This window comes from Bombina bombina, chromosome 2 (assembly GCF_027579735.1).
Source record: "Bombina bombina isolate aBomBom1 chromosome 2, aBomBom1.pri, whole genome shotgun sequence".
In the NCBI taxonomy this organism is placed as follows: Eukaryota; Metazoa; Chordata; class Amphibia; order Anura; family Bombinatoridae; genus Bombina; species Bombina bombina.
This window is the reverse complement of record NC_069500.1, coordinates 1,300,276,600-1,300,348,688: the sequence shown is the minus strand read 5'-3', so window position 1 is coordinate 1,300,348,688 and position 72,089 is coordinate 1,300,276,600. Positions and strand designations below refer to the sequence as shown.

The following is a 72,089-nucleotide window of genomic DNA, read 5'->3' as shown; positions in this document are numbered from 1 at the left end:
GGCTTCTTGTAGGTGGAGAAGAATATTTAAGGTTGTTCACGGCAGTATAATGCTCCACCATAGCCACCATATCATCATAGGTAGTGGGGTTACCCTGCCACACCCACTGGAGTAGTCCATTTGGTAAAGCTCGCACAAACCGGTCCAACACCAAGGTCTCTATAATTTGTGCTGGTGTAGAGATTTCTGGGTCAGCCATTTCTTTGCCAAATGTATTAAGTCAAACAACTGGGCTCTTGGGGCCTTTTGCTCCTGATATGCCCAATTGTGATATCTCTGGGCATACACTGCAGGGGATATACCAGCCCTGGCCAGGATTTCTGCTTTAAGACTGTCATAGTTATTTGCTTCCTCCTATTCCAGATCAAAGTGAGCCCTTTGGGCCTCTCCTAAGAGAAATGGTGTAAGGATTCCAGCCCACTTTGCATGTGGCCACTGCTCCCTAGTGGCAGTCTTTCAAAAGCAAGGAGGTAAGCTTCCACATCATCTTGTGGGGTCATATTTTGCAGATACTGACTTGCTTGGATAGTCCTGGTATCACTGCTGGTCTCTCCTTTGCTGACATTTGAGAGATGGTTCACTATACCTTTAAGCATAATGCGGTCAGTGTTTTGCGCCTCTATTACTGTTCCAAGTTGCACAGAATGGTTACTTTCCTGCTGAGCTTTGTTGGTTTGCTGCTGCACTGTAGTGTCCTGTAACAGGGCTTTTATTATCTCCTCCTGTCACGAATACCTCAGGATTGAGCTGCTAATGGGTTAATTCTGTTTAACCTTTGAGCTAACAAACATCTGTTTTTTCAAAAAAAGAACTGTGTCCTGGGTTTGTTTGTGTTTTCTGTGAAGTGCCAGGAGCCTCATAAATACTTTGTAGTACACAAAATAGACCTTTATGGCTCAAACTGTCAGCAGAGGGCATGATGCAAAACAGTGCCTAAGTCACAGAAACTAATAAGGTCAATAAAAGGACATTCTTATAATGTATATCTGTGTTTAAAACTGTTATGACATTAAATGAAGGGAAATGTGACAACCATGTCCTATTTGATATCAAATTGATTCTCCCAATGAAACTAAGAGACTGCCTGCCTGCTTATATGAAAATAGATTTACCTAGCAGAAATTATAATGGGTTCTATAATTTCAGGCAAAGACTTAGTTTATTGAAGGTCATAAAAACTAGGGGGGTTTTAGCCCCTGTCCAGGGGGGCCTGCCCAGGGGGGTGTGGTCAGGCAACTTGATTTCTGGAAAATATGTATTAGAATCTTGTGTTTTAACAATAAAATTGTTCATTCTACATGGGAGGCTGCTACAGCGTGAGTGACCATCTTCTCTTGCCCATCTCCCTGGGACAGACTTATGTCTAGTACAGACTAAAGAGTGTTGTTAACCCTTGCACCCACTGAACTAAATTACAAGCTTGCCTGGCGTTGCTAGATTGTGACATATTAGTGACAGTAGAAGGGGTCTGATAACCCTTATTGTGCCAAATAAGTGACTGGCGCAGGGTTGGATAACCTTGGTCATCACAAAGTGGTGGGCAGTGGTGTAGATACATTTTTTAATTAGATTTTAGTGCTCGTGGATTTGCTAGTGTGAAAACCCCAGTAGTAAAATAAATTGTTTCTTACAATTTCCAAAGGCTAAAACTCAGTGCATTATATAGTCACACACTGCAAACAGTCCCCTTCCCGATTCTCTGTTTTTCTTTTCTATTTTAATTTTTACTATGGAGACATATAAGGAGCAGACTAAAGAAGTGCTGGCACTGTTATGCCAGGAGCGTGATATTCCATCCCGTGGAAAGAACAAAGATGGACTAATACAACTTCTTATTGAATATGATAACAGCCCAGCCAACCCAACTGAAATCTCAGGAGAGGTGTCCCTCATTAGTTAGGATCTGAGGATCCATTGGATTGTTATTTGCAAACTGTTCTGAAACATATGGGCTCAGTGGATGCAAGTTTGCGCATGGAGTTGATTGCAAAATTTTATGAGAGACAGGCTGCTGCGGCTGAGAGACAGGCGGCGGTGGAAGCAGCAGAGAGACAGGCTGAGAGAGAGTATCAGCTAAAGCTTGTACGGTTGGAGAGAGGGATGGTCTCACCTGTTGTTAGTGAACCTCGAGACCCACCTGTTCCAAGAGTGCGTGCAGAGAACTTTCCCACTCTGGAGAAAGATGTCGATGTGGATGTATTCCTGCATAGCTTTGAGAAAGTTTGCAGACAGTTCCAGCTGCCAAGGGAGCAATGGGCCAAGTACCTTACCCCTGGCCTGAAAGGTCCTGCACTGGAGGCTTTTGCTGAACTACCCCAGAGTTTGATCAGGACTATGATTCCATCAACGCTGCACTGCATAGGAGATATAATATTACTCCTGAGGTGTACAGGAAGAAATTCCATTCTCTGCAGAAAGGTACGTCAGAGAGCTATACTGCAGCCACTATAGGAGAGCTGGAAGATCTGATGGTAAAGGAGCAATTTATGCAGCTGTGCCCAGCAGAAGTTCAAGAATCGGTTTTGGCTTGTAAACCCATAACAGCATTGGAAGCTGGTGAGCTGGCTGATTATTTTTACACAGCCAACAGGTCACCAGGGAATGGGAGAAAATCCTTTGTTAAGGGGGGATCCACCTGGAAAGGAGCTGCTGCATGACCCCCCTTCACAAAACCTGTTGTGCCTTTGTTTAATGTGTCTGCTCCCTCTGGGAAAGGAGAGGCGAGTGCTGCACCAGGGCAGGGGGATATCCACAGGTGTTTCACTTGCAACAAAGTGGGCCACATCAGCTCAACTTGCCCAGAGAAGATTAACTTGGAGCAACTAGCTGGAGGGAGTAATCCCTCATAAGTACCCGCATCTGTTTTTTTTGTTACACGTCCAGAGGAAAGCAATAAGGAGAACTTGCAACCTGTGCGTGTCGGAACTAAGGTAACACTTGGGCTTCGGGACACAGGTGCTGCAGTGACTCTTGTGCGTCCAGGGCTGGTGAGCTCTAAGGACATTATTCCTGGCAGGACTGTAGCAGTTAAAGGGATTAGGGGAATGAAACTTGCAGTGCCTATGGCACGGGTATATCTTGATTGGAGAGCGGGAAGAGGTTTAAGAAATGTGGGGGTATCTGAAAATATTGCTAATGATATTTTACTGGGTACTGATCTGGGTAGATTGTTATCTATTTATTTGTCTGACAATGCTACATGTGACCTAATAACATTAGTTGTAGACCCTTATGTGAAAAGGGCTGTGTGTGAAAATACTCAGAGACATTATGACCAGAAGGGAGGACAGAGTGCATGTGTGCAAAGTGCTGTGCCTGAACTGGGGGTGTCTGTGCTGAGATGTGAACCTGTAAGAGGAGAGATTGACTGGGGAGAATAATGGATAGATGGTGTGTGTCTTCCTGTAATTAGACCAGCAGTATCTACAGAAATAAAGTTAACTGTACAGCGTGAGACTGACGGGTGAGAAAGGCAGATAGACTGTGTGGGTCTGTCTGTGCCTGAACAGAGTTTAACTGTACAGGAAGAAACTATTTGTGAGAGGAGGCAGATGAGTGGTGAGTGTCTGTCTGTGATTGAATCACTGGATTCTATAGAAGGAGGTGAGACTGACAGGGGAGAGAATGACTGGGCTGCTGGATGGTGTGTGCCAGTCTGTGCCAGAATCAATTGGGTTCCCTGTGGAAAGACAGGATATATGGGATAAATGGCAGAAGGTAGATGTGTGCTTGTCCACACCAGTGTCAGAAGGATCCCAACTTGTGTGTGAGGATGTGAAGTGGCAGACTGACTGTGAGAGAGAGAGGGGGGAGAATGTAACCCCCCCCTATAACAGAAGCAGCAGAGCCCCAGAATCCAGAGGGTGTGGGGAAGGAGGGTACAGGATACTCTTTGAGGGACCCCCAGAGTGAGTATGAAAGATTGTGGGTGACAGAGACCCCAGTAACCTCAGATGTGACCTATAAACAGACTGCACAGACTAGGGGACAGAGACTGACACAGACTACAGACACAGGGGGGAGGAGTACAGAGAAGTGTATTTACACAGCCCCACAGTGCCATTCAGCAGATACACTGATAGGTGTGCAGAATCAGAGTCCCCAGCAGGCACAGCAGCTAGGTCCCACAGTGGAGAAGAGGGGGGCAGTTAGTCAACCTCCTATCAACCCTAACAGAGTGCAGGAGTACAGGAATTCTACTCCAGTGACAACTGGCAACTGACAGCACACAATATGTTCAGAAAGCACACAATATGTAGCAAGACCCTAGGCTCCACAGACACCTCTGTAACAGGGGATGTGTTATTCAGGGATAAGATGCAAGCCTTTTTTGGGGAAGGTACCTGCAAAACCCAGAGATGCTAATGCCATATTCCTACAAAAACAGTTGCAGGATTTTACTGCCAGAGAGGGAGTGTATGAGATGGGCCAAAATGTTCCATGAGGCAGAACAAACTACAGGCTGCATGGGAGGGTCCCTGCAATATATTAAATCAGCTGGGTAGAGCGAATAGTGTGTCATTTTTAAATGGAGGGCATCCTGATGGCAAAACTGCAATGCGCAATTTGTCTGGCAATGGCGTTATCACTGCAAGGGGAAGCTCCCTTTGATACGCATTGGGAGTGGCTTGCAGCCACCCCCTTTTGCATCTCTTATTGGGGGAGGTGTCACGAATACCTCAGGATTTAGCTGCTAAGGAGTTAATTCTGTTTAGCCTTTGAGCTAACAAACATCTGTTTTTTCAAAGAAAGAACTGTGTCCTGGGTTTGCTTGTGCTTTCTTTGAAGTGCCAGGAGCCTCATAAATACTTGGAGTACACAGAATAGACCTTTATGGCTCAAACTATCAGCAGAGGGCATGATGCAAAACAGTGCCTCAGTCACAGAAACTGGTAAGGTCAATAAAAGGATATTGGTATAATGTATATCTGTGTTTAAAACTGTTACGACATTAAATGAAGGGAAATATGACAACCATGTCCTATTTAATATCAAATTGATTCTCCCAATGGAACTAAGAGACTGCCTGCCTGCTTATATGAAAATAGATTTACCTAGCAGAAATTATAGTGGGTTCTATAATTTCAGGTCATAAAAATTAGGGGGGTTTTAGCCCCTTCCCAGGGGTGTGTGGTCAGGCAACTTGATCTCTGGAAAATATGTATAAGAATCTTGTGTTTTAACAATAAAATTGTTCATTCTACATGGGAGGCTGCTACAGCGTGAGTAACCATCTCCTCTTGCCCATGTCCCTGGGGCAGACTTATAAGCTAGGAAAGTATTAGGTCTGTTATTTTCTTCATTTTATTTTAACCTGTTTGCTGTGTGTAATTTTACTTGTAACAATTGTTTATTAATAATGCATTGTGCATAATATTTTTTGCATAATAAATAATTCCTTTATTAAGTGTTAGCCTTTGCCTAATAATTGAACGGACTGGAGTATTAGAACTATATATTTTAGGTTATTTTGGCTAAATTGTAATCTAAAAGTTAATGTGTAAATCTGGGGTTTCCTTAAGATTTCCCATATCAAATAATCTTAAGTGGTGGCAGCTAGATATTGTAGTTAGTTTAGTGTGGGTGGCATTAAAGGGGAGTTTTGGGCATTTCTTTTAAGTCTAGTACAGACTAAAGAGTGTTGTTAACCCTTGCACCCACTGAACTAAATCACAAGCTTGCCTGGCGTGGTTAGATTGTGACATATTAGTGTCAGTAGAAGGGGTCTAATAACCCTTTCTGTGCCAAATAAATGACTGGTGCAGGGTTGGATAACCTTGGTCATCACACCTATTTTGGCCACACAGCTCCACAGCATGAAGGAACAGCCACCAAATTTTATTGTGGGCAGCAAGTGTTTGTCTTGGAATGCTGTGTTCTTTTGCCGCCATGCATAACGCCCCTTGTTATGACTAAATAACTAAATCTTTGTTTCATCAGTTCACAGCACCTTCTTCCAAAATGAAGCTGGCTTGTCCAAATGTGAGTTTGCATACCTCAAGCGACTCTGTTTGTGGTGTGTGTGCAGAAATGGCTTCTTCCGCATCACTCTCCCATTGTGCAAAGTGCGCTGAATTGTTAAACGATGCACAGTGACACCATCTGCAGCAAGATGATGTTGTATGTCTTTGGAGGTGGTCTGTGGGCTGTTTTTGACCGTTCTCACCATCCTTTGCCTTTGCCTCTCCGATATTTTACTTGGCCTGCTACTTATGACCTTAACAGGAACTGTGTCTGTGGTCTGCCATTTCCTCACTATGTTCCTCACAGTGGACACTGACAGCTACATCTCTGTGATAGCTTTTTGTAGTCTTCCCCTAAACCATAATGTTAAACAATCTTTGTTTTCAGGTCATTTGAGAGTTGTTTTGAGCCCCCATGTTGCCACTCTTCAGAGGAGAGTCAAAGAGAACAACAACTTGCAATTGGCCACCTTAAATACCTTTTCTCATGATTGGATGCACCTTTTGATGAAGTTCAAGGCTTAATGGGCTCGCCAAACCAATTGTGTGTTCCAATTAATCAGTGCTAGGTAGTTGCAAGTATTCAAATCAACAAAATGACATGGGTGCTCAAATTTATGCACCTTCAGTTATTTGATACATCAAAAGGAAATTGCTGATCCAAACACCCAATTATTTATAAATGAAAATCATGGAAATTGTGCCTAAAGTTTTGCATACAACTGTATGTATGTATGTATATAAGGAGGAATGCTTAGACAAAAAAATCAATAAAGACAGTTTGAGATCTTATAACAAAAGGCCACATTTTTAGATATTTCTATTTTTGTAATTGATGAAGTCATTCACACAAAACTTTTCTTTAAGAAATGTGACATGAACACCTATATCAGACAGGATAGCAACCATCATCCTACATGGCTAAAAGCAACCCCAAAGGGGCAATTTCAGCGAATAAGGCGAAATTGTGCTAGAATGGAAGACTATGAAGAACAATCTCACATTCTGAAATCTAGGTTCCAACAAAAAGGTTATAAAGGGGAAATCCTTGCACAAGATAGGCAAGAGATTAAAAATAAAGACAGAAACATGCTGTTAAAATGTACAGATCACAACACAATGCCAATATTTTCCTAGATTTGAAACGGCTTTTAATTCTGGACATAATCAGATTAAAAACATCATTAACAAACACTGGCACATTTTAAAAAGCAATAAAGAGAGCTCTGGTAGATACACACCCTTAGAACCTATGGCCAGAACCTATGGCCAGAACCTATAGCCAATGGGGTTTAAATAAAGATATAAGGATAGCAGCTTTTATTTAATTTTCATTTTTTTTTTTTTTTTGGTCTTCACTAAGTGCACATCTAAAAATAGTTTGCATATCTGCAATTAAAATTAAATTGATTTACCACACTTGTAAAGGGACAAATTGTTTAAAGAACACTTGTAAAATATATTTAAAAGAATTTTCCAAGAAAATATTATCACACTACTATAGCATTACAACTGATGTTAGGCACTAATTTCTTTATTCATTAACTTCAACCCACAAAATTACTGTATTCACTTTTTTCACAAATAAATTATGAGTTTTAAATTTGATTCACCTTTGTGTATACAATCAGAATTGTTACCTTAGTTATTTTTTTCACAAACAAATGAGTTGACATTAGATTTATCTTTGTGTATATAGTTAGAATTGTTACCTTACGGCTAGATTACAAATTTTGCGTTATGAGTGAAAAAGCAGCATTATGGCTCTTTTTTACTACCGCTGGAATTACGAGTCTTGCAGGTATAGCTGTACCGCACACGTTTTTGGCCGTAACGCAATGTAACTACCGCAGTTTTCAAAAAGTCCTTTTTCAATAGGACTTCCATAGCGCCGGTATTACCAGTTTGCCTGTCCGGCCAAAAAGTGAGCGGTACAGCCAATGCCGCCAAGATCCATACCGTAAACTGAAAATCAGTAGTTATGGGTTTTACGCTACAAAGCTGTAACAAAACTCATAACTAAAGTGCTAAAAAGTACACTAACATCCATAAACTACCTATTAACCCCTCCCCTATCGCAAACACTATTATAAAATTATTAACCCCTAATCTGCCGCTCCGGACATTGCAGCCACTATAATAAACATATTAACCCCTAAACCGCCATACTCCTGCATCGCAAACACTAGTTAAATATTATTAACCCCTAATCTGCTGTCCCTAACATCACCACAACCTACATTACTGTTATTAACCCCTAATCTGCTGCCCCCAATATCGCCGCCACTATACTAAAGTTATAAACCCCTAAACCTAACCCTACGTCTAACCCTAACCCTAACACCCACTAACTTTAACATAATTAAAATAAATCAAAATAAAACCTACTATCATAACCTAAATAATTCCTATTTAAAACTAAACACTTACCTGTAAAATAAACCCCAAGCTAGCTACAATATAACTAATAGTTACATTGTATCTAGCTTAGGTTTTATTTTTATTTCACAGGTAAGTTTGTATTTATTTTAACTAGGTAGACTAGTTTTAGGCTTGCTGTATTGATTATCTGTTAAAGTAACATTGTCTGTTTAAGTATAATAGCTAACCAAGCTATTTTCTAAATTATTTGCTTTGCAAGGGTTGCATTTTTATTTTAAAAAAAGGAAATAACTAAATAACTTTATTTCTAGCATTCCAATTTTTTTTTTTTGTTTTTCTGTCTGTGTGGGTAATTAGGGGTGGGATTATTTTCACCTGTTTGGGCCTTGCAAGCCTATAAATTTAGCACATTTACTCTGTGAGCTTGCTCTTTTAGGCTTGCTGTATTGATTCTCTGTTAAAGTAACATTGTCTGTTTAAGTATAATAGTTAGCTAACCAAGGTAGTTAGGCAAACAAGGTTTTGGGGTAACCGAGGGGAAATATATTTATTTTATACTTTTAAGTTAAACCTTTTATTAAGAATGTGTGAGAATCTCATTCAGTGTACAGCTTGCCACATGTTTGCATCACTGGAGCAGCCGCTTCTGGGATTATATGTTTGTGGCAAGTGCGAGCATATTGTCTCTTTAGAAACTCGTATTGGGGATCTGGAGGAACGAATTGCAACACTACATGAAATTCAGACACTTGAAAGGGAAATGGATAGGACTGAGCTGGTTGTTAATGGTTCCAGCAGTGGGAATGGGGAGGATTCAGATGAGGAGACTCCAGGATGTAGCTGGGTCACAGTTAGAGGGCGAAGTAAGCGGAAGAGACAGGCCAGTTCTGAGCTGGTACACCCCAATAGATTTGCAAGATTAAGTGAAGATGTTGGGGATATCAGTTCAGGGGTGGCAGTGTCAGAGAGGGCCGTGTTGCCTAGTATAGTGAACAGTCCTTTAGCTGTGGAAGAGGAGCATACTATGGTGGGCAGTCCTTCAGTCATGGAAGAGGGGCATACAAGTCAGGGCCAGAGGCAGATGTTGGTGGTAGGAGACTCTATTATAAGGAAGGTTGATAGGGTAATTTGTCATCCAGACCCTTTACATAGAACAGTTTGCTGTCTTCCAGGGGCTCGTGTTAGGCATATTGTGGAGCGTATTGATAGATTGTTAGAGGGATGCGGGTCTGATCCTGCAGTCATGGTGCATATTGGTACTAATGAAGAAATCAGTGGGAGATGGAGAGTCCTAAAAAATGACTTCAGGGAGTTAGGTAGCAAGCTTAAAGCAAGGACCTCCAAAGTAATATTTTCTGAGATATTACCAGTGCCGTGTGTTAACTCAGTAAGGCAGAAGGAGCTAAGGTCTGTTAATTCATGGCTAAAAACATGGTGTAAAAATGAGGGGTTTGACTTTTTAGAACACTGGGCTGATTTTTCACTAGGGTATAAATTGTACAGTAAGGATGGATTGCACCTGAATGACATGGGTGCAGGTGTGTTGGGGGAAAGGATGGTAGCACGTTTAGAGAACCTTTTAAACTAGGCAAAGGGGGGAGGGTAAATTAGAACAAAATAGAACAGAGAGATCAGTGTCTGAATATGTCACTCCCTTAATATCTCAAGGAAGGGATGACTTAAGAAATGTCACATTAGAAAGTATAGAGGAAAGTACACCAAGTAGCAGCAGAAAGCACATGAAAATTAAATGTATGACAACAAATGCAAGAAGCATGACAGGTAAAATGGGGGAGCTGACGCTCTTAGTTGCAGAAGAGGACTATGATGTTATCAGTATAACGGAAACTTGGTGGGATGATTCACATGACTGGGCAGTTAACTTAGAGGGGTATACATTATTTAGGAGGGACAGGAATAATAAAAGGGGTGGAGGAATCTGCATGTATATTAAACCTGACCTTAAACCTACAATAAGGGAAGATATTTATGATACAAGTGACAATGTAGAGACCCTGTGGGTTGAAATAAAGAGTGGGGGGAAAAATCCTAAAAAAATATTACTAGGAACATGCTACAAGCCTCCCAACATTAGTGACCTGGAGGAAACTCAACTACTTATCCAAATAGGTAAGGCTGCTAATAACAGTGCTGTAATTATGGGAGATTTTAACTACCCTGATATAAACTGGGCCAATGAAACTAGTAATTCAGCTAAGGGGGATAGATTTTTAAATGTTCTCAGGGATAACTTCTTGTCACAATTAATAGAGGAGCCAACTAGAAGTAAAGCTATATTGGATTTAGTGCTATCAAACAATACAGATATAATATCAAACATAGAAGTTAAAGAACATTTGGGTAACAGTGATCATAACATGGTCACATTTGAAATCTCTTTTCATATGCAGTGTTTTAAAGGCTTAACTAAGACTTTTAATTTCAAGAAAGCAAAATTCAACGATTTAAGGAAATCATTAAATAATATAAATTGGGACAATGTATTTTCTAATAAAAATACAGAGGATAAATGGATAATATTTAAAAATTTGTTAAATAAATATACATATCAATACATACCATATGGTTATAAAAATAAAAATAAAAAAACTAAGCCGTTATGGCTAAATAAAAATGTGTTAAAAGAAATTAGGAAAAAACGTAGGGCATTTAAATTATTAAAAGAAAATAGTACAGACTCGGCATACAATATTTATAAGGAATGTAACAAAGCATGCAAAAAAGCAATCAAATTAGCCAAAATTGAAAATGAAAAATTAATTGCCAAGGATTCTAAGTCTAACCCTAAAAGGTTCTTTAAGTACATAAATAGCAAAAAATCTAAGAAGGATAATATAGGTACATTAAAATGTGTGGAGGGTAGCATGATAAATAATGACAGGGAGAAGGCTGAGGTACTAAACCAGTTTTTTTCTTCAGTATACACAAGAGAGGAACCATTGAATGATACTTTGGAACAGAATAGAACATGCCAGTCCATACCACTAACTGGGTTTTGTTTAGAGGATATCAGGAAAAAACTAAAAAATATTAAGGTAAATAAAACTCCAGGCCCAGATGGAATACACCCAAGGGTGTTAAGTGAACTTAGCACTGTTATAGACAAACCTTTACTCTTAATTTTTCAAGACTCATTATCCTCAGGCATGGTACCCCAGGATTGGCGTAAAGCTGATGTGGTGCCACTCTTCAAAAAGGGAAGCAGGGATGATCCAGGAAGCTATAGACCAGTAAGTCTGACATCAATAGTGGGGAAGATATTTGAAGGGATTATAAGGGATTATATTGATGAGCATATTCGTGTAAACAAGATTATGAGTTCTAATCAGCATGGCTTTAGGAGAAATAGATCATGTCAAACTAATCTAATTAGATTCTACGAGGAAGTAAGTAAAAATATAGATAAAGGGGAATCAGTTGATGTGATATACTTAGTTTTTGCAAAGGCATTTGATACAGTGCCACATGAGAGATTAATGCACAAAATTAAGGGACTGGGATTAGCTGAAAATGTTAGCTCATGGATAAATAACTGGATAAAAGATAGGGAGCAACGAGTAGCAGTAAATGGATCATACTCAGATTGGACAAAGGTAATCAGTGGCGTCCCCCAGGGATCAGTACTGGGCCCTGTTCTTTTTAATATTTTTATAAATGACTTGGAGCAAGGATTAAATAGCGACATCTCTATTTTTGCAGATGATACTAAGTTAAGTAAGGTCATTAGGTCAGAGCAGGATGAACTCTCTTTGCAAAGGGATTTGCTAAAATTAGAACTATGGGCAAGTGAATGGAAAATGAGATTTAATACGGAAAAATGTAAGGTTCTACATTTTGGAAGTAAAAATAAGCAGGCTATGTATTTTTTAAATGGGACAAGACTTAGCCAAACACAGGAGGAAAGGGATTTGGGAGTAGTAATAGATAACAAGCTAAAGATGAGTGCACAATGCAGGGCAGCGGCTTCAAAGGCTAATAAGATACTAGCATGTATTAAAAGAGGCATTGATTCAAGGGAGGAAAGCATAATTCTGTCATTATATAAAGCCCTGGTAAGACCTCACCTTGAGTTTGGAGTGCAGTTCTGGGGACCGATTGCTAAAAAAGATATTGCAGAACTAGAAAAAGTTCAGAGAAGGGCCACAAAGCTAATAAGGGGATTGGAGAAATTAACCTATGAGGAGAGGCTAGCCAAACTGGGTCTGTTCTCTTTAGAAAAAAGGCGCTTGAGAGGTGACATGATTACTTTATATAAATATATTCAAGGCCCATATACAGAGATGGCAGAAGCTCTTTTTATTCCAAGAAAATTGGTTCTGACAAGAGGTCATAATTTAAGGTTGGAGGAAAGGAGATTTAATCTCCTGCAACGGAAACGTTTTTTCACTGTAAGAGCAATAAAATTGTGGAACTCATTACCAAAGGAGGTAGTGAATGCCAATACCATAGATACATTTAAAAATAGTCTGGATAAATTTCTGTATATAAACAAAATTCATGGATATGTTTGCTAGTATTAAATGGGTCACATTTTAATGGGGTTATTTAAGCTTAACTGGAGCTTTTTGTAAGTATTTTAGATTTGTATAGGTTGAACTCGATGGACTTCAGTCTTTTTTCAACCTTATCTACTATGTTACTATGTTACTATGTTACTAACTACCTAGTTAAAATAAATACAAATTTACCTGTAAAATAAAACCTAACCTGAGTTACACTAACACCTAACATTATACTACAATTAAATAAATTACATTAATTAAATACAATTAACTAAAATTACACAAAATAAAGAAATCATCAAATATTTGAACTAATTACACCTAATCTAATAGCCCTATCAAAAAAAGCCGGGGGCATGTCCTGGCTATGGTCCAAGATGGCCGCTAAACTGGGTGCTCTGTAATTCAGAATTACAATCCATTTGTAATCTGGATAATAATTAGCCATCCAGCAAGTAATCATAACTCACGATACAGAGGACACTTTGCTGAATGGAATAGCGTAAAAATCTGTGTTCATATTGCAACAGGACTTTCCAGACTGGACCGCTGAGTGTCTTTGGCGGCCTCTAAGAAGAGAGAGCTCAGCTCCCCCCCCCCCCCGGGGAACCGGGTAAGCAGAGAATATTGCAATCCTCTGCCTAATTATCTATCACCAATACTGAAAATGGGGGATTTATGTGCAACCCTACAAGAACTGATGACCTCTTTTGAGCGCACAATGTGCGCTAGATTAGACCGTTTCTTGTCCCTCATGGAGTATACACACTTAGGCGAGGCGGCACCTATACCCAAAACAAAGACTGATGCAGAGCCAGAAGAAGTGGCCATGGAAAAGCAACTACATATGTCTGCACCTCCTGAGAAGGGAGGCCAGGTCTGCTTACAGTCCAGCAAAAGTGTGAGAGCTCTACCTTCTATTGTGTCCCAGGGGAAAGCGGCCGGCCCTCTAGAGGAAGACAAGGAGAGGGCAGTTGCCATGAGTGTCGAGGTGGAGAGTGGGGCGATTACGGAATGCGACAAGGTTAGAATGATCTTTGCCTCTACAGCAGGGATGCCCAACTACTCTCCCATAGCCCCTCAGCATATGCTAGGATCGAGGATGCCTAGCCGACTATACCTCGCAAGTGATGGACCCACACCGCAGCACCATCGATCCGGGGAATGCAAGGTTATTCTTTGTACATCAGCTTATGGTCTCTCCTCAGAGAGACTAATTTTCAAAACGGTCCTGCTCAATATTGGCGATTACAGCAAATCATTTTGATAGAGAAGCCAGACTTTGTTGTAGCCTACCTTCCAAAGGGATTGGGACTTTGCAGAATCTTCAGGGCTGGGGTTGGGTAGTGGGGGAGGCCTACTTAGCTGCGAGCTCGGGTACAGGCTTGTGCATGAGTATCATGCCGGTGTTGGACTCCCGCATTTTAGCCAACGCCTGGTCTATATTTTTTTTTTTTTCATGAACACAAGAGACACGCTCATATACAATTCCGATTGCTCACAATTAACTGCTTAGTTGTGTGCTATTTATCTAGAATGGTTTAATGAGATGAGATAGAAGTCATGGTTCCACATTAGTGTTCCACAATAATTATTATTATTTTTTTTTTGCCCGGGGGTGCAAATGTGAACTGTTTCTGGATGTCTTAAGGGCTCGAGTTATTCATGGCATTTCAAGGTTTTATGTGTAACGTGAGGCATTGCTTAATATAAAGCTTTGTTCCCGATCTGAGTCCTATAACCAATTGTACATAGCAACAGTAGCTTCTGTTGGGGTGCTGCTTAGGGGACAGGAGAGTTTCTACTCTATGCCTAGATAATTACAATCGGCTTAATATATTTGCAAAGGGTAGTCTAATATAACTTAGACGTATAGACTCTATAATGACTTGCCTCTAAAATGTTTATTAACGTGTTGTTACTGCACAGACAATATTATGCTTAGTGGGCCATAGTGTGGTTTACCCCTTTATGCTTGTACATACTTCCCTGGGGTATTTTTGAAATTATACATACTGTGCCCAGTACAGGGAATGCTGGTTTTGGCTCTACATAGGGTTCAGATGAAAGGTATGCTCCCTTCCCATAGGATTATTCCCTATTTAAACCTGCATAACAGCGAGGCTGCCGAAGGAAAGTCTGATTTACGACCTGAAATGCCTGTTTTCAAGCTTGTTATTTATCTGGAAGTGTCCTATATATATCCCATAACATGAAATGATTTCCCTATAAGTATACTTTCTGATAAATTGATAATACCACTTAGTACCTTAACTACAGCTCAGATATAAGGTTTGATATGCTCGAGTCTCAGTTATCCTACTGCTACCCCCACCTACAACAAGATACCCCCCCTTAGGTATTTAGTTTTTTAAATGGTTTTTGCTTTTACTTTTCGTATAAACTCCTAAGCACTAAATATTCTTTGCCTTGTAGCTACTGGACCCTGCCATTCATTACATTTTTCTCTTTGCAAACTTAAGGCAGGTGTTCTTAGCCTATTTACACATAACAGCTGCACTTTGATATAAATGTATTGTATATGCCGACTATACATTTTAAGTTTCTCTTTAAGTAAAACCACTGCCCAGAATCCTTTGTATTTTTATAATACAAGTTTATATTTAGTGAGTACTTTATAAGTTTCTATCAGCCATTTTTTTTGGCACCCATAAGTCGGCTCGTTAGTTACAGTTGTTACCAGTGTGTTAAGTATATGGCCTATGAGTGGCCTATCAGGCCATCCTCCTATATAAAAAATAAAACTAGGGGGGCGGAGCCAACTGCCAAGCTATCCAGACGCATCCTGCAAGAGCTCTGGCTCTTAATTCAATTATAAGGGGATTATTGATAATTAGAAATACACTCTAAACCCCCTAACAAAGACCCTTACAAGCTCATTTCATTTGCCTGACGGCCTGACTATCTATACTCTCATTAACTCCATCAAGTGTCTGCACATATAAACATGGCACTGGCACCAACTTAGGACCTTCACGACATGATGCAGTCCCTGCTAGAACACTTTGCGTGGCGGATGGAGGAGAACTTTAACAATCTTTCGGCAATCCTGAAGTCAGCTCTACATGATCCAACTGACTCACAGATACAACCCGGTGAAAACCTACCTGAGCCCGTGTGGACCGCCGAGGCAATCATTACCCCGCACGCCATAGGAACTACCCACAGGGACCGTAATCTACACAGCTCCCAACAGTATGAGGTGCAACCCGCAGAGCTTGTAAAATCACGGGGACTCCTAAGCTGGCAGCCTCAATCCAAACGGAGCGCAGCCACCTCTAGTGATGGAGTAAACATCCTGTCCCCAGCTAAGCAATCTAATGCTCCAACCTTGGTCTCTACGTCTGCCCCGGCCAGAAGACCCATCATCCTGTACAAGGATCTGATGCTCTCAGAGATGCGGACATTACCGAAGATGGCCGGCGCAGATGAAATAACCCTGCCGATTACTTATACACAAGTCTTGCCTTATATGCAGATGAGCGGCTGGGGTTACGATTATGCTTCGTTTACATATCCGAGTCTGGGGCAGGGAATCCAAAGGCTGACCTTCATGGCACTTACTAGATGGCTGGGGAGCCCCTTTGACCCGGGTGGCTAAATTCTACATCACCTTACTTTGCTTTCTCTGCTTATCCATAGGCTAAGTTAAGAGTGATTGCTGAGACTCATAATTTGATATAATTTATCTGTTGGTCGTTACTATTTTCCCTCACTGTTTTCTCATAGCCCCATAGGCTAATTCTATGTTATGCTTTTCATCTGTATATTATGTTTTAGTTTACAGTGTTACACTAAGCACACCCTCTGACATAGAGCCATCTTGAGTTCCCAGCTTTGTTACTTATATTACACAAGGCTTTTTAATTTTGCATGTGCACAGAGTCTACAAGTGTTGCCGTTCTGCATGCAGAGATGCCAGGATAGGTATAGTTGAACTTCCAATTATTAGTAGCCTCTTACTCTGTTTGGACAGATGGGGGCTAATAGACTATCTTCTAGTTTATCACATATATATTTCCACTTATGATGATCACTTAATAAGTCATGTGATATGGAGCTCTGTGTATTTAGTAAAAAGCCCTCTTACACTAAGACCCATCTTAGGGTTCTCCATATATTCTAACTGAAAGAGATCATACCTAACCTCACTTGGCAGACCGGTAACTAGCTTATACACAGATTACTGAATAACTGAAACATAGTCATGTTCACACTCTAGCAATGTGTTTTAGCTCTAGTATAAGAATCTCCCTTATAGAATTTATTTATATGTTACACATATTGCACTGACCTTAGTCTCTAGCTTAAAAGTTCATTATAGTTTTTATTCCCTATCAGAATTTACACAGATGGGAACTAATAGACTATCTTTTAGCTTATTATATGTATATCTCCACTCATGAGGATCTGTGTATTTCTTAGCCTGTAAATATGTTCATACTAGATGTTATTTTTACCACTGCCTCATGAGATAGAGGAAGCTCATACTGCTCTGTCTTCTATGCTGATATATGTCCCGCATGTAGATATCCTATCAGTCAGTGTTTCTAAGTCCAGGTCATACTTATATATAAGCAGCTGCGTAGTACTATAGCAGTTTGCTGCTATTTTTTATGCCTTAATTAATATTAGACTTGATTCTGTTTGAAAACTACTTCTCGGTTTGCGATTTGATTTAACATTTATATCTCACTTATATATATTAACTACTTCATTCTAATTTGGCTTTAAGTTGTGCAAAGCTGTTACATAGGGTGATGTGATATGCTCCCTAAATACCAGGTGTTGTTCACTAGACTGATCTTAGATGCAATGATTTTTGTGCATACCCATACTGTTATTAGTCCTGAATACCTAAGTGAATTGCTATCAATGTGACATATATTTCCATTTACATGATTACTGCTTGTAATGTCTTGGCTCCCATGGCTGTCCCTTATAATCTAACATCTACCAAGTTCTTCACATACAAACATAGTTTTAAAGCTCAATATACCCTGATGGTACTGTCCTATTCTTTAAGCCTCAGTACTATTTGGATATGGGAACCCATAGATAGGTGTTGTATACATACGTAAATATTTATACAGGCGGGTTTTGCCCTGCAATGTTTGACTAATGACACCGAATCCCACAGTTCAATGTATACCGCTACACTGCTTCACTGCCTAAATATTTAAGGCTCATTTATGAGGGGGTACTTATAAACTCACTAGTCTGTATGGCATATATGTATTCATGACCCTACTTGAGGCTGCTGCAAACACTGACGCATAGTCTCTTTATATTAGGAATCACATAGTCAGCCTCGACCGTATATATGTAATCTAGACTCTCCCTAGTATATCCTGGTTTTCTATATTGTGTTCAATAGTTATTGTTATTTATTTGGGTATACGTGACCTTTTTTTTTGCCTAAATGTTGTGTTATATCTATATTATTGGTTACTGGCTATCATTTTCTGTGACTGTCTGATTGTTATTCCTAATTTATCTATGCCCTTGCTCATATTACTAGTATATAATAATTGCCTTGATTGAGCCTCTCTCCTCCCTTTCCCGCTGGTACTTATGCCTGCGGGTCATATCCCTTCTCCTTTTTCCCTCATCGCCTATAGGTGGCACTCCCCTAGGAGAGGGGCTCACCCAGAGGTCCCCCAGGCCCCCCAGTCCCCAATTATTTTAACGTCCCCCCTCCTCTTGAACATATATTATATGTTTCCAGGCCTCCTCTATAGGATCACAAAGGTTCAGATGAGTGTGATTTTGTTTATTTTAAGTAATAATACTCTAGTCCTACCTAAATTTGTTCCTGGTGAGGACATTCTAGTTGGCTCCGCCCCCCGCCTCCCCCCCACCCACTCCCTATTATATTTGAGCGGCTCTTGCCCGCTGCATCCCACTTCCCCATATAACTATAGAGTTACCTCCTCCCTAGTCTTTCACTTATCTGAATAGCCACCTTACTTCTCTTTGTATATAGCTAGGAGAGGACCATTTTTGCTTATATTACATTTGTTATACTCTAAAACAAAACTGAAGTCTCTTTATGTGATAGCCCACAGTATATGGCAATGTTTGAGATACTAGCATGCATTGTCTCTTAATTTTGTTCTGTACACATTGTTTTATGAATGTTTTGAGACACACCCTATACTCTGTATTGGTTTTTGACTTCAATAAAAAAATAATTAAAACAAAAACAAAAAAAAAAATAATAAAAAAAAAAACTAGGTTCTACCTTTTAGATGGGACCCGAAGCGGCCCCCCATTTATCATTGGCCTTCCATACGTTTTAGGAACCTGAAGGGTCCAAAAGTGGCCCTCATTCTCAGCTAGAAGGCGTGTTAAGTTGTACTCTATGATGTGATTACCGTTCAATGTGACTACTGTTTGAATTTATGTATCAGTGTTACACATTGAAGCATGTTCTTTTATTTTCTGCACTGCTTGGTGAACCTCAATAAAAATTATTAATAACCCCCCCCCCCCAAAAAAAAAACAAAAAAAAAAACCCTAGCCTAAAAACTAAACTACCAATAGCCCTTAAAAGGGCCTTTTGCGGGGCATTGCCCCAAAGAAATCAGCTCTTTTACCTGTAAAAAAAAATACAAACAACCCCCCAAAGTAAAACCCACCACCCAAACCCCCCAAATAAAATCCTATCTAAAAAACCTAAGCTCCCCATTGCCCTAAAAAGGGCATTTGGATGGGCATTTCCCTTTAAAAGGGCATTTAGCTCTTTTTCAGCCCAAACCCTAAGCTAAAAATAAAACCCGCTTGGGTCCCGCTTGGATGAAGACTTCTGCCGGCTTCGCTGAGGATGAATATCCGGTCTTCAAAAACTGTAAGTGGATCTTCAGGAGTTAGTGTTAGGTTTTTTTTAAGGATTTATTGGGTGGGTTTTATTTTTAGCTTAGGGTTTGGGCTGAAAAAGAGCTAAATGCCCTTTTAAAGGGCAATGCCCATCCAAATGCCCTTTTCAGGGCAATGGGGAGCTTAGGTTTTTTTAGATAGGATTTTATTTGGGGGCTTTGGTTGCGTGGGTGTTGGGTTTTACTATTGGGGTTGTTTGTATTTTATTTTTTTTACAGGTAAAAGAGCTGATTTCTTTGGGGCAATGCCCAGCAAAAGGCCCTTTTAAGGGCTATTGGTAGTTTAGGCTAGGGTTTTTTTTATTGGGGGGGGGGGCTTTTTTATTTTGATAGGGCTATTAGATTAGGTGTAATTAGTTTAAATATTTGATCATTTCTTTTTTATTTTGTGTAATTTAGTGTTTTGTTTTTTTGTAATTTAGTTAATTGTATTTAATTAATATAATTTATTTAATTGTAGTGTAATGTTAGGTGTTAGTGTAACTCAGGTTACGTTTTATTTTACAGGTAACTTTGTATTTATTTTAACTAGGTAGCTAGTAAATAGTTAATAACTATTTACTAACTAGTCTACCTAGTTAAAATAAATACAAAGTTACCTGTAAAATAAAAATAAAACCTAAGATAGATACTATGTAACTATTAGTTATATTGTAGCTATCTTAGGGTTTATTTTACAGGTAAGTAGTCTTAAATAGGAATTATTTAGTTATTCATTTTAATTTTTATTTAGATTTATTTAAAGGGACAGTCTAGTCCAAAAAAACTTTCATGATTCAGATAGGGCATGTAATTTTAAACAATGTTCCAATTTACTTTTATCACCAATTTTTCTTTGTTCTCTTGGTATTCTTAGTTGAAAGCTTAACCTAGGAGGTTCATATGCTAATTTCTTAGACCTTGAAGGCTACCTCTTAAGAATGCATTTTAACAGGTTTTTCACCACTAGAGGGTGTTAGTTCATGTCTTTCATATAGATAACACTGTGCTCATGCACGGGAATTTACCTGGGAGCCATCACTGATTGGCTAAACTGCAAGTCTGTCAAAGAACTGAAATAAAGGGGCAGTCTGCAGAGGCTTAGATACAAGATAACCAGAGAGGTAAAAAATATATAAATATAACTGTGTTGGTTATGCAAAACTAGGGAATGGGTAAAAAAGGGATTATCTATCTTTTAAAACAATAACAATTCTGGTGTAGACTGTCCCTAACACCCACTAACTGTTTAAGTTAGTGGGTGTTAGGGTTAGATTTAGGGTTAGGTGTTAATAACTTTAGTATAGTGGCTGCGACATTGGGGGCGGCAGATTAGGGGCAAATAAATGTAGGTAGGTGACGGCGATGTTAGGGGCGGCAGATTACGGGTTAATAAGTGTAGGTAGGTAGCAACGACATTGGGGGCAGCAGATTAGGGGTTAATAAATGTAGGTAGGTGACGGCGATGTTAGGGGCGGCAGATTACGGGTTAATAAGTGTAGGTAGGTAGCAACGACATTGGGGGCAGCAGATTAGGGGTTAATAAATGTAGGTAGGTGACGGCGATGTTAGGGGCGGCAGATTACGGGTTAATAAGTGTAGGTAGGTAGCGACGAAATTGGGGGCAGCAGATTAGGCGTTAATAAATGTAGGTAGGGGGCGGCAGATAAGGGGGCTAATAAGTATAATGTAGGTGTTGCAATGTCGGGGGCGACAGATTAGGGGTGTTTAGACTCAAGGTTTATGTTAGGTGTAAACATAAATTATGTTTCCCCATAGGAATCAATGGGGCTGCGTTACGGAGCTTTACGCTCCTTTATTGCAGGTGTTAGGCTTTTTTTCAGCCAGCTCTCCCCATTGATGTCTATGGGGAAATCGTGCACAAGCACGTAAAACCAGCGCTGGTATTTGAGTGCGGTATGGTGTTCAATTTTGCTCAACGCTGCCATATTGCCTGCTAATGCCGGGTTTTTGCAAACCTGTAATAACAGCGCTATAGGGAGGTGAGCGTGAGCAGTGACAATAACTTGCAAGTTAGCACTGAGCCACTCATAACGCAAAACTCTTAATCTAGCCGTTAGTTATCTATTCTTAGAATATTTCTTAATGTTTTATTGTAAATATAACAATTTAGGATGTGATGCAGGTGATACATGTTTTTCATTGTGCTAACTTTAATCTGTGTATAAATACTGTTGTAGAAAACAAACTTCACATGTATTCAAATTATGTATATTAGAGCCAATATCAAGGACTTTTACTATAAAAAAAAAATACCGAACTTGAGAGATGCCATGTTTTTTGGCTTTCTATTGGATCGTGATTTACATGTGACCGATTAAGCAAAAAACATACAAGTTCCCAGACATTGGACCAAAGGAATCACGTGGTAAACCTGTGACAAAGACGGACCTGATACTGAACCATGTTACATGACTACTCATTTGAATACTTTTATATGAAACCTTTTCTCATTGATGTTTTTGAATGTACTAGACAATTGTGATAGGTTAATTAGCTTTGTTCTTATCCAGTGCACACTGATCAATAATACACAATAAGCAACAATCGGCTTATTTTACCATTTTATAGAATTTATATAATATATCACTCATTGGTTAAGAACACATTTTATGGTAAAATATGTGAGGTGTAACAAATTTTATTGTGAGTCCTATTTTCGGGAAACTGGAAGTTGGAACTTTTGCCATCTGTATTTAAACCAAGGATGCAAGTCACACTACAGCAACTTTTTACCCTTTTAAATGTTGCTCTTGAGAAAGACGATCTAATCACTGAAACGCGTTGAGATATTAATAAATGTTTTGTTCTTTTTAAACCAAACATTTACTTTTGCTGTTTTCTGTGACATTGCTGAACCTTGGACTCTAAGTAAGTGAGTATATGCTATTTTTATACTCAAAATCTTTACATTTTAAACACCAGAGTACTTTTGTCCTCAGCTTGGCTGTGCATCTTCTATTGAAGGGATCCTTCTTGACATCGCTGAACCTTGGACTCTAAGTAAGTGAGTATATGCTGTTTTTATACTCAGTCTTTACATTTTCCACACCGGAGTACTTTTGTCCTCAGCTTGGCTGTGCATCTTCTATTGAAGGGATCCTTCTTGACATCGCTGAACCTTGGACTCTAATTAAGTGAGTATATGCTATTTTTATACTCAAAATCTTTACATTTTAAACACCAGAGTACTTTTGTCCTCAGCTTGGCTGTGCATCTTCTATTGAAGGGATCCTTCTTGACATCGCTGAACCTTGGACTCTAAGTAAGTGAGTATATGCTGTTTTTATACTCAGTCTTTACATTTTCCACACCAGAGTACTTTTGTCCTCAGCTTGGCTGTGCATCTTCTATTGAAGGGATCCTTCTTGAATGGCCGACATTTGAAAATTATCAGAGTGAGTATACTGCACTCATATCATCTGGTTTATATACTGTACATACATCAAAGCGAAGTCTCTGTCTACAGTGACAACCAAGAGCGACATACATAGGACCTGCGCCATCTATACTCTAAAGCTTTTAAATATATGCCTCCAAATACTACATAAATCTTCAATCTAAAAGAAAATAAAGAAGTGGTGTACTTTTTATTCATTAACCAATATTTTTTTCTTTCTAACAGCTAATAACATTCAGGAAGGTTAGCAATCTTACGATGACATAATACAGAAAGAGCAGGGATTTGCCCTTTCAGACAACTGCCGAAAACCTTTATCTAAACCATTCTGCTGGGATTATTGAGGAAGAAAAAAAAAATTGAAGAGGAAGAAAAGGAAGAGAGAAAGCGAAAGCAAAAAAAAAAAAAGAAAAAGAAAGAAGAAATGACATGAAGAAAAATAAAGTAAAAAATGTATTGTAATGTAATATAGAAGAGTTTTTCCTTCACATATACAGTAGAATCCTCAAGCTTTTCTAAAATTATTTGGAGGGACCTGACAGTACTGAGACTTGTTAGATAATCTTGCTAGATCTTTAGATCATGAGATTACACACATTATATATATATATATATATATATATATATATATATATATATATATATATATATATATATATATATATATATATATATATATATCTGCCTGACTTGCTGGGAAGCTGTAGTGCTGTCTGTGAATGCTGGCGAGTACACAGGCTGTGAGTTTTCAGCGACATGAGATGTGTACCTAGTCCAGTTTATAGTAAATTGCCATGTTTTCTAAGTGTCTAAAGACCGCTGCTCCATAACCTGTCTGCCTGCTCTGAGGCGGCGGACAGACACTGCCAGAAATCAACCCGATGTAATACGATCTGGTTGACTGACACCCCCTGCTAGCGGTTGATTGGCCGCGAATCTGCAGGGTGTCAGCATTTATCAATGTGCAGCAGACATGATCCGCAATATCGGATCATGTCCGCTCGCACAATGATAATTCAGCCCCTAGATCTGTACTACCTGTGTTTGTATCTGTTTGATTGAAAGTCTTTATTGTATGGCTGTAGGTAGGCACCCAAGCAGGAAGACACCTTGACATGGTCCTCAGTTTAAACTATTTGGTCAAAGGCTATAACTAACTCTTCCTTTTCTGCTTTTAACCCCATCATGACCGGACTTATTTGTCGGAAAGATTTGAATCACGCGATCGTTCATGCGTCGGGTGTGGGGGGTGAGTGCCTTTGATGCTAGGCACGCTCTCCAGCCTGCAATCCCATTAACCCAGCCGCTATGTTTTCAGGACAGCCAAGCAGCTAAGACGTTCCATGCCGTCCTAACGTCACTAAAGCCCAGCGCAGTTAGGACGGCATGGAACGTCCTAACGGCAAGAAGGGGTTAATCTAGTTGTATTCTTGCACGAGAGTGCAAAACTTTCTATGTGTTGTGTAAACAAAAATAGAAAGCAAGAAAGAGAAAGCAAGTACAAATAAATTATGCTAATAACATGTTTTTACCTCTGATAAACAGAAGTGTGTATAATGAGCATCAACCCAGTTCACCTAAAAACGGTATAAAAATATTCTCTCTGTGGGATTTAAAATATTCTATCAAGTAGGAATCATTCCTGTCTAATAGGTATGACATCTTCTTTAAGTGTAACAAGAACCGTCAACAACAATGTTAAAATAAACAGCAAATGTTTTCATCAAGAAGTAACAGAATATAAATGTTTATTTTATTAAATAAATAAATAATAAAATATATTTGTTGAGAAAAAAAAGAAAAAAAACACAAAAAAACCACACAAAAAATAAATAGAACATATTTAGCTAAAGACATATTTGCTTAATGTATACTGTATACGCAAAAACATTTCTACCAATTCTAGAATATTTCTCTAGTAGACAAGAAAAATATTACCAGTCTAAAAGAGAAATAATTAAAGTAAATTTCAATATGTACATATTCTACTACTAGTAAAAAATTCATACAAAGCATTTTTTTCCAATATTTAGCGAGTATAAAAATATAAGAATATGTGAATAGTAATCTAATGCTTTGCACATAGGCTCAGTCTTTACGAAAAACATGTATAGCTTAATATTCCTTCAATATACAGGGGGAGAAGTGTTATTGGTTCTTAAAGCCAGTTAAATGTTTTTCCAACAAGTTCAAAGAACTTTTTATTTGGCTCATAAAAATATTCCTGTAGTTTCTTCAGTAATAAAGAACTTATTTGTGGATGCGCCCTGCCTTTAGACTCGTGTAAGCAACGGTCCCTACCACTGTCCCTTAAGCAGTAAAATCCTTTTGTTTTATTGAAGTAAAAATTAGATGCATTGATTTTAGGAGATAAGTTCAAGAAACGTTCAACCTTTTGTATTTCAGGAAAGGGATCCCTGATCAAACAATCTCCATCAACAATGTGAATATTTTTAATAGGGAAATAATTTAACCAGTTTTCCATGAAAGTATAATATAAACTTCGGTTTATTGCTTTGTAGTCAGTATTCAGTTCCCCATTTTTAAGAAGGAGATCTTCCACCGGAGGGTAGGTTTTATTTTTCTGCTTATGATTATAATAAACTTGGGTATAGTCAGATAATACCCTTTCAATAGGATCTCTTAAGATAAGCAAGAGTCTGATTGTACTATTCATATTATAGATTCTTTCAGGCACTTTAGCAGATGTAAAATATGCTGGAGTTTTCTCTACAGTTAATTGATGAGAATATGACAATGGCATTTGACCAATATACCACTGTAGTCCTTTTGCGTACTGATCTTCCCAGTCAAAGAAATGAATTTCACTTTCAGCAGCAGAAATATCAGAATGGAGACTTAGCATTTCTAGCAGAGCTCTTGTTCCACCTTTACGAACTCCAATTATAATAGTATGCGGTAAATACTGACGTGTTGTTTTAAGGTGGACAGCATTCAACTCATTTTTAAAGGAGGGTTTTTTAATTTGATTTTCGGCATCTGTATAAATTGATGATTTAGGTGTCTCTGCATTTGCAGTTGGTCTGGAAGGCACTATTTGAGGTTGTATTAAAAGTAAACAAACGCCCAGTAGATAGGCTGCCATGACAAAAATGTCCCAAGGGTGGAATCAGTTAGCAAAACGATGATCGATATGTCAGCATTATCAAATACGTCTTGGAGTTCCTTATTTAAATACTCCTTGCTTGGGCGTGTCACTGCAATAAAAAGAAAACGTTATTAGAACAAATATTGTTAGAAAAAACAAAAACACAATTGTAAATAGCAATTATCCTCTTTTTAAAAGATCTTTTTAAAAGCTCCAGTTAGGAAAGAATTTGTTTAAATAGCATAACAATCATGTATGGTATCTTTTTTAGTCTTCCCCACCACCCAAAAAATGCAGGTTCAACTTCCTATTTAAAAAATAATAATAATAATCTGTGAAGGCCCTAGGCAGATAAATATCTCCCTTACATACCTTATTTGTGTGTGTACAACTCAAAATGTATAAAATTACATAACATTATTAGTACATTAATAGTATGCAGCAATATTGCTAGCCATATAGCCCAACTATACATAGTATAAAACTAACTAGTGCACCCTAGTGCAGTGGTTTTGTGTGATTTGTATGTAAGATTGTCTGATAGGGAGGAGACTTATACAGGGGGAAGTGTGTGTGTTTGCATATATGGGGAGGGGGTTATGTTTACAGTACTACAGTATTACATTTTTAATATAGCAAAAGTTTCAAGAAGAAGAAAATTAAGCAATTATAAATGTAACCTGTCCCTAAAACGAGCAAGCTTGTGCCATTGAGCATTTTGGTTTAAATGCTGTATAACAAAAAGGAGTTTAATCTAGTTATTAACAAAATCATGCTGGCGTTACTCAGAAAAATGTTACCCAATTACTAAATTACGTTACGCAAAACAGACAGTCTAATGCTACAGCTGCATGTTCTAACCAAAATGTGTAACTCTCGCAGAAAGAAAAACAAACTCTGAAGCAGAACACAATAGGGTATTGGCAGGGCGGAGAGAATGTCTTTTGCTTTACAATAAGTTTACAGTTGGACTCTGGGTAAGATATACAATTGAATAAATGGGGAAAACTTTTTTTTATACATACAAAATTAGACTTTTTAAAACAAAAATAAACAAAGCCTTCATCTATTAAAATCTGTATTTGAACAATATATCATCTAGAGCAGTGAAGGCCAACTTTCCTAAAACACACGGGGGCCACAGATCCGTATTTTAGAAGCCTTAAAAAGGGACAGTAAAGTCAAAATCATACTTTCATAATTTAGATTTTAAAGAACTTTCCAATTTACTTTTATTAATAATTTTGCTTGGTTCTTATGGTATCTTTTATTGAAGAGTAAAACTAGGTAGGCTCATAAGAGCTCAAGAGTGTGCACGTGTCTTTAGTACTCTGGCAGTTGTGTTTTGCAACATTGTATAAAAAAAAGCTACAAATAATGTTGTACAACACTGCTGCCATAGAGTTCTAAAGACACGTGCACACTCTTGAGCCTTCCTAGTTTTACTCTTCAATAAAAAGATACCAAGAGAACAAAGCAAATTTGAAAACAGAAGTAAATTGGAAAGTTGTTTAAAATTGCATGCTCTATCAGAATCATGAATGTTTAATTTTGACTTTACTGTCCCTTTAAAGTACTGCATATACATTTATGGCTATTAAAAAAAAACAAAAAAAAACACACACACACAAAAATATATATATATATATTTCCTTAAAATGTCCAGTGGCACAGGGCCAGATTTATGTAATGTTGCAGGATAGCCTATATCTGCTGTTCTCCCCTTCAGAGGGCTCATTTGAGTTTGTGCACCAGTAAAGCACATTTTTATTTCTGCTTTTTTTCCCCAGGGGCCACAAACAATAGTGCAGTGAGATGCATGTGGTTCATGGGCCGCCAGTAGGCCAGTCCTGATCTAGAGAACTCTATAGTTTGTAATTTATATACACACACATACCTCAAGTTATGTGACCCTCATTTTAACTGGCTTCTAAAACATAACACAAACTATTCTGCGCTGTCAAAACTATCCTGGGGTTATTCCCTTGAAGAATTTAAGCTATGAAAAACTTGAGGAAGCAGAAGGTTTTAAAAACCATAGAGAGAGAAAAAAAAAAAAAAGAAGGTTTAATATAGTTATCTGTTTTTACAAGCTGAAAAGTGACAAGAAAAGATAATTGTTAAAGGGATGATAAATATTAGCGATTTTGAAACGCTAGGATTTACCAGTGTTGCAAATTAAAGCAGACTTTCAGTCATGAAATATAAAATACTTCCTGCTGAAAGCTCCTTTATTTTCCTGAAGTGTATGCCATGCTGAGCGCCTCAGGCTTTCAACAGCAGAATGCTATTTTTTCAATGAGGTGACGTTTCCACCTCTTAGCAAATAGCCGTGTGGCCCAGTTGGCATTATGCTGTATGGCTAGCACGCTATTGGCTAACATCCCCTCATTGCAAAATAGCATTCTGCTGTGGGCGGCCTAAGGCGCTCATAGTGGCATTCAGCAGACAAATAAAAAGGAACATGTTTTTAATATTGTATATAGAATATAATTGCAATGATGTAGAAATGTTTGCATTAGCTAATGCTTTTGTTAAACTGGAATCAGGTTGTACAAATGTCACAACTGTGAAATACCTTTGTCAACATTGATAAGGAATTGAATAATAAAACTTAACTATGGAAGTGCCAAAGTCCATGGGACAACAGGATTAAAGGAATTTGCTTAGATATTGCAGACTGTCATCAAGAATGACAGATATGTAGAATGGACGATTTGTGATTATTCGGCTTGCCAGTTAGTCTCCCAGGCTTACTTATTTATCTAGATACTCGGGAAAGGGAGGTATAGTGAGATATAATTATATCACTAGAAAAGACTGGGAATTCAGCACTCTTTTAAAGTTTAAAGAATTAACACTCTCAAAATATAGTATCAAATCAGTTTATTTGTGCACAGTGTCGAGCGCGGGCCTGTTTGAACTGACAGAATCCAAAAAACACTGGATTCTTAAATATCGTAATTAAAATACAAAATTACATGTAAAATACTAGGACCGGCCCCAGTGAATTAGCAGGCAGATACTGAAACTTAATAGAGGTAATTCCTACCAAGAGAATAAATAAGATTCTGATATTCAAAGATCGTTATAACTGAATAAACACAGATCAATGTCACCCATTTGGATTTCTCAGACCTTTGTAGGTTTTAGGGAAAGCTGAGATAAAAGGATCAAGAGTATCTGTGCATAGTCACTTAATGTTTTGAAGCATAAATACATCAATACAAAAGGTGCATAATTCTCTAGGGAGGCTAGAAGCGTGGCCACGCATAAGGTAATATCAGACCTCTATAAGTAAGCAAAAGCAGAGTCAAATTTCATAGCTGCCAAGTCAAGCAGCCCGGACATATGATGTGTCAGAAAACATCCAGAGTGTTATAGGTTATCCTAAGGAGGAAGTCCCTTTAGAGATAATAAAGCTGCAATGTAGTTGGAATGTCTTTTAGATCCCGCAGTATGCAGATGGAAACAGTCAATAAGCCATGCAAAGTAAAGCAGAGTAAGGTTGCAGTTGAAGAACAAATAAGCTTAACCAAAAATCTTGACTTAGGTCCCCATTTGGTACTCTCTGTGGATGAAGTGGTAAAAAAGAAATTTGTTAAGATCATTTCGGCGTTTGTGCATCATGTTGACCGGTGGGATCCACTACCTGACAATCTCCAAAAATGGAGTTTGAATTTTCAGATGAAATTTGGGAGGCTAAACTTCTAGCTACCCTGTCTATGCCTAGTACTTTAGAAAGTAACAGTACTCATGTGAATCCTTTAAAAGCAGAAAAAATATTCAAAGAATGTAAAAAAACTTCTAGTTAAACAGGTAAAATTGAGAGCAGAAACAGCAAGTTTGGAGAACTATGTAAAAAATAAAATTATCCCTAGAGGATTGAGACTGAGATTAGACCCAGGTACAAATTTGAGAAGATAGAGGGGATAACTTTATGGAAGACTGGAACTCAAGTCTTTCAAAGTGTTTAATAATTTTAATTAAAATAAATAGTGCTAAGAAACACAGAAAGATTTGATAAAACATCTAGTTGAAGAAGCTCTTAAGGTTGTCAATACATTTGAACATAGTTCAAACTTTTCTCTTGGATCTCATTATTCAACTAGCTAGATTACAGACATCAAACTTTGTAAAAGTAGAAAACTTGCACGAGATAATGATGATTATGTAAAAAATGTGTTTATAATTATCAATCAGTTAAAGGATCCTATGATTCTGGAACAGACGACTTAGATAGATATAGATAGCCATTTTTAAAAAAACAAGCAAGAAAGGAACCAAAATTGGTACAGTAGTAGGAGAGGGGGCAGGAAGAGACACAGAAAGAGGGAATACCAATTCTGGACGGAGGAGGTATCCCTTCAGACAGAACCACCAGAGGGACTACAGTCAGAGTCAAGAGAGAGGACGTCCCCGGAGACGTTATTAAAATCACCCGATAATGATCTACAAATTATTTATCTCTCATCTTTTAAATTAAACCAGGCCCATATAAATGTCCTGAGAAAGGGCCTTTACTTTTGCCCTACAAACGGACTTGACAAATTTGAATTCATAAAAGATCTTCACGGCTTTGCAAGACGTGTTGTCCTATCCCAAATATTTAAAGGCAAAAGTAAAAATGTAAATCTATGATCTTGGTTTGAATAAAGATGACAGATTGGCTTTGCTTGATCTAGAAGTACTCCTCTCGCACTCTAATGAAAGTACTTAGACTAGTGAAATTTCCCCTTTAAGTCAAGTTAAAGCTAGATCTGACTTTAGACCAAGGTCCAAATTTATGCCACAACTCTCCTCAGTGCCAGCTGTAAATAGGTTTGTTAAACAAGTAGAAAAAGATATACGGAAACTGACTGACAAATATAACTAATGACAATCTTACTAAGACTGAAAGAAAAGGGTTAAATTAGTTGATTAATGCAAGTAACGTAGTGATAAAATCTTTGGATAAGGGGGGCAATGTGGTCTTCTGGGATTAAACTAGCTATGTCCTGGAAGTTAAAAGACAACTATTAGATAAAAACAGTACCTACGTCTTTTGTCAAATCCAGTGCCCACTATTCAGCGTACATTGTTCAGATTACTTAATGATGCAAAAATCAATGGCATAATTAATCTTGCTGAATTAAAATATTTATTTAATGACTTCCCAGTCATGCCGGTTTTCTATTGTATACCTAAAATTCATAAAAACCCTCCAGGCCGACCCATAATTTCCGGGATTGACAGCCTTACTGAAATTCTTGGCAACTATATTGATTTCTTTCTGAAACCGTTTTTAACTGATGCCTTCATATGTTAGTCACAGCTGACCTCTTAAGAAAAATTGATCGTCTTTCTATACCCCACAATGCCCTATTAGTATCGTTGGATATAGAAGGCCTATATTCATCAATTCCACATGAGACTGGAATAGAGGCAGCAAAACATTTTCTAGACACTAGAGAGGCCACCTTTAGTGATCAAACTGATTTTACTATCGATCTGCTCCGTTTTGTGCTTGAAAATAAATGTCTTTACATTTGATAATAAAATCTACAAGCAAAATTAGAGGTACAGCGATGGGGGCTATCTGTGCCCCCACCTAGGAGCCTGGGAGATGGAGGAAGTTTACCAAAAAAAAAAAAAGAAGATCTTTTGATGAGCACATCCACCTATGGCTTCATTATGTGGATGATATAGTCATCATCTGGGAGGGAATCCCAGAGGATTTAATAAATTGTCTGATCTAAACAGAAATATTGTTCTTATGCTTAGCTATAGCAAAAGTAACTTGTCATTTTTAGATGTAAATATAAAAAGTAGAAAACACCTTAGTGACTAAAAAAATTTCGGAAAGCGACAGTCCACCTTTAAAAGAGGAATCCCCAAAGGGCAATTCCTACGCTTACGCAGAAATTGTTCATCAAAATCAAAGTATGATTAACATGTTGCACAGATGGAGACTAGATTTAAAGCAAGAGGCTACTCAAATAGAATTCTGACAAATGCAAAAAATAAAGCACAGAAAAAAAAAAAGATAGGATTTGCTGCTCTTCCCAAAAGAGAAAAAAAAAAAAAAAAGACAGCAGTATCAGACTTGTGACAAAATTTAACTGTCACTGGGATAGTTAAGAAATATTCTGAAAAGGAATTGAGATACCCTCCTAAGTGACGAAAGTGTAGCAAAGGAAGTAAGCAGTTTTCCAAGCCTAACAGCAAAAATGGCTCCGAACTTGAAGGATAGACTAGTTAGAAGCAAATGTGTTACTCCGCAAAAAAATACTGGCTTATAAATCAAAAGATAGTAGGTAATTTTCCATGTAAGAAATGTGTAGCCTGTAAGTTTATGGCTAAGACTAAAGTCTTCTCTGCTGGCACCGAGAGGATATACAAACTAAGACTTCCCTAATTGCAATACTGAAGGAGTAGTTTATCTACTCTCTTGTTTTTGCCCCAGCTATTATGTTGGGAAGACTAAAAGGATTTTGAAAGATAGAATCCTTGAACACCATGACCATATCAAATACAAGGCTCAAAATAGCAGTGTAGCAAGACACTATGAAATCTTTCATAATAGCATCCCAGACTGTATGAGATTTATTGGCATAGACAGTGGTATTACCAATGGTGAGGCAGGGATAATGACAAGGCTCTCCTACAAAAGGAGTGCAGGTGGATTTATAACCTCTCTACCAGTGGACCAAATGGCATGAATGAGAAGCTTGATATGGCTAACTTCCTATAATTTTATGTCCAAATCCTAATTGCCCCCTCTGTTTTACCCTTTAAATCGATTCAAAACTTTGTATAAACATTCTCTGGATTAGCGATATGTAAATGGAATAACTATTTTAGAGATTGCTTAAAATTGTAATTTTTTTCTGATTATTTTATCTTTCACCTCAAAATATGGGCAGAGTTTATGTGCCTTTAAAAGTCTGTATAGAAGAAGTCACAGCAAGCCCTGAAGAAGTCCTGTCTCTCTAATGACGAGGGGGTGAAACACACATCGGCAATTGGCTGAAAAACCCACATGATCTGACATGCCGGTCTGACTGTTTGGCGGAGTATACGATCGATCACGCTGATACTCTGGATGTTTTCTGACACATCATATGTCCGGGCTGCTTGACTTAACAGCTTTGAAATTTGACTCTGCTTTTGCTTACTTATAGAGGTCTGATATTACCTTGTGTGGACACGCATCTAACCTCCCTAGATAATTATGCACCTTTGTATTAATGTATTTATGCTTCAAAATATTAAGTGACTATGCACAGATACTCTTGATCCTTTTATCTCAGTTTTCACTAAAACCTACAAAGGTCTGAGAAATCCAAAATGGGTGACATTGATCTGTGCTTATTCAGTTATAACAGTCTTTGAATATCTGAATCATATTTTTTCTCTTGGTAGGAATTACTTCTATTAAGTTCAAGTATCTGCCTGCTATTTCACTGGGGCCGGTTCTAGTATTTTACATGTAGATGTAATTTTGTATTTTAATAAGATATTTAAGAATCCAGTGTTTTTTGGATTCTGTCAGTTCAAACGGGCCTGTGCTCAACACTGTGCACAAATAAACTGATTTTGATTGTGTTGCTAATTCTTTAAACTTTAAGAGTGCTGAATTCCCAGTCTTTTATAGTGATATAATTATATCTCACTATACCTCCCTTTCCCGAGTATCTAGAAATTATTTAATGGGTCTGCATCAAAATTTGTAAAATTGATTAATTTAACCAATACACCCGTTTTTAACACGAATTGGTCTACATGTAGAATCATTGAATCATCAATAGGCTCTTGCAACACTCCACCCTATGGTTACAATTTTTCCATCCACTATCTCATAACCTTGTTATTTATTTTTTTGTTCTTAGAAAAATGTTCTCCCTTATTTTTTACAAAATGTGAAATCTTCATTTTCAGACTTGTAATAGTGTACTTATTAACACTTAAGTTAATAAAGTGGATGTATCTGACATAAATAAGATCAAGGGCCGGATTTAACAAGCAGTGGATGCTGCTGTGTCAGTCTGAGGTTTCAGGTCCGCCTGAAACCTAATCTAAAAATAAAAGGGGTTAAAGTCCCGCTCAGAAACGAAATAGCTACTAGTCCTGTGCGGAAATTGCAGTTGACCATTAGCGGTAGTTGCCAACAGCTTCTATTCTCCTCTTGTATTCTAAATTTTACAGGGAAATTAAATGCTAAGTTTAATGTCCCTTTAAATTTAAAAATCTACAGGATACTTGAGAAAAGGATCTTCAGTGTTGATGAGGTGAAGAAAATGACACAGGATTCATTAGATATCCCTCATGTATTTGTACCAAAACCTCCAAGCATGGCATTACACTATATGTAAGATCTCAAGCTTGATGTGTACCCTTTACAATTGTAAACAGGACTAGAAAAATGAACTGAACACGTTGGCTTCTTTCATACAAACTACTAAAAATATAAATTGTACAATAAATATCCCTTACATTTTATTGTGGTACAATTGTTAATGGAATACTTGCATTTATTGCCCACAAAAAGCTCATACATCCATAAAGCTATTACTTTTTTTTATGCTTTTCTTGCACTTTATCTCTGTTTTTTTTTTTTTCACTCTTCCTTCTGAGATGCTGGAGTGCACACGACCCTGACACAATCTACACAGTAATTGTTTAGATTGGGGGTTTAACCAAGGACTTTTGGTCATATAGTAATCAGAGATTAGAAGCTAGATCACATATATATGAAAAATGACAAGCAATCTTAAATGCAAAATGCATTAATCTACAATAGCACTAGATAACCAATTCCTAATACTAGATCTCATGGTTTAAACAAATTTATGATCTTTTAATGAAAATGTATATAAAATAAGAAGAGTACAAAGGCCAGCAGCAAAACGTGTTAAAAAAAAAAAAATAAAACAAATCGAGATCTTAGTGTGTAGCGCTCTCATAAGAAGAAATCTGGCTCTGAAAAGGAGCTGACTGCCGCGAGCGCCCCCCTTCTTCTGCATTCGGAAGTGAACAAATGCATAGGTTTAATCGAGAGGCCAGAAAGCTAAATCTTATACTCAAAATCTTATTTTCAAAAAGCTGCAAGTTTCCTAAACCATTTAATAGATTTGCAGGTTACAGAATTAGCTTTTTGGCCTTTCTAGGGAGCGTGGGTCAAGCACAATATTTTTAAAATCAAAAGCAAGAAGTGTTTAATGTCCTTTTAAATATCTCACTAACCTGTAAGTACATACAAAACTGTTAAATTGAGGTTGATCACAATCTATTTATTGTTAATTATCGTCATGTTAACAGCTGCTGATGAGCCGTTTTGGATGTAGAGACAACAATTAGTCATGTTCCTTGTTAATCAGCCACACCTTTATCCCCTATTGTTTATGTGAAAAATGACCCTCTACTTAACATGTACCAGTCCTGGTTTTCTTATCACAATCAAAATTTGAAACTTTACACATTTACAGGGCAAAAAAAAAAAACAACAAACACTTGTGAGAGGTGTCCCACTGACATTTTATGGGTAGGGCCATATTGAAAGGAGACGTGGCTCAGGCATTTCCTTCAAACCAGTACAATGAATGGGTAGCGGCCAGACCTCAAAACCATTATGTGGGATGGGGTGACTTTGCCTGCTCCCTGCATTGGGTTAATGCTGCTCACTGGGTTATATCGGAAGATGTAAAGGGCCAGCAAAGCCAAAGTTAAACTTTCATGATTCAGATAGAGCATGCAATTTAAACAACTTTCTAATTTACTTCTATTGTTACATTTTTTGTTATCTTTATATCCTTTGTTTAAAAGCCTACCTATGTAGGCTTTGGAGAAGCAATGCACTACTGAGAACTGGCTGATTGGTGACTGAACAGCCTCATCATTGGCTCACCAGATGTATTCAGCAAGCTCCTACTGCATTGTTGCACTTTCAACAAGGGATAACAAAAGAATGAAGTAAATTTGACAATATAAGTTGCTTAAATTCGAATGCTCTATCTGAATCATAATGTTTTGATGTTTCATGTCCTTTTAAAAGACATGCTCACATTCTTACTTGTCATTACTTTCTAAGTAACTGGTTTATCTCTTTAAAAAAGGAAGATAGATTAATCCAGAGAACATAGCTGTCTCACTTTCTTTTTTTTTTTTTTAAACACGTAAAACAAACACAGCATGTGTTTAATTTTCCTTTGGGTTACCCCCTGATGGCTTTTTTAATTCAGTTTAATCCTACGTTGAACTTTACCATCTATGTTTTAATGGTTTATATTGGTAAGAAGCGTTTAACAGTCTGCTTGTTATTAACTGGCTAAAAAGAATATTTTATTGATTTAAAAAGGTTTTCCCAAACAGGAATTAACTCGTTTAAGGTTCACAAACAATTATGACAGTAACAGACATTTTGGCAGTACATGGAAGTCATATGCATAAACCGTTTCTACATGAAGCGGTTCCAGATTTTGCCAAGAACAGCCACACTTATAAGTCTCACAAACGTTTGCTTGTTAATTCAAGCCCGAGTTACAGTAAACCCTTGTGTAATGTCTTTTCCACAAGATGCTGAAGGTCAACATGGAAATGACAGAAATTAAACACACAACGTAAATTGCACAGGAGAAAAGTACTTGATGTCCTGGGGAAAAAAAAAAAAAAAAAAAAACACACACACTTTAAACAAAAAAGCTTTAAACAAACAAAAAAACAAACAAAAAAACACACACACACACACACACACACTTTAAACAAAAAAGCTTTAAACAAACAAAAAAACAAACAAAAAACACACACACACACACTTTAAACAAAAAAGCTTTAAACAAACAAAAAAACAAACAAAAAAACAAACAAACAAAAAAAAACCACGTAAATATCTGTCTGATTAATCACTCTGAGATTCCAGAAGGAATAGCATTAGGCTTTTAAAAAGTGTTAGTTTATATGAAGGGGGTTAAAAGGGACAATATACACTTCCTGAATTTCTACAAAAGTTGTGCTTTGTTCCATGCTCCCTAGAGAGTAAACCTGTGTATTCAGCAGTTTTGTTCTTTTCCCGAATGCGGCAGTCACTCGCGGCATTCGGCTCTTTTCAGAGCCAGATTTCTTCTTGTAGAAGTTCTGAGATAACAGTCATGTTCCTTGTTAATCAACTTTTTTCCCCTATTGTTTCTGTGACAAATGGCCCTTTAGCATGGGCCAGTCCTGTTTTTCTTATCACAACCCAAATTCGATACGTTATACATTTACAGGGCCATTTTTCACCTATCCAATTCAACTGCTAAAAAGACAATAAACCACTGACATTTTGACTTATTACTGAGTACCCCAAAAAGTTTTCAAATGCAACACTTGTTTTGCGCATGGGCAGACTGAATTTACCCACCTACGCCATATTTCATGGCATTGTCAAACAGATACCAATACTTCCTGGCCAATCAATTCAAGAAATTGAAAAGCACCTTTACACTAGTAAAAATTGGTCAAAATCAAATGCGCACAATACTGATAATGCCCCTGTTCAAATCCCTAAGAGAAACATACAACTCACATTTCTATGGAGCACAACAGGTTAAATGCACTTATTAGCATCACTGCACACTATTACAAAAGAGATCTGGGCCCTTTAAACCTGTGATGTAATCTCTAAAAGTCACAATTTTTTGTATGTGTTTCTCTCCCTCCGCCCCATTAACAAAACTTCAAGATTTATGACACAACTATTTTGTGTTGTGTTTGCTTTTTCTAGTTATCACAAAACCACATCGACAATACCGGATGAAGTTTGAAAATCTTTACTAAGCGCAAGACTAATCAACCCCTTAGAGGATTTTGAGCATTTATGTCACTGTTGCTTGCAACATAAACACATTAGAGCATTTTTCTTTCCTTATTTCTATGTCCTTTTAAAGAAAAGATTCTTTGAAATGACAAATAAACTCTAACATTTTAAAGCATCTATTTATTTGAAAGCTATATTATTCAATTATATAACAATATAGTAACCCTTCAAATAACCTCACTTGAAATGGGTGGAAGAGGGTGTCCCAGATGAATGATTTTCTAAAAATAACTGAAGACAATAGTGAGAATTTCTTTTGCCCTGTAACACAAATGAAACCCCATGTGCTGTAGCCTAAATCTACTTTTCCTGTTCTGTGACTGAAGGTAGAATTCAACTTCCTGACCTTTCCTTATGTCTTCAATGTCCTGTTTGCATTTAGGCATTCAATCAATTAGACATAGAGTATGTGCTTGTAGAGCTTCCCTTGAATTCAATAATGACCTAATGAAAAAGCGGATCATTTTTAAATATTTTAAGTAGACATAAATATAAATTAGAAAATCTCAGTAACACTAAGATTTTCATATAAAATGTTTATTCATTGGTAGTAGATAGGGAAGGGCGAATGTTTTGCAATATTTGAAAAATTAATCAAACACACACATTTGTACAATATTCTAACATTCGTTTAATTTAATATAGTATTTCTAAATACTATCTTAGTATCTTTAAATTAGGGTTGCACCAATAGCATTTTTGTAAGACTAAGTACAAGTAACGATACTTTTTTTCAAATACTCACCGATACCAATTACCGATACCTTTTTTTTTATGTCATGACAGTTAACCAAGCACAATACAGACTAATGGTTTAAGATTGCTTCTTTATAATTATGAACTGTATCTCAAAAGACATTTTGAAATAATAAAACAGTTTTATGTGTTTATTGTCACAGAACATGTTTATAAAAAAAAAAAATTACAATAACATAATAATAACAACAATAAATAACAGCTGCAGCAGCTGGGGCTGGAAAGCTATAATTTAAAGGGGTGATTACTGGATGCAATTTGTTTGTAGGGTGCCTGTATAACTCATCAATCTGACATTTGTACTTAATACAAAGTAATATAATTTAATATAATTCTGAAAATATTGGGGAAGGAGTATCCCAGCAATCCCCTTTGAGAAAAATAGGGCATTTGCATTCTGACTCAACAGAAAATAGAGGTGGTCTTCATATTTTTCCAGGGCTGCTTTTTATTCCCAGTCCAGCCCTGGCTAAGGATGTTAATCAGAGTACAGTATGTTTTGAGCATAATTGTACAATATGAGAACTAGCTGTATAACAGTCAATCTAGCAATTAGAATATTTTTTTCAAAAGTTAGTTTCAAGTTCTTATTAAGGAACAGAAGCATCTCTGCATGTTTAGCTATAAGTCTGTTTCTGCAATCAGTAAGGACGTTTGACGCTAACCTGAACAGTCTTTCACACTACTGCATGGGTCAGAAAGATATTTTTGGGCCATTAAATCTCAGTTTATGGTGAAACATCACTATGAAGGAAAAAAAAAAGCCAAATATAATCACACCATGGGAATGAGATGTCTAACTTATACTATGATGTACTGGGTTATTAATGCTTATTGATATGTAATGTGATGTTTTCTGCTTAATAAAAAATATTTTAACATAAATCTCAGTTTAGTGATCTCTCACAGGTAGGCTTCCAGCTGTATAGTAGCAGCTTTTGGAGCACTGCTCTGACGTACAATAATACAAATAACAGCAATTTGTATTGGCAGAACAGAAGTGAACAATTTTTAGTTAAGTCTCCACTACAGATTAAAATGAAATGGGAACATGCAGTTTGAAAAATGCCACAAGATGGCGTATGGGTAGGAATTGGAGGTATCAGTTTAAGTATCAGTGCATTTGCACGAGTACAAGTACTCATGCAAATACTTGGTATCGGTGCAACCCTACTTTAAATGTAATATTCAATTCAAATTTTTCTAATTGGAATATTACATAATTGGAATCGAACTATGCAATATTCAAAATAAAAAAAAATTGAATTGATATATTTGTATCTATTATGTATCAATTTACTGAATTCCCTACCACATGAACTATATGAGTTCTGAATAGTATTTGTTAAATTGAATGTTACATTAAAAATTGTGAATATTCAATCTAATTATAAACATTCAAAAATGAAAGGAACATTAAAAGAAAATTATTTGATTACTGAATTTTAATGGATTTTCATACCTATTAACATTTGATTGTCCAAAATTAAAGTCCACAAGACTATTAGTTTTACCAAACAAATAGCACTTTCACCATATTCGCCCATCCCTGGTAGTACAATAACTTAGAAACAGCTTTCATTATTTAATTTGCCCCTTTTAAATTAACCTTTTAACGCCGTTGGGACATTCCATGCCGTCCTAACTGTGCTGGGCTTTAGTCCCATAAAGACGGCATGGAACGTCCTAGCCTGTTTGGCTGTCCTGAAGACAACGGCGCTTCCAGAATGGGATAGGGTCATGGTGGGTGTGCCTTAGCATCATAGGGACGCCCGTCTGACCCGATCCCATCATTGAAATCTCATGCACGATCGTGAGATTTCAATTTGTTTACATCTGAACGTTGTTCCGATTTAGACAAAATTAACTATTCAACACAACTGGAAATGCATACTGTAGACTTCTCATGGCTAACCTATAGCTTTCCCTAATTGGTTTCAGCAGATAAGTGCAAATCAATACAGTTTATCATATCATAATGACCGCTACTAAAATCAAGGCAAATGGAGGGTGGAGTTTGACTTCTAAAAAAAAAAATCAAATGGAGCAAACAAGATTTCAAAACTATTTAGGCTTGGCCAGGTCATTCTACAGCAAAACAGTAATTTCTTATTACACATTCTCTTTCTTATTACTGCATTCTCTTTTTAAATCATTAAAGAAAATATGTGGGTTTCATGTCCCTTTAAGCTTGGTCAAATTGCAAACCCCTATATAATTAGGAATATGCAACCCCAGAGTGAACCAGCACTTCCACTTTAAGAAATATATGCAGTCATCTTGCTGGGCAGAAATAAGTTATTGGCACTTATGTAATATAATGCTGACAAATTCAATTACATTTTTCATAGACATAGACATCAGTGTATTTTGTCTCATGCTTAAAATAGTCAAAATAAATGTTAGCTGCAACATTCATTTGCAATAATAAGTAGTGTTAAAATGTCAAACTGACATTAATTGAATCATTAAATGAAAATTGATTTTTTTAATTTTATTTTTTACAATAAAATACCCAGGGTACAACAATGTTGCCAAGGTCATACTATGAGTCTATGGCATACAGCATTACTAAGAAATAAGTTATTAAAGAACTTATGTCTAATAGGCAATAATAATGCCACTTATCTGAACAGTAAACAACCTTTTTACATCATGTACAATCACAATGTTTTACAAGAAAATCACTAAACAAGTAAAGAAATCCTAAAATAAATTATTTAAATGCAGCAATATTTTCACCTGTACTTAGGGCCCGAGGATCTAAACATCGCAAGTTCAAACATGGCTTTTCTCACTGACCCTCGCAGGGGCTGCTCTGGTGGAATTGGCATAAAAAAAAAAGGGGCAGTCCCTGCGAGTGGCGAGATATTTCCTATTGAAAGTAATGAAGCTCGCTGGAAAGGGACACCGCATTATGGAGCGAAGTTAGCAGGGGGCACTTTAAAAGTAAATCCTGCAGCCAATATAATTCACATTATGTTGCTTTCTGGGTAGAACTTCTTAAAATCACCTATATTTTCGAATGTATGTGTTTTTCTATTAGGGTTTTTGAGAAACGCTCACCACCTTTTGGTTTGCAAATGAGATCTGTAGTCTGAAAATCTTTACCGAATTACACTGGGATCAGAGAGTTTTTTTTTTTTTTATATATATATATGCCCATGTTCAGTCCATTTTAAGAAAAAAACTAAAAAAAAACAAATTGTATTTTATACTTATAAGTACTAATTTCTGTGTGTTTTTTGTGCATTCAGTGTACTTAAATTACAATTTACGCTGTGCATATTTAATAAAAATTTATATTTGTGTAATTTATATACAAAATGTTATGTTTTTTATAAAAAAAAATTTTTGGTGAAGAATTTTGTTACGATTTTTAATACACTGTAACAATACATTTTTTTCCTGTGAATTTTTGTGCCAATTGTCCAATTATTAAAATACAAATTCTATTGTGCACACAACATACAAAAATGCAGTATACGCCCCTTAGCGAAACACTGTGTTTTAAGGATAAAAAGCAACTTAAGATCATTCCACCAGGGAAATCGAAATACCGGCGGGCATTCTTTAAAAAAGGGACAGTAAAGTCCAAATTAAACTTTCATAATTCAGATAGGTCATGTAAATTTTAAACAACTTTCCAATTTACTTTTATCATCAAATTTGCTTTGTTCTCTTGGTATTCTTAGTTAAAAGTTTAACCCAAGTAGGCTCATATGCCAATTTCTAAGCCCAAGAAGGTCGCCTCTTATCTGAATGAATTTCACAGTTAATCACAGAGGTAAAATGTTATTTATTTATAAAATATTTTACCAGGAAGGATACATTGAGATTTCTCTCGTTTTCAAGTATGTCCTGAGTCCACAAAACATTGCATTGATACAATAGGGTACAATAAAATTCAAAAACAATAATAATACACAATAGATGCAAAAGTTTTACATAGAACAGGTAAGAAATATATAATCAACCATGACAGGTGCATTCTGTTTTGAGATATGTAGAGAGGATATTAGGCTTGGGGAAGGTTTGAAAGTGTGCGGGAGGTCACTCTATAACTGTGGCGCTCGGTAGGAAAAGGAGGATCGAGCTGCTTTCTTTTTGTATTGAGGCAAGCTAAATAATGTCCTGGTACTGTATCGGAGGTTATAGGAGGTGGGAATAGCCGGGGAGAACATTCTGCTCAGGTAGGGTGGGAGCTTTCCAGAAAGGCACTTAAACACAAGGCAGGAAAGATGGAGGGTGCGTCTGGATTCCAGCGTCAGCCAGTTTAGTTCTTTTAGCATGTCACAAAGTTGGGTCTTGTAGTTACATTGTAGCACAAAGCGGCAGAACGAGTTATACAATGTATTAAGTTTATTAAGGTGAGTTTGCGGTGCAGGTGCGTATACTACGTCCCCATGATAGGCATCAGCATTTGCTGTACAATCTTTTCCTTTACTGTAGGGCTGAGGCAAGATTTGTTTCTGTACAGGGCACCTAATTTTGGATAAAGTTTAGATGCAAGTTTTTCTATGTGGAGGCCAAAAGATAGATTAGGGTCTAAGAACATACCCAATTATTTGAAAGAGTGGACTGTGGTCAGCGTGCAATTGGATTTTGTTTTGATGAGTAGATGGGAATTTTGTAATTTGTGCAATTTAGGCCCAGTTCCAAAGATCATTGTGACAGTTTTGTCAGTGTTTAGGAAGAGTTTGTTTTGTTGAGATCCACTTTTCTACCTCTGAACTGGTCTTGGAGCACTGCTTTAAGCTGAGGCAGATCAGATTTGTTTGCATAGATTACCGTGTCGTCTGCGTACATGTGTACAGTTGAGGATTTGTAACAGTGTTGGTTATGCAAAATTGGGGAATGGGTCATAAAGGGATAATCTAGCTTTTTAGCATTTTTGGCGTTTACTGTTCCTTTAATAATCTCGCCAGCCCAGAGACCTTTAGATCATCAAGACCTTAGAAAGACTAGAAACATTGAAAAACGTTTTAATTAAATCAAATTAGCTACAAGTCATGTCATTTGCTTTCAGTGAGAAAAAAAAATCTATTTATTTCAACCTTCACAAGGAAAAAAAGTGAGGGCATATTAAAAAGGGACAGGGAATGATCCTAAAGTGCTTACATTAAAATGTAAGCATTTTATTATAATATACTGCTTAGTTGTTAGCCAATAATGTTGGGGGTTGGAAAAAAAAAAAAATATAACTTCACATACCATCTGAGGGCTCTTCCGGGCCATACTTTCAATTAAAATGTGAAAGCATGTGCCTATTTTTATTTCACAATGTACTCTCATTTGGCCTGAACAGGTTTACAATACTTACAGATGGTTCTCCAATAAAAAACAGTAAATTGTGATGCTTCAGAATTGAAATTCAGTGTATATTGCATATGCTAATGTAAGCATTGAGCATGCGCCAACCATGAAAGCAAGTGCACTATCAGAAGATGTGTGTATATATATACAGGGAGTGCAGAATTATTAGGCAAGTTGTATTTTTGAGGATTAATTTTATTATTGAACAAAAACAACCATGTTCTCAATGAACCCAAAAAACTCATTAATATCAAAGCTGAATAGTTTTGGAAGTAGTTTTTAGTTATAGATATTTTAGGGGGATATCTGTGTGTGCAGGTGACTATTACTGTGCATAATTATTAGGCAACTTAACAAAAAACAAATATATACCCATTTCAATTATTTATTTTTACCAGTGAAACCAATATAACATCTCAACATTCACAAATATACATTTCTGACATTCAAAAACAAAACAAAAACAAATCAGTGACCAATATAGCCACCTTTCTTTGCAAGGACACTCAAAAGCCTGCCATCCATGGATTCTGTCAGTGTTTTGATCTGTTCACCATCAACATTGCGTGCAGCAGCAACCACAGCCTCCCAGACACTGTTCAGAGAGGTGTACTGTTTTCCCTCCTTGTAAATCTCACATTTGATGATGGACCACAGGTTCTCAATGGGGTTCAGATCAGGTGAACAAGGAGGCCATGTCATTAGATTTTCTTCTTTTATACCCTTTCTTGCCAGCCACGCTGTGGAGTACTTGGACGCGTGTGATGGAGCATTGTCCTGCATGAAAATCATTCTTCCTGTACCACTGCTTGAAGAAGGTGTCTTCCAGAAACTGGCAGTAGGACTGGGAGTTGAGCTTGACTCCATCCTCAACCCGAAAAGGCCCCACAAGCTCATCTTTGATGATACCAGCCCAAACCAGTACTCCACCTCCACCTTGCTGGCATCTGAGTCGGACTGGAGCTCTCTGCCCTTTACCAATCCAGCCACGGGCCCATCCATCTGGCCCATCAAGACTCACTCTCATTTCATCAGTCCATAAAACCTTAGAAAAATCAGTCTTGAGATATTTCTTGGCCCAGTCTTGACGTTTCAGCTTGTGTGTCTTGTTCAGTGGTGGTCGTCTTTCAGCCTTTCTTACCTTGGCCATGTCTCTGAGTATTGCACACCTTGTGCTTTTGGGAACTCCAGTGATGTTGCAGCTCTGAAATATGGCCAAACTGGTGGCAAGTGGCATCTTGGCAGCTGCACGCTTGACTTTTCTCAGTTCATGGGCAGTTATTTTGCGCCTTGGTTTTTCCACACGCTTCTTGCGACCCTGTTGACTATTTTGAATGAAACGCTTGATTGTTCGATGATCACGCTTCAGAAGCTTTGCAATTTTAAGAGTGCTGCATCCCTCTGCAAGATATCTCACTATTTTTGACTTTTCTGAGCCTGTCAAGTCCTTCTTTTGACCCATTTTGCCAAAGGAAAGGAAGTTGCCTAATAATTATGCACACCTGATATAGGGTGTTGATGTCATTAGACCACACCCCTTCTCATTACAGAGATGCACATCACCTAATATGCTTAATTGGTAGTAGGCTTTCGAGCCTATACAGCTTGGAGTAAGACAACATGCATAAAGAGGATGATGTGGTCAAAATACTCATTTGCCTAATAATTCTGCACTCCCTATATATATATATATATATATGTATATATATATATATATATATATATATATATATATATATATCTCAATCCCACGTAGAGCGCCGCACTCTCTTATCCCATCAGCTGCGCAGGGTGCATTAAGTGTATCAAACAGTCCCATCCAATATAAAGCACTCACCGGGTCTTATATATATCAATACCACATTTATTAAGTGACGTTTCGGGGTGTTAGCCTGAGGACGGGGCTAACACCCACGAAACGTCACTTAATAAATGTGGTATTGATGTATAAAACCCTGTTGAGTGCTTTATATTGGATGGGACTAATGTATACATACACACACACACATACAGTCAGCAGCGGACCTACGCAACAAAGCGTAAGTAATAAGAAAAAGTAAATAAATCGATTTATATATAAAACTGCATCAATTCTTTTAGAAACACTTGTGCAAAGTCAGGGATTGTGTAGGCATATAGTCAGGTGCATGATTAAACAATTATATCAAACAGGTGCTAATAATCATAAGTGTGATATGTAGGTTTAAAACACAAATCATTAACTGAAACAAAATAGCCTGGTAGAAGGAATAAAACCAGGTGAGTAACAGCTGAACTCTGCTAACAATGCAAGGTTGCTAAAGACAGTTTAAAGTAAAAAAACAAAAACAAAAAAACCACACAGGTATATACCATGGGAAGACTGAGCACAGCAACAAGACACAAGGTAGTTATACTGCATCAGCAAGGTCTCTCAGAGGTAGAAAATTCAATACAGACAGGGGTTTCCAGATGTGCCGTCCAAGTTCTTCTGAAGAAGTACAAAGAAATGTGCAACGTTGAGGACCATTGATGCAGTGGTTGGCCAAGGTAACAGTGCAGCCGATGAAAGACATATCATGCTTACTTCCCTTTGCAATCGGAAGATTTCCAGCAGTGCCATCAGCACAGAATTGGCAAAAAACAGTGAGACCCTGGTAGACCCATCTGTCCTGAGAAGTCAGGTCAGAAGTGGTCCTCATAGAAGACATGTGGCCAAAAAGCCATACCTCTGGCGTGGAAATAAGGCCAAGTGACTCAAGTATGCAAAAAAAAATTGAAGCAGTTGTATATTTGGCTGTAGAAGAAGACAGTCGGTTTGCCATAGAACTGGAGAACGGTACAAGAATGTATTGTCTGCAGGCAAAAGTAGAGCATTTTGGAAGTTTTTTTAAAGTTTGGGGCTGCATTTCTAAAAATGGAGTATGGGGGATTTGTTCAGAGTTGAGGTGGGATTTGATCAGGATTAATGGTTTCCTCAATGCTGAGTACGGGTAGATACTTAGCCATCATGCAAAGCCATCAGGGAGGCATCTGATTGGCCCCAAATGTATTCAGCAGCATGACAACAAACCCAAACATATAGCCAAAGTCCTTAAGAACTATTTTCAGTGTAAAGAAGAACAAAGAGTCCTAGAAGTGATGGTATGGCCCTACAGAGCCTCAACATTATCAAGTCTGTCTGGGATTAAATGGAGACAGAAGCAACTTAGGCTGTCTAAATCCACAGAAGAACTGTGGTTAGTTCTCTAATATGTTTGGAACATGTTGCAAGTATACCTAGAAGAATGTATGCTGTTTAGAAGGAAAAGTGTGGTCAAAATAAATATTGATTGGATTTAAAAATTTTCTTCTGTTCACTTGCTTTGCATTTTTCTAATTCATAAAAATAAGCGATTAACACAGTACTAAATATAGCTAGATATATAATTTAGAAGCAAACAGTGCATGCCTGTGTACAACCAGGCCTTGTGGACTGATGGCTCACTGGCTGAAATGCTTCTGCTCTATTGGTGAATAGTAATTTGTTTTTTATTTTCAGAATACAGGATCCCTCAGAAGCAACATTGAAAAACAATTACTTTAGTGCAGGGCTCTGCACATATGTTCAACATTTAGGAGCCATAAACTTTTGCCCATCCCTATGAGATCTAAATATATAAAAATGCATGCACACATACAGGGGTGAAAAATATCACTATACTGTACTAGTCAGAGGGGAAAGGTTACTAACCCACTCAATGTTAAAGATATCCAAATGTCTTACTCATCCAGGACTAGTGGCAATATCCAGCCCTGTGTGTAAACACATACAAAGCAAACTTTTACTAAATTTCACAGCTGCAAGGCTAGAAATGATCCAGCCTCCTCAAGCTAGAGTTTTAGTGGCTGGTAGCAAGGGCACCCATGGGTTTTTTGGGACTCTAATCCAGGGCATAATTTTAGTTAATGGCTCCCTGGTGCTGGGGTTTGTCAAGCCCTGCTTTAGTGTCCATTTAAAATCACATCTTCAAAAGGATGAGAGGCTCTGCTGGGGCTTGGAGCTTTACATTTTTGAACAAGTGCTGAGTTTCTCAACAACCGTGCTGCATCCCAACATACATTTGTGCTGCCGTTCCCCATGCTGTGAACTGCCTGCTACTCTGTATATGTGTAGCCAGGCCTGTCAGAGTACAAGTGTGCGCTATGCACACATAAAGGCCTTCTGGTGGGAGGACAGAGCAGATCACCCCTGGACACCTCTCACCAACACTAATGAAATTATAATCAATATATTTTTTCATCCCCTAATGACATTTTAAAATGATACAAATTCTTCTAATGCATTTGTAAATTCTATCTTGTAGTAAAAACAAAACTAAGTTGTGCATGTATTATTTTTTTTTTTATTAACTGGCAGTAACTTTTACAACTAACACAATTTAGTCAAATATGTTTAGGTTACGCACGCAGATTTAAGAAGGTTAGAGATAGCCTGTGGTTCCTTTTATTAAAGCTTAATCAACTTATCAAAAGACTTGTGAAAAGCTTCTAAAATTCTAATATTCAGATACAAAGTCATTGTTCTAATTAACACCTTCTCTACAGGAGGTAAATGGTGACATTTGTTTGGCTGCACATATGGGCAGGGTGCTGCAGTGACAACTGTACTCGAGGACAAAATCACAAGTGATGGGTAAAACTGGATGCCTACTTGCTTGTATTCTTAACAGTTACATCTGCTACTTGGAGATTAAAGGGACATTAAACACTAAATAAATGCTAGATAGAATGATGCATTCAAAGAAAGGATTACTCTGAGAACAACATATAGATGGATTTTTTAAAATTTCACTAGCCATTTAAATAGTGACAAAATAAGTGTAAAGTTTTTCTGTCTATAAAACAATGGGAGCTGCCATGTTGTATCTTCTCTGCTATGGCTAATTAGGGACAGTTAGAAATAGGTCACTAGGGTGTGCAGCCAATGGCTTTGTAGGAAAGAACAGTGTTCTGCACTTCTATTGCTAACAGGAACTGAAAAGCTCACAATATTAGAATGAAATAACAGGAAAAGGAGACAAAATAAATAATGAAAGAATATTGCAGAATTGTATTTATAAATACAGTTTATAATTTTACATTACCATCTCAAATTGTTTAGTATCCCTTTAATGTAAAGTCAGTCAGCAGAAGAATATAAACATACACTTAAGAGTTATATTTTATTTAGTTTTAATGTGGTAAATAGAGACTAAATAATAATACAAAAAAAAAAATCCATTAATAAACACATTACAAGTTCTGGGAACAAAATAAAAGGTTTTCAATAAATGTAAACAGTTTAATACTACTGCCGTGTTGTGCAGTTCAGTTATACAGTCATTGAAAAGTCCTTTATCATCTCATTTGTTGTGGTCAAGTTAGGACAAACAAATCAACTGATTCTAATCTAGCAATCACTTAAAAGAAGAAAAATGAAACCCAATTTTTTTTTTTTTTAAATGATACAGATAGAGCATGAAATTTTAAACAACTTTCTCACTTTTACTCCTATAATACATTTTTCTTTGTTCTTTTGGTATCTTTATTTGAAAAAGCAGGAATGTAAAATTCAAGCTCTACCCAGGTGCTGAACCAAAAATGGGCTAGCTCCTAAGCTTACATTCCTGCTTTTTCAAATAACGATACCAAGAGAACGAAGGAGGGGAAAGTTTAATATACCTTTAGACTGAATTTAAATACTGATTTTGTTTTAGAGGCTAGTATTGAGTCAATAGCCAAAATATTTCAACAATCAAAGAGACTCCACTAAAGGTTCATAATTTGACACATTACTTGTATTACAACTAGGGACTGTACTGCTGCAAACTTCTTAAAGAGAGATAAAGACTATTTACAAGGGGTAGTTTATGCTGAATGCAAAGCACATCTGGTTAACTGCAGGCCATTTCTTTAATAAATCTATCAAGTTGGTAACACATCTAAAAAGGTTTTCACAACCATAAAATGCATCCTCTCATTCCTAAAGAGACCGTTTTCTAAGGAACCAGTAGATAATGACTTGCAAATAGGCACCAATGAAGGCAAAATAACAAAACAAAAAACAGAAGGCCAAGGAAGATTTTATTATTATCATCATCATCATCAAGTATTTGTAGAGCGCCAACAGATTCCGCAGCGCTATAAACATAGGCGGTATACAAGGTAACATTTATAGGGATCAAATGGGTAGAGGGCCCTGCCGAGAATTGCACTGTTGTAGTCGGCTCTTATGAAGGCGATCTACAAATAGCTGGGTTTATAGACTTACATTCTAAGGGGTTCAAGGGGAAAGCAATGGAGTTAGGAAAGATTTAGGGTTATATGACTGAAGTAGCTGCATTTGTCCAGTGATTCCGATGATAAAAAGGACTGCTGCAGCAATTGGTGTTACCTTTTTAATGGACAAGCTTTCAAGGGTTTTCTCTTTTCGGACTTGAGTTAAAACTGATATTAATCAATGATGGAATTTACATTGAAAACGCATTATTTAACAAAAACAAAAAAACAGATAAAAGTGATATAAAAGTTCTGAGTACAGGGAGAAGAGGGTTTTTGTAAAATCATAAAGGGGTCTGTGGGGACTTCCTACACCTCTCCCCTCAGTTCTGAAAAATATAGAGGAAATGCTTGAAAGCTTTTCTTTCAAAATGCATAAAAAAAAAAAAAAAAGTATTATTGTGGTTAAAAAAAAAATAAATACAAAACAACAGACCTCAGTCCACAGATCTAGAACGAGGAGAAAAGAGTGATACAAACCCATAATCACACATCTGCTTCATGTACAAACCTTTAAGGCGGTGACACACTGCAAATGATGCGGCGCAAGGCAAAGCAGCTGCTTCGCTTCTGAAGATCAAATATTTCATCTCTGAGCGCTCAGCTACGCGACCTGACGCAGCAGAGTGCTCAGCGATAAAAAGGCAGGGCACACTGAGCACGCACAGTCTCATCTACACGCTGCGCACCGCTCCGCTTGCAGTGTGTCACAGTCTTCATGCACTGAGAATGTATACAAGTTGCTGCATTTACTTCACACTGTAGGGATAATTTGTTCATTTAAAACATTTATAAATAAAAATCTACCATAAATATTGACTAGTAATGTTACATTTTGTAAAATGTATATAAAAAAAAAACACAAAACCAAGAGAGCCATTTTTAGGGAGCTTAAAGACACAAAACCCCACATTTTGCTTTCATGGTCCAGACAGAGCATTTATTGCTATTATCAAATTTACTTTGTTCTCATGGTATTCTTGGTTGAAAATATACCTTGTCTGGAGCACTGCTGCCATCTAGTGATCTTGTAAATGTATAACATTCTTGCAAAACTGCTGCTATATAGTGCGGCAGACACATGAATACACCTGAACTAACATCTCTGCTTTTCAAGAAAGGATACCAAAAAGAACAAAGAAAATGTGAAAACAGAAGTAAATTAGAAAATGGTTTACAATTGCATGCTCTATCTGAATCATGAAATCAAAAAAATAATGGGGTTTCTTGTCCCATTAAAGTGATGGTAAACGCTAGGATGTACCATCACTAAAAATAAACTGTAGTTTCATTTATCGGTTACTTAAAAAAAAAAAAGAAAAAAAAAGGGGGGGTGCTAAACTCACCCTTTCTGTGCCGCGGCAGTTCACTAAAGTGAACGCTCTTTACCAATAAGGTGACTTTCCACCTCTAAACCAGTAGCTGTGCTAGGATGTCAGATGACACACACTGCTATTGGTTTGGAGATAGAAACGTCACCTGATTGGTGATTAGTTCTGTGCCGTGGGCGGTGGGAGCAGCTCACTATAGAAAGCTGCTGCGTCACAGAAAGGGAGAGTTTAGCGACCTTTTTGTAGTAACTGATGAATGAAACTACAGTTTTAGTGAAGGTAAACCTAGTGTTTTTTTTAAACACTCAGATTTACCATCACTTAAGAAATAGTTACTGCATTTGAGCTACTGAAGTCCATCTGCATATGTTATATCAGAAGTAAAAAACTGAATCCCTGGTTCCTAGGATTTGTCAAGCCCAGTATGAAGAAAAACTGTTCATCGAAAGTTAATCTACCATACATAAGAAAAATATTTTCATATAAAAAAAAAAAATTATAAAAGATATAATAGATGGTTAGAACAAGCATATTCAAAGATTTTTTTTTTTATTATTAATTAGACTAAGAATCCTTGCATATTCAGTTTTATTGGAAAAAAAAATATAGTGAAATTTGTTAAATTGGCATTTGCTTAAGAGGAATCACACACACACACTGTTAGAATAAGCTGCATAAAAGGCAAATCTAATTCAGGAAACTCACATAAAATATTATGACTCATAGTTAAAAGTGAAAAGTGCCCATTGAATCTTGGTGACTCATTATACCATGTCTATCTATATTTCTTCTTCAATACTATTTTCTATTGTTACACTATATTAAGACACAAAGTGTCACAGTAAGTACTTGGATTACTAGACCAAAGTAATTACTATTTTGCAATAGAATCACTAAATAATAATACGCTGATAATACTTAGAGAATGTTAATAGCCATATTTATCAAATATACATTTTAAAGTAAAGATATATAATATTTTGTTTTTTCATTATGAATGTGTGCGTTTTCCACTTTTAAAAAAGATACATTTGCCATGTAGTTTTATTACATATTTTGACCACTTAATTTGACTGCTTTTAATACTGCCAGAGAGGCTGGGATACACTTTGTTGACTTCAGAAACCTGAGTCTAAAACTTTTTATACAGTTATTGCTTGACCAGAGCAAATTTATATACCTGCCTCAAATGGACAACAGCAAAAATACACACTAATAAATATTATAGACAGGGGTTTAAAAGCTACTAACCCAGAGGGAAAAATGTACTAGTCCACTCAATGTTAAAGATAGGGAAAATTCTAATTTGTAAGTCGTCTGGGACTAGTGGACCACTGGAAATTATATATATATATATATATATATATATATATATATATATATATATATATATATATATATATATACATACACACACACATAAACATTAATCAGGCTAACACACTTAAGTTTTCAATTATATGTGTCAAACCCTGATATAGATAATATCCTGTGGTCATTATTTAGTCGGATTACAATAAAAAGGTAATTGGACATAGAGTTTTTGAAGCAACAGCTTTAATTTAAGCTACTTATGTTTGCTTTTGATATAAGGAGTGCAGATTTATGTGCAGATGCAAAATGACCTTTAAAAAGACAGCGTGGGGACTCCCCACAAGCATAAAATTATTTTCCAAACAAGAACTGTAATATAAATGTATAAATAAATTTAAAAAAAAGTTAATACCCAATAAACCTTTAGTCAGTCATAACGCTTTTCCTGAAAATATCCATCATCCACAGAAAAACTTGCAGTGAATCTTGCAGGATTTATAACTCTGACTTTGCATGGTTCCATGCATATATTTTTTTATCAGCTTTATAACTGTCCTTAATTAGTCACAGTAGAGGAGATAAAATAAATAATCAAGAGGTTTTTCAGTGGGTATATTCTTGGACTGCAAAGCAATGCTAATCCTGCTAACAAAACAGTTGTTAATGATTTTAAAGCATTTTTTTCCATATGCAGATGGAATATTCATGTGCAGCACGTAATAGTCAGGGATTTAAATTCCAAGGAATGCACTCCAGCCTTTCTGGGGGCATTTGGGGGGAAAACTACTACAATTTGAATATCTAAATTACAGGAAAAACAGGCAAAATAAATAAAGTACACTTTCAACATTTTCCTCCGTGTATAATAAAACCTTTTATGGGCTATTACATTTTGTGTTTAATGATAATGACTTTACAATTCAGATAAATCTGGGTTTCTAATCAAACCATATGTGCAGGTTTCAGTTTTACAGTAAGAATGTCAGATCAGATTTAGCCATACTGGGTTCCCAGAATATTTTCTTTAAAATTATACTGATTGTATTTTAAAATACTGTACTTAAAAGGAAAGTAATAATTTGGGAATGTAAATGGAATCATCTGTTTTAAATTAGAATACGTTTTCTATACATGTAAACATAAACACAACATCCAACTATAACTATATAAATGCACAAACAAGCAAAAGTTTGTATGCACAAAGGTTACTGCTAGTAAATATCTGTTGAAGTGCAATTAATCTCCATAAAGATACTTTTACATCAAATAAGGGCAGAAAGGGCTTATAAAGGTGACACTAGTATTTGTAAAATACAAGGTTATAGGTTTTCTGACAATTATTATTTCAGTGAAAATGTAATAAACTTTGTGGAATGCTACAAATGCAAAGCTGGAATGTCATATAACACAGAACTCCCCTGTAAAGAATCAGGCTCCTCATGTTTCTTGCTGTTAAAGTAAAACATTCTTTTGTCATGCAACATGCATACGTGTGGGCTAAATGAAACAAACTAGAAATAAATAGTTTGACATAGGACAGAAAATCATCACTTCTAGGTCTTAAAATAAAAAAAAATGAAAGTGACATTTCTCACACCAAGATCATATTACATCAATCAAACTACTAAAGAGATACACTGATTTGAAGTGTGCTCATTTAAAAATGACATAACATTTCAATAGAGGTTATTTCCAGCCTTAGAACACAGGGTTAAAAATAAAAAAAAATGTATATAGTTTTTCTTAGTAGATTAACTGTAAATTATGTTTTAAAATAGTAAGCGGAACTACAAAGGGGATCTATACCCAGCACAATGCTCCTCCTGTATGGAAAGCAGAAACAGGTATGGGTTTGCAGCACTGCTATTAGCAGCTGGGTTAAGATATGAATTAACCCTTGGCATCTGGAAAGGGTTATACACTTCTGAGCACCAAAGTCTAAACTCATTATTCAATAAACAATTCTAAACAATACAAGAGATAGACGAATAAGGCATCACCTGTTTTACATACATTTTGCAAATATACCCCCCCCAGGTAAATGATGCACTTGCGGATGATTCACTCTACTGTCACATGATGACACTGTACAGAAACATTCATACAATGAATAGTGAGAGCTGAACCCCCAGTTATTCACACGGGAAACTGTTGTACTCACACAAGCTATGTCCAGGCAGAAACAGGTTTTCAGTGTGCTCAGTACAGCACAGACGTGAGTAAGCACCTTGCTGCACAGAAGTCGGGACAGACACTATCCTGACGTGCCCTGGTAAATAATCAGCAGACTGAAACGAGTTCTGTCAGTTTCTAGAGCAGCTAACAAAGCGGTATTCTTGTTTGCAGGTGCCCTTGCACCGAGAGCTCTGCTGTGTTTTCATCCTGCATGTTTTAAGCTTTGCTCCCATTGCATCACTAGTAGCCTCCCCTCCCTCCTCATCCTGTCCCTCCCATTTTGCTAACATTTGCATTCTCTTCGTCAGGCAGTACCTGTGTATTTCCCTGCCCTGCCCTCTTTCACATGACTACGTAACCTCAGTCATTGGCACTAGCTAAAGATGGTGTAATTAAATGTGTGACTTGTAAAACTGAGGTAAAATCTGAGTTCTAAATTATGATGTTATCAGCACTGAATGACAGAGCGAACACACACACAGTAATTCATATCCTCCAAGGAATAAGGTCCCCGGAGAGCTATAAATCTAGTAGCCTCTGTGAAGGAATTCTAGGTCACTTCCTACTAAAAAAGGCTTCTCTTCAGGGTTCACTGAATCTTTATCACAGCTGTCAAAAAATATTCACCCCTGTCCTTATTACACATAATCTCGTCAGTCATTTATTGCGAAATTAATTATCACAGGGTACAGCAAGATACACAAGTCTGTTGCTTGCACTAATTTAATACTAACACTATATATAGTGTAAAGCAACGGAAGTTTATGTGTTAGATTATAATTGATATATGCTCAGTATTTTGAATGGAATTAAAGTTAAATACCTAATTCTTTACTGGTTAACGAACGTGTTTCCTTTTTTTTTTTTTTTTTTTGGGGGGGGGGGTTTGGTGGGGGGTTGTAATGTTTTTTTTTGTCTCAGAATAATACTAATTTACTCTAATGAATTATATAGTTAGATTTGTAAAAGTCTGAATAAAACATCTATAATGTTAATTGATTGTTATTTTTAGATTAAAGGTATATAAAAGTGCACATAAAATGCTCAAATATATTAGACCATTTTACTATTACACTATTGTTTGCATATAACTATAAGGTCATTTTATTCAGCTGCGGTGGACAGGGGCGCATATATACGTGCCCCTGTCCGCCGCAGCTCACTTCTGGCGGACTGAATTCCCCTACCATTGCACACAAGCTCTATCACAGCCAATCACGCGCGGGCAGGAGTTGTCAATCTCCCTGGTCGGACAAGACCGGGAGATTGAAATTCACCACCTTTGAGGTGGCGAAAGGTTAGGAAAGCTGATGACTGCTGCTTGTTAAATACTGTGTGTAGGTTCTCTTGTGAGAACCTGCAGTTGTAGGGTGTAGAAAGGCTTGCAAAGCCTTTGATAAATCGAGCCCTATGCGTTTGACCCCTGCAAATAGGTTAAACACATAGTTAAAGTCAGCTCCAGTGTGACTATGCACTATTGGGAGCTAGCTGAACACATATGGTGAGCCATTGACAAGAGGCAAAAATACGTAGCCACCAGATCACCGGCTATTTCCCAGTATTGCATTGCTGCCACTGAAGACATGTACAAATACTTTTCAACAAAATATACTAAGCCAAAAAAGTTAATTTTATAATTGAAGTGAATGTAAAAGTATATTATAATTGCATGCTCTATCTAAATCACAGGGATATTAGAACCAACATTAGAAAGTGTCTCATAACCCTCTGTGTTTGAAGAATATGAATAGGGTCTCCCCTCATAAAACACTCCACTGTGTATACTTGGGGCAGGTAATTAGAGAGTGTGTGTCTTGTCATTTAGTAGAGGGGAATGAGCTATTTTACATGAGGCTTCTCAGGGAATGAGCTATTTTACATGAGGCTTCTCATATACAGGGGTCAAGTCCAGCGGGAACACATGAGAACGGAGTTCCTGAACTATTTTTGCAGGAGGAACTAAGTTACCTCTGGACAGAGAACAGAAATGCTTCAGTAAACACTGCTGCTGCTGGTGGGTGGAGCTGGAGCACAGTCTGGTTAGAAGGATAGTGAGATCCTCTAGTAATGGGCAGTAGCACTTCCTACAATACACAAAATGTAAGCCTGTCAGCGGTCCTGCTGTATGCTCACCCTGCACTGTGTGGAACACATGGTGCTTACATTTCTGTGTGACTTGCTTTGGGGTTATTTAGTTCCCAAATAGTAAAATGAAATTACTGGCACTAGTCTAAGTAGAGATAGGAATTAATGGAATATATATCAAATATAAGTTCTGGTGCTACCCCCCATATAATAATATAGAATCAGGGGTATTAGGGAAGAACCTAAGTGGGGGTTTAAAGGGACAATAAACCCAAAATTTTTCTTTCATGATTCAGACATAGAATACAATTTTAAACAACATTCAAATTACTTATATAATCTAATTTGCTTCATTCTTTAGATATCCTTTGTTAACAAAATAGCAATGCACATGGGTGAGCCAATCACATGAGGCAAATATGTGCAGCCACCAATCAGAAGCTACTGAGCCTATCTAGATATGCTTTTCAGGAAAGAATATCATAAGAATGAAGTAAATTAGATAATAGAAGTAAATTAGAAAGTTGTTTAAAATGGCATTCTCTATCTGAATCATGAAAGAAAAAAATTGGGTTTAATGTCCCTTTGAGTTAGCACTCCTTCCTATGGAATACGTGGTTAAAAGTTAATACTTTATTAGTGAATAGGTTAAAAGGGAGAATACTCTCTCCTGAAAATCCATTTAAACCAACCAACTAAAATTAATATGATGTATAGTCACCCCCCCTGTTTCCTGGCCTATAACAGAATACCTCGGCTTCAGGTGACAAGGATGACTAACATCTAGAAAAAGTATATAAAAGTGCAAATAGAAGTGCACTGTGTTATTTAGTTCCACTCAGCAGAAATTTGACTATTGCACCTTAAGTGGGTTAGACTCTGTGAAAGAGGAGGAGTCCCAGGCAATCTTTCAACTCTTCATTAGATTTTATTTGCTTTCATTAACCAAAGTGTATAGATTATATACATATAAATACAGTGTCTGTAAGTGTTTGTGTGTGTGTATATAAAATAACATTAATTGTGAGGGGGGTGGAAGTCTTGGTGAGTTCCCACACGTTTATTTGTAGGACTTGACCCCTGCTCATATACCTTTAGCTAGATTAGGAGAAAATAGGGGCACTGTAATACATCTCCTGCCCCTCAACTAGAAATTACCTTGATTATAGTGCTGCAGATGATCACCACTGTTAATGGTGTTCAGCAACATCCTAAAGAGAAAAGTGACCAGCACACTCATTTGAAAGAGGCAAGTCTGCCCTTCCAAATGAGGTGTCACTTGTCCCTCTAGCATAAATGGGTAGGGAGATATAGAGGCTCCATTAAAACATATCTTCTCCTCCTTAGGGTAGATTTAGGGGTTAACAAAGCTACTAGTGGGGCTGTATAAATATTTCTATTGGTTTATTTATGACTTACATGGGAGAATAGTTGCTTATTTTCAATGATAAATAAGGTGCAGATACTAATCCCACTGGAGAAATATATTATTACATCTCCTTAGCTCTCCTTTGGAGAGGAGAGTGAAAAACAACAACAATTTTGTTATAAATTTGAGAGAACAGATGGGCTTCTCTAAAGGAGAACTGAGGAGAACCTATATGAGAATTACATGGAGAATTCTCCTTGCGCAGGGCCGGCCTTAGGGCAAAGCGAGCAAGGCAGCCGCCTAGGGCTCGACCTTTAGAGGGCCCCGCGCTGGTGCCAACTAATGTTGCAAAACTTTTATTGATTTTATTTTCATTTTTCATATACAGGGGTCAAGTCCAGCAGGAACACATGAGAACGGAGTTCCTGAACTATTTTTGCAGGAGGAACTAAGTTACCTCTGGACAGAGAACATAAATGCTTCAGTAAACACTGCTGCTGCTGGTGGGTGGAGCTGGAGCACAGTCTGTTTAGAAGGATAGTGAGATCCTCTAGTAATGGGCAGTAACACTTCCTACAATACATTAGATGTAAGCCTGTCAGTGGTCCTGCTGTGTGAAAACACATGGTGCTTACTTTTCTGTGTGACTTGTTCTGGGGTTATTTTTATTTACTAGGAGGGGAAGAAGGAATACAACCCCGTACGAGGAGACAAGTATAGTTCAGCCAGAAAAATCAATCTCACAACCACAAGAACCAATCCCACAAAATAATTAAATTACCCTATTTCAGGGGTAACTAATTTTAATATTATTAACTTATCTGACAAAACACTAACACCAACACACATTTCTGCACTCAAAAGAGGTCTATCCTTTGTACCAACCAGCCAAATAGACAAATTTGAAGAAATTAAAGACAGACATTTATTAGTCAGAAAAGTATTACTGAAAAAGTACTTTTCTAATACGGAGGACCCCAACACTTCATCTCAAGCTGATCAGTCAGCATTAAGTGATTTAATTACCCTTTTAGGAGACTCTGAAGCCAATGTGAAAGATTCTACTAGTAACAATTGGCAAAACAATCTTAAATCAAAATCACATTTTATCCCCCCTAGTAACATATCACCCCAGTCTATAACATTCCTCAATTTAGTCTGTAATGATATACTGACAATGCACAAGCCTAAATTAAGTACAGAAGCTAATATGTTAAAGTCAGAAATAGAGGCTATTAAGGAAATGTCCAACTGAACAGATGTACAAATAAAAAAACAATGACAATGGGGGAAATATAGTGATTTGGCCCACTACTATGCATGTGGCAGAGGCCTTAAACAACTTAACAACTCAAAGAATTACAAAAGATTGTTGGGGAATCCTACAGAATGTTTTCTTGAAAACTACAATAAATTGATTGATGTTGCTCTTTCAAAAAATGTGATTGACAAAAAAGAACATACGTTTCTTTCAGTAAATAATCCTAGGGTAGCCACATTATATCTTTTACCGAAGATACACAAAAATATTACCTGTCCTCCAGGGAGACCGATCATCTCTGGGATCGGGTCTCTCACGGGGAAAGCTAGCAAATATGTAGATGCTAGATTAATGCTAGATTAAGAAATATAGTGGAAGCCCTTCCCTCGTACACGAGAGATACAATGCTGTACTCAATAACATTCAGGATATTCAAATCAATCAGAACTCCATACTTGTCACCTGTGACGTGGAGTCATTGTATACGAGTATACAGACTGAATGGGGTACTAAAGCAATAGCCAATTTTTTGGAAAAAGACCAAGAATTAGATCTGGAAATCAAGGAATTCATTATAAAACTCTTGAAGTTTGTCCTGACCCACAACTACTTTGTCTTTGATGATAAACTTTTCCTACAAATCTGTGGCACTGCCATGGGCACATCTTGTGCCCCGACATATGCAAATATATACCTAGGCTGGTGGGAGGAAATGGTGCTATTCCATGACTCTTTGAGAAACCATACACAACACATCTCCCACTGGTCTAGGTATATAGATGCTATCTTATTCGTGTGGGAAGGACCAGTGGAATTACTGGAGGATTTTTTCAGAATACTTAATGTCAATCCATTTGGGCTTTTTTTGACACATAACATCAGTACAGAAAAGGTGGAATTCTTAGACCTAACTGTCCATAAGGTAGATGACCGATTAAAGTTAGAGGCATATAGGAAACAGACAGCCACGAACAACATACTGCATGCCACAAGTCATCACCACTCTTCTACTATTAGAGGTCTCCCTTATGGGGAATACCTGAGAATCAGAAGAAACTGTTCAACCCAGGAATCTTTCAAAAAGGCTGCCAAAGATTTAAGGGACAGACTCCTAAAACGTAGGTACCCTAAGAAACTCCTAGCTAGGGCTTATCAGAAAGCCTTAGTAAAGGATAGGTCTTATCTCCTTAAACCAAAAGAGCAAGAGGCATTAGATACTGTGAAATTTATCTCCACTTATAGCTGTCAAAGTGACAAATTAACTTCCATTGTTAATAAACACATGTTCTTAAAAGTAAACACATGTTCTTAAAAGTGATGAGAAACTGCAAACACTTTTACCAATTCAGACCATCATTCACATTCAGAAGAACTAGAAACCTCACTGATAACCTGACTACAAGCCATTTCAATAGGAATGCGAATCAAGCACCTATCTACCAAGGCTCTGTACCCTGTGGACACAGTAAGATATGCCAATACATGGTCAAACAAGAATTGATAACAGATAGATTCAAAAGGAACTGGAAAATCAAAACCCACATTAATTGCCAAAGTACAGACGTTATATACTATCTATCCTGTTCTTTTGATAGCCTATATGTAGGTATGACTACCCGTAAACTGGGCACAAGGGTAACAGAGCACTTAAGTAATATATGAAATGCTCAAAAAGATCTTGATAAGGGCAAACAAATTACCAGTGTAGCAAGGTATTTCTTAAAGCATCATGCAGGAAAACCAACTTCTTTTAAATGTTGGGGCTTAGAAAAAGCAAAGTCAGGTATCAGAGGGGGTAATTGTGAAAAAATCCTACTCCAAAAGGAGACTAATTGGATTTTTAAATAAACACAGTTATGCCCAATGGAATGAATGAAGCAACAACTACTGGGTCTTTCTGTAATTCAGTCAAGATTTTGTTTTCACAAACTATTATTGTAGTACAAATATAATTGTTGTGTTTTTTTTCTTAGTGGTAAACTATCATTGGTAATAACATACAATTATTTTGGCCAACTATATCTCAGCTAACAACATATCATTATACTATAAGGATTAACACATAAATGTTACGTGATGTAATATAATGTAACTAAATGGAAATCTTTCCATCTTACTGGTATACACATCAGTTAAATGAATTGTTGGGGTTTCACATAAATAATGGATATGATCACTGTACCCTATACACAATTTAAATCCCGATTACTCTGAACAGGGTGATTTCCAAAACTGAAGCATAGAATGTGAATGCCCATAATACCCTTAATACAATAGCATAGTGATTTCGTTTGTTTACTAACAATCGAGATATTATATACAGATTACATATATATGGTATATGTTCTGTTCAGTACTGTAGGACATAATTGTATTTACCGGTACTACACAGCATATGACTATTATACATTGTGATTAAGGTTGCTATTTGGCTTTCACTAGTCGAATAGACCATCACAACCTAGTACATGTTTCTACTAAGGTCCATTAGGCTGTAAGATTCAGTGTTTATTATAAGGGGAAAGTTTGATCATAAAAATAATAACCATTAAGTCCCTATAATAACTATGCCCACAGTATGGATTTATATGGTTTCACTACCATTGAACAGATATGTTCCACTAATCTGTGCTGCCCTAATACAAATGAACGATGACGGGCATTAGAGCTCTGCAATTGGGTTATGTTAAGTTACACACGGATAATGCTCATCCATTAGACAATGACAAACTAACAACCATCTACGGGTCAAATTCTTACCTAAATCTTAATAACATACTTAGCCATAGATAACCCCACTTATGTTGTATGTGAATAACACGATTACATAGGTTTCACTATGAACGCTTATCATACGTTAGGTACAGAAAAGTGAATTATAAGTAGTGTCTCTACAAGCATGAGCTGTAATTATGAGCAGTAGTGTACCTTCCAACTTTTACCCTGTGCACGTTAGTGAATAATAAGCAGTGCTCTCACATGCGACACTTAACAATAGCTAGGTAAGATCTGATGATCACTGATACGCATTGTTAGAAAATAAACAATACCGCCTCTCCGTGGCTGACGTAATGAACCAACACTCAATCAGCAGTAGGCAATACTACACGCCCCCTGCATGATACGTCAATGGCGAGGATTTGCCTAACAGTGGGCGTTTTCACCGCAGAGCATCCTGATTGGTCCGTTACCGGACACAGTAAGTGTATTTAAATGGGTGGCACCAGGCTTCAGTTTGCCTAACTTATCACATTGACAAAAGCCGCAAAGACGTCCGAAACGCATTTGTGCTGCTAGTGCATATATTTGCACTTTTATCTCTTATGTTATGTTTGTCACCCCTGTCACCTGAACCCACGGCTTCAGATATCGGCCAGGAAACAGGGGGGTGATTCAACATATTAATTTAAAATTCTTTGGCTCTGAGTGTTATGCTTTAAGGAGTTATTACTCTCCTTATTTTAAGGTTAACCCATTAAAGTATTTAACTTTTAATTCACATATTATTATAGGAAAGAATGCTTAGATTAAACCCCTACTATGGTCTTTCCCTTTCTCAAATTTAATTGTAATTATTGGGGGGTAGCACTGGAGTAAGTTTTTTTAACCATTATTTCCTATTCACCACTTTAGACTAGTGCCAGTAATCCCTTTTGCTATTGTTATTTAGTTCCCCTCAGCAGAAATTTGACTATTGCACCTTAAGTGGATGAGACTTTGTGAAAGAGGAGGATTATCAGGCAACCATTCAACTCTTCATTAGATTTTATTTGCTTTCATTAACCAAAGTGTATAGATTATATACATATAAATACAGTGTCTGTAAGTGTGTGTGTGTATGAATAAAAAAATATTAATTGTGAGGGGGGTGGAAGTCTTACATGGAGAATTCTCCTTGCGCAGGGCCGGCCTTAGGGCAAGGTGACAAGGCAGCCGCCTAGGTCTCTGCGTTTAGAGGGCCCCACGCTGGTGCAAACTAATGTTGCAAAACTTTTATTTATTATTTTATTTTTTTATTGCGCCATTTCACCCCACCCCCAGAACTCAGCCCGGAAAATCAAGACTGGATGCAGTTGTAGCTGCAAGATGCAATGATCTGATTGATTGGAGAATTATACTATAATTCTCCAATCAATCAGCTCTTTGCATCAGACCCGGCTCATGTGACAAAGTGGGTCCTCCAATGGACCCAGACGGCACTTGACAGGGGGCGGCACTGAAGTCTTCAGGGACTGAGTCAATCACTGTCAAGACTCAGACCACTTCTGTCCACTGCGCACACCTTTTAATCTCTTGCACAGCAGGTGCAGGCAGTGTTGTTTTTTTTTTTTTTATATATATATATATATATATATATATATATATATATATAGGAAGATGCAAAGGGGAACCAGCACACACTCTTTCAATAGTTCATCATCCGGGGTGCACTTTAAGCAAAATACAAAATTGAATTTATTACGGTGAGTGCCTTCCCATTGCCTGTTCTTTTATATATATATATATATATATATATATATATATATATATATATATATAAATAAAATTTTCTTCTACGTGAAGAACAAAAGTATTTCAAGTATTCTTAAGGCACCTCCGGCTTTAGAGCAGTTGTCCCAGCACACCTTCAGGTTAGCTCATGAGCGAAAGCCAGAAGAGGCTTCTGTAGCGCATCACTGAGAAATCTATGGGGGGGAGGTAGCTAGTGCATCCACGATATTTGAACTCCAGATGTTAGCGTACCTGAGTCATTCGCTCTAACGTATTACTTTCAACTTGTAATACGAACGCAAGAATAGGAGCACTATTGATTTAACTTGAGTGCAGTTAGCACTAAAACCATGCAAATATTTTTGTGCTCCACTTGTAATATAGCCAGTGGTAGAGCTACCATTGGTGCAGCAGGTGTGGTGGCACCAGGGCCCAAATGCTGGGGAGCCCATAGCAGTCAGTCTATTTAAAGGTGTATGTAGAATGTGTACAATCCTAATGGAGGAGCCTTCCATTAGTGCAGTTTGCATGTCCATCTATCTATCCTCAACATTGTTATACAGAGCAGTATGTATATTATTACTGTTGCTTACTACTGAATTACCTTTGTGGGGGGGGGGGCAAAAAATTGCAACAGAGCCCTCTGTTGAGTAGGTCCGCAACTGAATCTAACGCTAAGTGTAATGTTTTCTCCATTGTTGGGTATTTCTGCAAACTAAAGTTATTTTGTAAAAGTGCTTGTCCAATTTTTAAAAAAAAGTCAAGGTGTGATTTGTGTGTGTAACATTACAGAAAAATCACTGAAAATTATGTTTGCTGAAAATGAGTCTAACTGCTAAAATCAGCTTTAGCTCAAAGGTCAAAAAGGCAATTTTACAAAAGCTTTGTAATACGGTTTTATTATTTTGCACCCCCTTTCCTGTACTTTAAACTTAATGCTGGCGGTTATAATTAGGTTTTTTATTTTTAATACTTGATGCGGGCAGTTATTTTTATTTTTGTAATGATGTTTACCTTTGCTGCATCCCAGTGGATTCCGAAAAATGGCAGGGTGGTGAAAGAATCCACCGAAGGCTGGCAGTGTAGGAGTTAATAGTTAAATAAGTTGACTGCCTTGGTGGTGGATGGCGGTTTAAGGGTTAATAGATGTATTTGGTAGTTTGCGATATAAGGGTTAGTGGATTTAGGGATTAATAATTATATATATATTTTTTTTTTCTTAAAAATTAGTGCGGGCGGTTAGATTTTTAAAAAAATACTTATTACAGGTGATTCTGTTTTTTTTTAATACTTGATGCTGGCGGTTATTTATTTATTTATTTTTTTATATACTTATTGTGGGCGATTAGGGTTTCTTTTTATTTATTTTTTTGTAATGCTGTTTGCCTTCACTGCATCCTGGGGGTTTCTGAAAATGGCAGGGTGATGAAAGAATCCACGAAAGGTGGATCCTTTCACCACCCTGCCATTTTCGGAATCCTGGTGGTTTCTTTCACCACCCTGCTATTTTTCGGAATCCACCTGGATGCAGCTTCGCCGCTCCTGACATCACTGCCACTAATAAAATTTATCAACCCCTATTCCGCCGCTCCCCGATATCGTCACCACTATACTAAAGTTATTAACCCCTATTCCCCCGCACCCTAACATTGCCCACACTATAATAAATATATTAACCCGTATTCTGCCGCTCACTTACATCACTGCAACTAAATAAAGTTATTAACCCCTAAACCTCTGGCCTCCCACATCACTACCAATAAATAAACCTATTAACCCTAAACCGCCAGCCCCCTACATCACCAAAAACTAAATAAAACTATTAACCCTTAAACCTAACAACACTCTAAATTAAAATGACAAGATCCCTATCTTAAAATAAATAAAAACTTACCTGTGAAATAAAAAAAAACTGTTTAAACTATAAATTTAACTAATATTACTATTATACTAAAATTAAAATAACTACAAATTAAATTAATTAAATTACACTGTAAAAAAACCTAGCCCTACTAAAAAATTATATCTACAGTTAAAAAAATTAAAAATACTAAATTACAAAAAATAAAACAATACTAAATTACAAAAAATAAAAAAAAATACTTAATTACAAAAAATAACAAACGAAATTATCCAAAATAAAAACAATTACACCTAATCTAATAGCCCTATAAAAATAAAAAAAAAATAAAAAAAAATCCTAGCCTAGAATAAACTACCAATAGCCCTTAAAAGGGCCTTTTGTAGGGCATTGCCCTAAATAAATAATCTCTTTTCCTTGTAAAAATTACAAAGACCCCCCAACAGTAAAACCCACCACCCAACCAACCCCCCAAAATAAAAAACCTAACTCTAAAAAAAACCTAAGCTACCTATTGCCCTGAAAAGAGCATTTGTATGGGCATTGCCCTTAAAAGGGCACTCAGCTCTTTTTTTTGCCCTTAATAGCCCAAACCCTAATTTAAAAAAAAAAAAAACACCCAAAAAAACCTTAAAAAAACCTAACACCAACCCCTCTTTAGGTACTCACAGTTGCTAAAGTCCGTCTTGAACGATCTTCATCCCATCAGCTCCATCTTCATCCAGGTAGATCCATCTTCATCAATCGCGGGACCGGCATCTTCTTCATCTCTGCAGAAGCAGAGCAGTCGATGGACGGAGGCGGAGGTCCAGGAGAAGGTCCAAGGTGGAGGTCCAGGCGGAGGTCCAATGCGGAGGTCCAAGGCGGAGGTCCAGGTGGAGGTCCATCGATCCGACATGGAGGTCCTCTTCATGCGATAGTCCGCCACACACTGAGGATTCAAATGCAAGATACCCCTTTTATACTGGGGGTACCATTGCATTCCTATTGACTGAAAAATAGGAATTAGGGCTGCTAAAGTCCTATTGGCTGTTCAAATCAGCCAATAGGATTTAAGCAGCTCTCATTCCTATTCGCTGATTCGATTGCAGGTGTTAGTTTTTTTTCTAACACTCTCTCCCATTGATGTCTATGGGAAGAACGTGCAAGAGCACGTCAAAGCAGCGCTTGTATTTTGTGCGGTATGGAGCTCAACGCAACCATATCGCACTCACAAGCCGGCTTTTTCAAAACTCGTAATGGCAGCGCTATGGAGGGTGAAATAAAGCAACTTTTTTTGCGTTCGTTTCGTACCCTCTATAGCGCAAAAGTTGTAATCTAGGTTATTGTAAATACAAGACGTTTCTCATGTGTTGCTATAGATTCTATATACAATTGCAGTAAAAAGGTTGTTAATTTGTTTTAAAATGATTTAGCCTTGGCTGATATGTTATTCTATAGTATAGAATAACATATCAGCCAAGGCTAAATAATTTTAAAACAAATTAACAACCTTTTTATTGCAATTGTTTTTCAATAGCCAAACTCCACCTACCATTTGGAAAAGCCAATCAAGGCTTTAGTCTTCTGGCAACAAGGCTAATCACTGCAATACTGTTAGTTTACAATGCATTGTTTTGCAGCTGTTATCAGTTAAAGCTAGAGAAATATATGTAGCAGGGTTAGCATTTAGAAGTTGGTAGGGTTCATTTCAAGTTCTGGGAATAAGAAAACCCTCAATAATCAGAGATAAATTTAATGACAACCTGTCAAAATAAATAATACAAGTATATTACAAAATTGTTTCATTACACATAATTAAATATTTTATATTAAAATCTCAAAATGTTTACTGTCCTTTTAAAAAGTCTGATTCTGAATAGTACCCTTTTAACATCATAACATAAATGATACATTTTTATGACCATATTGTGCATATAAAATCTGTTGTAAACAAATTTTACAGACTAAGCACTTTTCACAAGCACTTGCACAGCTGAACTCTGCTAAATTAATAAAAAAAAATGACATTACACGTTTTAGAACCAATTGTGTTGGATAAACAAGTAACAACATGTAAATGCTGAGTTTATATTCAGAGCATTCTTAGTTAACCTAGTGGAATTTCAACAATTCCCTACATGGCATTTAAGTACATTTGTGTGAATTTCCTTAACTTATCATTTATTTGTCTTCCTAGTTATATTAACCCCTTCCCGACATTAGGACGTTCCATGTCATCCTAACCATGCTGGGCTTTAGCGCCATTAGGACAGCATGGAACATCCTACCCATTCTGCTGTCCTGAAGATAATAACAGCTTACTAACTTGGATTGCGGGCTGGAGTGTGTGTCTAGCGTCATAGACAATCCCCCCTGACCCGATCCCATGATTTAACTTTATTACTTATTTGTTTACATTGGAACTTTGTTCAGATGTAATAAATTAGTACCGACAGGAAAGGGTTAACAGGGTGACATCTATGCAAGTCTCTTTAGTTTACATAAGGAAAATGTAAATATTGCTTTAGCACGGTACATTTCTTTTCTTAAACCACTCTCAAATTAAGTTATGATGAGGGGACTTCCAGGCGGTGGACATGCTAGGTCACAAAGCTGCCTGCTGCCTCAGACCTTAAAACTAACCTGCATAAAATCCTATCTACCATCGAGTATTACTTTATATCATATATTCTGCAGCAGAGCAAGCTCTTCTGATTGACATCACTCTTACTAGGTTTGGGACTACAGGGTACCTTTGCGCCTCTGTTGTTATGAAGCAGAGTTATCCCGCAAGATACTGCAAACATCTATAACAGTATTGCCTACCATATACTTGCCTAATGCTTATTATAAAATGCCTACCATGGAGACTCCTCACATTTCTTAGAGGAGCTACACTGCCTGCTTGATAGACACCATGCTGTCTTGGAGGATACGCTGTATAAGAACCCTGACATATGTATTTTTCATATGTGTCCCCGCTTTACAAAGGGACACATATGAAAAATACATATGTCAGGGTTCTTATACTAAACATTTCTTTAAACAGCCCTGAAAACAGCCCTGACATATGTATTTTTCATATGTGTCCCCTTTTAAAGCAGCAATATGTTCACCCTATGTGTAAGGCATTTAAATACAGCAGTGCTTATGTTTCAGCAACCCATTAAATTTTTGCCTGTTGTGCAGAGTGTGGGAGAGGTGGTGCTTTGGGGCCCCAGTGCTCACTACCTTTCTCTAGTACATCTATGGGAGACCTGAAGCCCAGTACTGTGGAACTTGCATCATAGCACAAGAGAGTTGTGGTTAAGCGATCAGAGAATGATTTAGAGAGCTTTGCCGTTCTATCCCAGGCTTGTGATGTTGTAGTCAAAATGATCTGATCAGTTTTCCTACAGAACCATTAGATCAGCAACAGCTCGCTAGCTCTCTCGAACCTCTCCTCTCTTTCACCCCCTCCTTTTCCTGTCCTGATCAATCTGCCAGTATAACTCCACCCTTACATCGGTCATTGACAATCTGGCCCCACCTACCATAGCTCAGAAACCACGCTCTCATCCTCAGCCCTGGCATTCTCCTCTGACATGGTACTTACGCAGATGTTCCCGTACTGCTGAGCGACACTGGAGAAAATCTTGGAGTTCAGCTAACTTTCTTCACTACAAGTTTATCTTGAACTCCTACTATTCTGCCCTTAATCTTTATCAGCAACAATACTTCTCTACTCTCATCTCTACTCTTTCCTCTAACCCAAAACGTCTGTTTTCCACGTTCAATACTCTTCTCTGCCCAATCCCAGCTCCTAATACAACTTCTCTCTCAGCTCAAGATTTTGCCAGCCACTTCAATAACAAAATTGACTCCATCAGATATGAAATCAACTCTCAACATACCACCAATCTCCCATCCCTTCAAAAGCTCACAATCATCCAAACCCAAATAGCCATAAATTTAGCTCTTTTCCCCCTGTTACAGAGGAAGAAGTTTCTGCCCTTATACTTTCCTCCCACCTCACTACCTGTCCCCTCGACCCCATCCCCTCACAGCTACTCCCCTCCCTATCTTCTACTCTTACCCCTTTACTCACACACTTCTTCAAACTCTCCCTCAGCACTGGTATATTTCCCTCATCTCTTAAACATGCTCTGGTCACACCTATCCTCAAAAACCTTCTCTCGATCCAACCTCCCCATCCAACTACCATCCTATTTCCCTATTTGCACGTCTATCCCATTTCCTTACACTAAATTCTCTTCTTGACCCACTGCAGTCTAGAGTTTGTCCCCATCACTCCACAGAGACAGCAATTATCAAGGTTACCAATGGCTGTCTCATCTAGCCAAGCCCCTGTTTACAGGGTCGCTTGACGCTGGGGCTTCCGGTGTTTGGCGTCACGCTGCTGAGGAGGAGGCGCTTGAGGAAGAAGGAGCACGTGGCTGAGTGCGCCAACAAACACAGTTTCCTAGGCCGGGATCACAGAGGATCTGGACAGGCCGGAAAGACTCCATCTAGCAAGGACACTTGTCGGTCCTGAAGCCCACATCAAAGAACCGCGAGTGAGAATACTCACGGTAGCCCGTCGCATACGGACCGGAGGCGTGGAGGCCGCACAACAGCTGGTATTGGCCCTACGGCAGGAGGTAGGGACACCGCTCCAGGACACACCGTGGACACCGTTTAGGCAGTCCTCTCCCTCTCACGGAGGAATCAGCTGGAAGGGGGGACAGCCTACGGGATAGGTGCAGCTGCAGCTGGTAGCAGGACTGGATCAGAGCCGGTGGAGGTGAGAAAGTACCCTGTTATAAGTAGGGCCATACCATATAAAATACATTAAGCTGGCTCTTTGTAAGGGACATCTATGGGGCCCTAGGAAATAAGAGGGCTTAAGAGAAAGAAAAAAAAAAGGACACTTTCTGGGAAATTGAGAACTACCTGTATTGGCTCATTGACTCATTCCTTAGTCGCCTTGTTTTTTAATACATGGAAAAGGCTGTGCTGTCTCTGCGCACATAAGAGGCATTAAGAGAAGCTACAGAACTGTTTTTGTTGTTCATCATCCCTCTATTGATAAACAGCTCCAGAAGCAGGGAGACATGATAGAAGAGGCATTAACAGAATAAAAACAACATTAACATCCATCATTGGGGTAATACGGAGCCTAAAGGAGTCTCAAACTTGAGACATAAGACACTTTAATCTATTAGCATCAGGGCCTGATATGAATATTTGGTTAAAGGATATTGGATTTTAACCCTAATAAGGGAAAGGGTGCTATAAAAAGAAAACCAAAATCCAACTTGGGACCTTTATGAGGAAGACCCTGTAAAGAGGGAAAACTGTGGAATATGTTTAATATTGCATATAGCTTCATGTCATAATTTAGAATGTTATGTGTCTATCTAAGCCCTAAATGTCTGCTATTATGAGTAAGAGGCTATAACTTAGCTGTGTATAAGTTCTATACTGCTGTAGGGGTCTTGTTGATAGAGCTAGAATAAAACTCTGTTTATAGCATATAAATACTGATAGAGGAGGTTACCTGAATCTAGCCTGCATTACAGAAACCTATATATGTGTGGTGTATAGACGTATAGGTGCATGTATAGGGGTAAATGTAAATATTTATACATATATACATAAGAATCCTAACTAATCACTGTGTGGAAAACAATAACTGAAGGTTATGTATAGATACCTCAATAATGCTATGAATCTTGCAGGACATTGTTAAATATAGTGCACAAACACTTACACTTTTTT

At 37.4% G+C, this 72,089-nt stretch overlaps 1 protein-coding gene across 1 annotated transcript; it reads right to left on the bottom strand.

Annotated features, from left to right (window-relative positions):
- Positions 1 to 24,963: 24,963 nt before the first annotated feature.
- HS3ST1 (heparan sulfate-glucosamine 3-sulfotransferase 1) lies at positions 24,964 to 55,495 on the bottom strand. The gene is made up of 2 exons (XM_053700894.1): positions 55,267 to 55,495; positions 24,964 to 26,385 (listed from the first exon to the last, which is right to left on the bottom strand). Exon 2 carries the CDS (start codon positions 26,271 to 26,273, stop codon positions 25,326 to 25,328), a length of 948 nt encoding a protein of 315 aa, XP_053556869.1. The 5' UTR covers positions 26,274 to 26,385; positions 55,267 to 55,495; the 3' UTR covers positions 24,964 to 25,325.
- Between the last annotated feature and the right edge of the window lie 16,594 nt (positions 55,496 to 72,089).

Excerpts from the sequence above, each read along its gene's own strand:
- HS3ST1 (XM_053700894.1), bottom strand. The coding sequence starts at position 26,273 with ATGGCAGCCTATCTACTGGGCGTTTGTTTACTTTTAATACAACCTCAA.